At 42.6% G+C, this 72089-nt stretch overlaps 6 protein-coding genes across 6 annotated transcripts in view; 1 reads left to right on the top strand and 5 right to left on the bottom strand.

Annotated features, from left to right (window-relative positions):
* heg1 (heart development protein with EGF-like domains 1) overlaps positions 1–3601 on the top strand; it is a gene marked incomplete at its 5' end in the record, with an annotated part of 6675 nt that extends 3074 nt beyond the window's left edge. The window contains 9 exons of the mRNA XM_080536805.1: positions 70–170; positions 309–364; positions 483–643; positions 1065–1199; positions 1425–1467; positions 1705–1742; positions 1908–1995; positions 2919–3096; positions 3412–3601. Of these exons, the coding sequence (XP_080392931.1) occupies positions 70–170; positions 309–364; positions 483–643; positions 1065–1199; positions 1425–1467; positions 1705–1742; positions 1908–1995; positions 2919–3096; positions 3412–3555 (944 nt within the window). The 3' untranslated portion in view covers positions 3556–3601. The remainder of the gene's footprint in view (positions 1–69; positions 171–308; positions 365–482; positions 644–1064; positions 1200–1424; positions 1468–1704; positions 1743–1907; positions 1996–2918; positions 3097–3411) is intronic.
* Positions 3602–13413: 9812 nt separating this feature from the next.
* On the bottom strand, positions 13414–17047 carry LOC308162660 (F-box only protein 47-like; the record flags this gene model as incomplete). Its single annotated transcript, XM_080536804.1, has 10 exons — positions 13414–13520; positions 13699–13858; positions 14008–14150; positions 15091–15231; positions 15422–15595; positions 15751–15859; positions 15945–16022; positions 16188–16264; positions 16520–16672; positions 16873–17047. 10 exons carry the CDS (start codon positions 17045–17047, stop codon positions 13414–13416), a joined length of 1317 nt encoding a protein of 438 aa, XP_080392930.1.
* Positions 17048–38037: 20990 nt separating this feature from the next.
* On the bottom strand, positions 38038–41710 carry LOC308162659 (F-box only protein 47-like; the record flags this gene model as incomplete). Its single annotated transcript, XM_080536803.1, has 7 exons — positions 38038–38138; positions 38317–38476; positions 38626–38768; positions 39712–39852; positions 40043–40216; positions 41183–41335; positions 41536–41710. 7 exons carry the CDS (start codon positions 41708–41710, stop codon positions 38038–38040), a joined length of 1047 nt encoding a protein of 348 aa, XP_080392929.1.
* A 3074-nt stretch (positions 41711–44784) lies between these two features.
* Positions 44785–48412, bottom strand: LOC308162658 (F-box only protein 47-like; the record flags this gene model as incomplete). Its single annotated transcript, XM_080536802.1, has 10 exons — positions 44785–44879; positions 45058–45217; positions 45371–45513; positions 46454–46594; positions 46785–46958; positions 47107–47215; positions 47301–47378; positions 47544–47620; positions 47876–48028; positions 48232–48412. The coding sequence occupies 10 exons, from the start codon at positions 48410–48412 to the stop codon at positions 44785–44787; spliced, it is 1311 nt and encodes a 436-aa protein (XP_080392928.1).
* A 7740-nt stretch (positions 48413–56152) lies between these two features.
* LOC308162657 (F-box only protein 47-like) lies at positions 56153–59809 on the bottom strand (the record flags this gene model as incomplete). The annotated part of the gene is made up of 7 exons (XM_080536801.1): positions 56153–56253; positions 56432–56591; positions 56741–56883; positions 57827–57967; positions 58158–58331; positions 59282–59434; positions 59635–59809. The coding sequence occupies 7 exons, from the start codon at positions 59807–59809 to the stop codon at positions 56153–56155; spliced, it is 1047 nt and encodes a 348-aa protein (XP_080392927.1).
* Positions 59810–62746: 2937 nt separating this feature from the next.
* LOC308162656 (F-box only protein 47-like) lies at positions 62747–66394 on the bottom strand (the record flags this gene model as incomplete). The annotated part of the gene is made up of 10 exons (XM_080536800.1): positions 62747–62841; positions 63020–63179; positions 63333–63475; positions 64415–64555; positions 64746–64919; positions 65089–65197; positions 65283–65360; positions 65526–65602; positions 65858–66010; positions 66214–66394. 10 exons carry the CDS (start codon positions 66392–66394, stop codon positions 62747–62749), a joined length of 1311 nt encoding a protein of 436 aa, XP_080392926.1.
* Positions 66395–72089: the final 5695 nt, after the last annotated feature.

Below are 72089 nucleotides of genomic sequence, written 5' to 3'. Positions count from 1 at the left end.
TGAGACTCCTCTTTATGCCGCTGTTTGTGGGTTTAACCCTAGTATTTGTGTATTTGTTTTTCTCCACAGCAAAGGCCTTCTTGGGGACTTTCAGGGTCAACAACCTGCATCATAGCCCCCTCTCTAGGAGTGTCGCCGTGCATGAGATCCAGAGAGAGATAATCCAGTTGGTCAGTACTGTCCATCACTACCATATGAAATGTTGGAATGTGCATATTCAACCTCTTGATCTCTGTCACAGCTAAGACATCAGATCCAAGGTATTATGAATATGATACTCAGTGTTTTCTTGATTTTTTTTTCCCTAGCTCAACGCTTCACTGTCAATCCTACATGGCTACCGCCGCTCGACCCTTAGTAAAAGGTGCGTCTTTGTTCACCCTAAACATTGGATCTGGTGTTGTTCACAATGTCTCTCGAACCACAACTGAATGTGTACCACCGGCCTTCTGAACACATCTCTCCTCCTCTCACATTTTCAGGGAGGAGAATGGGGTGCGTATCTCTGCTGTGAACATGTTCTCCATCTCCACTGATGTGACCAGTTCCGAGGTGTACCACAGCATCCTGACGTCCATGAGGAACTGCAACTCCACCTCCTCTCACTGCAGAGTGGTCCTACACCACCAGCTCTCCTATCACGGTACGGTACAGCACTCTCCTCCTTATCCTCATGACCCGGTCCCCATCACACCTTCACCCTGACCCTAGCCTTAAACTAACCCTGACCCTGTCCCCACCACACCTTCACCCTGACCCTAGCCTTAAACTAACCCTGACCCTGTCCCCATCACACCTTCACCCTGACCCTAGCCTTAAACTAACCCTGACCCTGTCCCCATTACCTTCACCCTGACCCTAGCCTTAAACTAACCCTGTCCCCATCACACCTTCACCCTGACCCTAGCCTTAAACTAACCCTGTCCCCATCACACCTTCACCCTGACCCTAGCCTTAAACCAACCCCGACTCTCCCCTGACCCTGTCCCCATGACCTTCACTCTGACCCTAGCCTTAAACTAACCCTGACTGTGATCCTAATGGCCTGTGGTCTCCTCTCACAGTGGAGAGTCTGTGTATGGCCCAGAAGACCCAGTGTGATACAGAGAGCTCTCATTGCACTGACTCCAGTGGGACAACCTTCTGCCAGTGCCGCCCTGGCTACTTCAAACACAGCACTGAGGAACTGTACTGTAGAGGTAAGGCTGGGGAGGAGGTGGCTGGGTGGTCACCATGTTCTGAAGCTTTCACATTTATGTGTCATTCAAACTAGCTAGTCAATAGAAAACCCATATGCTGATGGTATTGCTATGTGTCATCAGAGATGTTCAGTTATTGTCATTCTATTATCTATTCATTTAGTTTAACAGCAGAACAACTTAAAGAAATACAGATGAAACATTACTCTCTTCCTCATTTTGCAGCATGTGGAGATGGCCTGAAACTGGAAAATGGCACTTGTGTTAAGTAAGCATTGAGAATTGAAAAACAGTGATCTTTCACTGACCACGGTGTTATGTGTTTTGATTAGGGGTGGGCATCGACGATCGATAATTGATCGATAAGGATCTTTTTTTTTTTTTTTTGTGATCGACCAAATGTTTTATTTTGTGATCGACCAAGATCCTTATCGATCAATTATCGATCGTCGATGCCCACCCCTAGTTTTGATATTGAATCTGATTGTATGTTTCTGTTGTTTAGCTGCACATTTGGATTTGGAGGGTTCAATTGCGGAAACTGTAAGTTGAAGATGTAATAATTGTGCATATGAAAATCACAGTTTAATCAGTTACCTGACTGACACCGCAAGCCATTTAAAAATGTTCTTATCTTGTCCTAAATGAATCGTTGTTGTGCTTTGGTTAGGATATTGACATAATGGTGATTCTTTGTTTTGGCTGTAGTTTACAAGCTGATTGCCGTAGTGGTATCCCCTGCAGGGGGCGCTCTGCTCCTCATCCTCATTATTGCTCTAATCGTCACCTGCTGCAAGTAAGTGTAGCCAATTACACTATAAAATGTCTTGGTAACCCTTTGTTTTATGGCCCTGTATTAAGCAGGTACTCACTTAGAAAATGCATTATTATCCCACATATATTTATTATTTATTTATTATTACAGCCACATTTTGCTACGGCTACTCCTCCCACAGTTTTTGCACTAAGTCAAAACATGCGTTTCACTGCATTGCACTATTTTGTTATTATGGATTGTTTTGTGGAAGGTTCTGGTGAACGGTTTATGAAATATTCCAGTTTTTGTGGTGAAATCTGGCCCATAGGAATGAATGGTAGAATCTTCAGAACCTAGAGTGTGGCTGTAGGGTTTTTGAAAATGTCCACACATTCTGTGAACTGCCGCCACGCCTACAGTTTTAAGTCCACATACATATATCTTACATGGAAATATTCAGCTCTTCACACTGTTACTCCACATTTGAATATCTAAGCCATAACATTAATAGTTTTTACGTTCTGGCTGTTTGTTTGTTGGCTAGCTAACAAAATGTTACGCTTTTACCATACACATTCAATATCAAGGGATGGCGTTTATACTTCTTGGCTTAAATACCCTGATATGGGTTTCGGGGAAAGCACACTGTTTCGTTAACATTCACTGACTCAAGCACCATTTTGTGCCATTTAGTACCAGATAGTTGCTAATGGTGTTGGATTTATTTATGTGAGTACCCTTGTCACAACATAGTTATCAAATTGTTTATTTTAGAATATTGGGTAAATGCCAGCTGAAACAGGGCTTTAAAATAAATGGTTACCAATGTATTTACTATGTAATAACACAGCAATAACGTGACATAACACCTAATTCCTAACTTTCTGCCTATATATTTCTGCTGCCATATTGGGTGAGCTAATATTCTTCTGTCTTCCGTTTGTCTTTGTATCTTTTCACAGGAAAGACAAGAATGACATCAATAAGATCATTTTCAAAAGCGGAGATTTTCAAATGTCTCCGTATGCAGAGTTCCCAAAGAGTAACAGGGTGTCTATGGAGTGGGGCAGGGAGACCATTGAGATGCAGGAGAACGGCAGCACCAAGAACCTACTCCAGATGACTGATATCTACTACTCAGTAAGCACACAGATGTTAGCCCATCTTCTCCAAATACAGGCCCATGATGACACTGCAAACACAGAAACTCTGCTCAGAAGATGAGTGCGATATCGACTAAACTAATGAAAGCATTTTCAGTTTTTGAACTTCCTGTTGAATTACATGTCATATGACACTTGGTCGTCAAAGGACAGTAATAGAACCACAGAGCCTATTTAATGAAATGGCTGCTGTTTGTGCTATTGCTGGACATGTCCAGCACCACAGTGGGTTTAGGGATGGTTGTGTATTTCTCTCGGCATCCTGTGACCGTGTCATTCTCCTCTTTTGCAGCCTGCGTTGCGTAACTCTGACCTAGAGAGGAACGGCCTCTACCCATTCTCTGGTCTCCCTGGTTCACGCCACTCCTGTATCTACCCAGCACAGTGGAACCCGTCCTTCATCAGCGACGACTCACGGCGGAGGGATTACTTCTGACCACAAGCGGCCCCACCCTCCCTCACCTCTGGCTAACCGCTCTCATAGGCCCAGGGGGATGGGGGGGGGGGGGTGGGAGGGTTGCTGAAACGGCTCTACATGATGGTGCTGTGGCTGCCGTCCATTTGCATTGCTGCACTGCTGGAGTGACTGGACTGTGGACTGATTAGGACTGCTAATTTCTGCCACAGGTTTTCACCATAAACATTTCACACTCTGATTTTTATCAGAGTGTTTTGATCATTTGATTTGATCATATTTCAAAAGCAATTATCCATAAATTATGAAGTAGTGTGTGTGCGCGCGCCTGTGTGTGCGTGTGTGCCTGTGTGTGTGGGCCTGTGTGTGCGTGTGTGTGTGTGTGTGTGTGTGTGTGTGTGTGCTTGTGAAAGAGACAGAGAGAGATAGTGTAAGTTTCTGCCTGTATGATCTGTGGACAATCATTTGTCACTCCTGTGATTTGTAAATAGATAAAACATATCTTATCGCATATGTACTGAAAATACCTATATTACAGATAAAGATATGTAACTGTAAAAATGATGTCAAATCAAATTAGATGAACTAAAGTGGTTTCATATGATACAGTGAATCAATTATGTCTTATGCAGTCAGGCAGAACAGTTCAGTTAATTTATTGGATATGTCAACGGTGGGTGGGTTGGGTGGGTGGATGGATGGGTGGATGAGTGGGAGGGTGGGTGCATGCATGCGTGTGTGTGTGTGTGTGTGTGTGTGTGTGTGAATTCAAAACAATATCCGTGCCACATTGAGTGTGTATGTGTAAAGATGTACTATATTTGTAATTACTATGCTACTGTATTTTTAGATGGAATATCATGTTTTTATCATGTCATTATTTTCTTCCTTCTAATATGAATGGTCTCTTAATTCTGGCGTTTTAGTCAGACATGTATATTTAAATAAAAGAAAGTCTTGCACTGCTGTATGTCTCTCAACTCTTATGGCTCTCTTGGAAATCCATCTAGTTAAAAGACACAAGACACTCAGGGCCCTATTATGCACTTCTTAACTTGCCGTCTTAAGTCTTAATTAAGACGCACCGCCAGGTTAAGACCTACCGCCACCCTTATTATGCGCTTCATACGCGCTACTGCTATTATGCTGGTGTCGATAGGCGCCCACACATAAGACGTAATACTCCCGTGCATATTGCTCATTGTGGGAGTGTTCATATGTTAATGAAGTGCACTAGGCGCCCCTGCTATTATGCGATCTGACTTTGCTCCTAGCGCTAAGAAGTGGTTTGAAAAGTTCTTAAGTTTAGACTTCATGCACGTTTTGAAACACGAGCGCGCCTCCGCGGTTTGCGCATGCATGTGGGCACACATGAACACGCACGTGGCTCCACGGCAAGACGTCAATTACGGTCACAGTATAAATGCTTTATTTCAGAAGGGAGAGGCAGAGAAGCGCGCTGACCTCCTTCTCAGGACTTCCATAATAGCATAGCGCTTATGACTTAACGCAGCCGGTTCTTAAAGGGAATGGCACCTGGCACGCTGATTGGGTTGCTTGAGAAGACGCCCAAAACACACCAATGACTAATTTCTTTGCTTAGCGCCGGGTTTTAGGCGCCCACTACCGCAAGCATAATAGCAAAGTGGCCTTGACCACGCCTCCACGTCTTACGTTTAGATCTACCGCCTCGTCTTATTGCTTAAGACTTATGAAGTGCATAATAGGGCCCTCAGTCTTAAGACACTTACGTCTTTGAAAATACCAGGATAGCACTAGTTCAAGGGTCTTTCAGAAGTGTTATTATAGTCCAGTAGTAGTAGTATCTTTTTGTTTATTTTTTTGTTTGCACATACCATATTTTTGCACATATCTGCACATACCTCATTTTTCATAGTAGTCTCTAACTATACTTCTACATATGGACTGAACCTATCGCCCTTCGTTGGACATATTGTTGCGTATACACCATACTGTACTTAACCTACTGCACTGTCATTTCATAACTACATATCCTATTTCATAACTGTACATGTCCTATACTTATCATTTCATAACTGTACATATCCTATACATATCATTTCATAACTATACATATCCTTTTTTCTCTACACTATCATGTCCCTGCACTATATGTTTACACTATCATACAGTATCTTTACACTCTATCCCTATTTGCACTTCTGGTTGGATGGCTTAACTGCATTTTGTTGTCTGGTACTTGTACTCTGCAATGACAATAAAGTTGAATCTTATCTAATCTAATCAACAGAAACTGAATCCCACACAGGAAGCTTGTTCAGCATATGAATATCATATATGGTGATATTCATTCCTTTTCGGTTGTTGTTACTGTTAAAATGATCATGCGGATACGGTTATAATCAGAGTCTTTAATCTTAGTTCTAGGACAATACAGAACGTACACCACATGTCTGTGCTTGCATAGTAATGAATGACTCAACAAGCTCACAGGTAAGTAACACAGACTGCAGGTGGTGCCACCTGCAGGTCAACTCTCGTAACATCTCCTTTCACATAATCAATGAAGCGATTCTCTCAGATGTACTGAACTTAAACATTTAGTCCTTACAGTGGCCACTCAATAAACAATGAACAGTAAATAAGATAATAAACATTCCATTATCATTCCTCTTCTTTTTTTCTTCTTTTGGGGGGGGGGGATTATTATTGTTAAGTCACATAGTCTTTGGTATATTTCTCCGGTGGCTTGATGTTGGACCTGGTTCTGGTCTGCCGGAGACCTTGAGGCACAGGGTCTGCCGGCTGTACTGTGTCTTCAGCCAGTGCTGGAGCGTACTCGTCGGGATTAGTTTCAGCTCGACCCCATGTACCCCAGTCGTCCTCTCCTTCAGGGTTCTGAGGTGGTGATAGTCGGAGTGTTTCGTCCACTGGACGGATGTGTTTTCTGTTCCTTCGGTATGTTTTACCATGTACCATCACTTCATATGACCTGTCACTCTTCTGGTCAGTGCAAATGCCAAGCGCCCATGCACTGTTGGGTACATTGGGTTGTAGCAAGACTCGGACTGTCTCCCCTTGAATGATCACTGGCATGTCATGGGCATGTGCATCATAGTGGTGTTTTGAAATAAGCCCCTTTGTTTGCTTTTTTTCTATCACATTGTGCACTACCAGAGGTTGAAGCAGAAGGTCCTTGGAGGGCAGGTGTGTTCGCGTGCGTCTGGACATGAGTCGCTGAGCTGGGGAGCTGTCAAGTCCCTCCGTTGGAGTGTTTCTCCATGCCAGCACTGCCTTCCATGGGTCCTCTCCTGCCAACGCCGTCTTCTTTAGCAGTGTTTTGGCTATTTTAACAGCTGACTCCGCCTTGCCATTGCTTTGACTGTGGTATGGTGATGACGTTACATGTCGGAAGTCCCAGTCATTCGCGAAGGTCTGAAAGTCAAGTCCCGAGAAGGGTGGGCCATTGTCTGAGATTGCTGTGTGAGGTATGCCATGACGGCTAAACTGGTGTTTGCATCGATCGATGACAGTAGAAGCTGTGGTGTCCTCCAATTCATCCAGCTCCCAGTAGTCCGAGTAGTAGTCAACCATTATAAGGTAGTGTGAGTGGTTCACAGTGAATAGGTCCATGCCTACCTTAGACCATGGGAGTTTAGGGAGATGATGGGGATTGAGTGATTCTTTTGGTTGTCTCCTCTGAAGGGAGTTGCATGTGCTACATCTGTTGACATAGTCCTTGACATGTTCTGTTATTCCTGGCCAGAATACTGTGTCCCGTGCCTTCCTGAGGCTAGCTTCACTGCCGGAGTGCCCTGAATGTATCTTTGATAGGAAGTCATTTCGTAGTAACTCTGGGATGAAAACCCTGTCACCCTTGAATATCAGGCCATTATCGGTTGCCAGCTCCTCTTTGAATGTCCAGAACGGTCTCAGTGTTTGATCTACTGCCTGCTTGGAGATGGGCCAGCCTCCAGCGATTCGGGCATGCAGAACCTGACATAAGGGATCTTTGAGTGTGGCGGCTCTGATGGACTCTTGGGTCTTGGTAGAGATGTTGGTACAGCTGCTGTGATCCACGTGTTCGAGGGCTTCAGTGGTCAGGCCCATGGCGTAGACTGTGGCTGGTGTTTGCATTTGTGTGTGTGTTGTATTGGGTTGAGCAGTTCTAGATAGGAAATCTGCCACATGTAGCAGTTTGCCCTGTTTGTATTGTACCTGTAGCTGATAGCGTTGGAGCCGCAGTAGCATCCTCTGTAGCCTCTTGGGGGCTGTGAGAAGGGACTTCTTGAAGATCACCTCGAGCGGTTTGTGGTCGCTGTGCACTGTGATGCTCTCCCTGCCATGAATGTATTGATCAAATTTGTCACATGCAAAGACAATAGCGAGGCATTCTTTTTCTATTTGAGCATATCTCTGTTCTGTAGGAGTTAGAGTCCTGGAGGCGTATGCAACAGGTTGCCCATTTTGCATGAGAGTTGCACCGAGGCCCGTTTCACTAGCATCACATTGAATTGTCACCTCCTCCCTCATGTCATAATACTTTAGTACTGGGTGATGAGTGACTAAAGTCTTCACAGTGTCAATGGCTGTGTCATGTTGTGGAAGCCACGCCCATTGGATGTCCTTGTCGGTCAGTCTCCTGAGTGGTTCACACACATCAGATAGGTGGGGAAGGAATTTAGCTAGGTAATTTACAAACCCCAGAAACCTCTGCAGTGCTTTGATGTCAGTTGGTGTCTGCATGTTTTGCACCGCCGTTACCTTCTCTGGGTCCGGGAGTAGGCCCTCTGTGGTGAGAAGATGACCCATGTATGGCACACTGGGCTGCTTCAGCTTGAGTTTTTTCTTGTTCAACTTTAAGTTGACCTCTCTCGCCCTTTGCAATAGGGCTGCAAGGTTTTTGTCGTGGTCAGCTAATGCTGTCTCTTGTGTGTCTCCACAGCCATAGAGAAGGATGTCATCAGCTATGACACTCACACCAGCCAGTCCCTGTAGTACATCATGTTGTCTGCGCTGGTATTCTTCAGCTGCTGGCTTGATGCCAAATGGCATTCTTAACCACCTGTATCTTCCCAGAGGTGTCCAGAATGTAGTGAGATAGCTGCTTTCCTCATCCAGCTTCACCTGCCAGTATCCATCCTTTGCATCTAAAACTGAAAATACCTTGGCATTCGCGATGTCTGGCAATATCTCCTCTATGGTAGGCATCTGATAGTGGGACCTCAGCAGAGCCTTGTTGAGCGCACTCGGGTCAATGCAGGTGCGCAGTTTCCCTGGCTTCTCGATGACGACCATGTTGCTGATCCATTGCGTGGGCTCAGTGACTTTAACAATGATTCCTTGCTCTTCCATTGACTGTATCGCTTCTGTGACCTTTTTCTTTAGTGGTATTGGAACCCGCCGTGGCAGGTGTTGTACTGGCCGTATATCAGTGTCGACTTTCAGGTGTAGCTCACCAGGTAGGCAGCCAAGCCCTTCAAATACATCTTCATACTTGGATATTATCTCCTCTGTCGTGTGTGCTGTATGCGTTTTGGTGGGCGTTTGTGGAGTGTCCAGATGATGAACTGTATGACTGTGATTCACCCTGATCAAATCCAGTTTCTGGCACGTGTCAGCTGACAGCAGAGGGACCTGTGATGACTCCATGACCTGGAAATTTAGCATGTGAGTCTGTCCATCATGTTCCGTTTTCAGTCTGACTTCTCCAGTTGGCTTTATCAATGACCCATCATATAGCTTGAGAGTGGCTTTGCTGGGACGAAGAGCAGGGTTGCCATCCTGTGTAATGCATTGTAGGTCTCGGTAGCTTAATACATTGACAGTGGAGCCTGTGTCTAATTGACATTTCACTATGTGGCTGGGGTCATATGTCACTTTTCCATACATTTGTGGGGTAAGCTTTAGATTGACAAACAGTTTGTGTGCTGTGTCCTGTATAGAGTTTATATGTGAAATGTACCACATTTCATCTGGTGATTCACTATCTGGCTCATTGTATGCATCCTGCATTACGTTAACATGACGTTTGTGTTGTGCTTGTTTGCATACCTTAGCAAAATGGTTTTTCTTGCCACAGGTTTTGCAAATGGTTCCATATGCTGGGCATTTCAGACGTTCATGTGTAGACCCACAGTAGTGGCATGTGACTCCTGGTTTCCTTTCTCTACTTGTGGTGCTTGGAGGTTCTGTCGGCTTGTGTCGAGTGAAGCCACGCCCCTCTGAACGTCTTTCTCTTGAAGCATAACTCACAGTCTCCTGCTCATCTCCGCTCATTCTTTTGTTTTGTATCTGTGCTTGTTCGCTTGCCCTGCACGTGTCTACGGCTGCCGCTAGGGTGAGTTTAGCTTCTCTCAGCATGCGCGTGCGTGCGCTAATGTCTTTTGTCCCAATGACAAGCCTGTCACGTATCATTTCTTCATTCAGCTCACCAAAGTTACATGTATGTGCTAGCTTCCTTAAGTTTGCAACATATTGGTCTACTGACTCACTCTGGCTCTGTTGGGTGCTATTGAATATATACCGTTCATAAATCACATTCCTGGATGGTTCGAAATGCTGTTCAAGTGCATCTAGAATCTTGTCAGGTTTGAGTCTGTCTGCTTCTGTCATGTGAAGGTGCCGTTGCAGCATGTGGCATTCCTTACCTATTATGGTTAGTAGGGTAGCTATGCGGATCTTGTTGTCCTTTTCGTCCAGCCCAGTTGCAATCTCGTAGTTTTCCCACTGTGCTCTAAAGAATGTCCAGTTGCTATATGCATCCCCTTTCATGTCCATCCGTTCCGGCACTGGAATCGCCGGGTAAATAGCTTTAGCTTCAGCCATTGCGTTCGTGATAGCTAGCGCGGTCCGTCTCAGCAGTAACGATAGTTATCAGAATGTTTTTTCGTCTTTGGGTATGTTATTCCCTTCTTCTGTCGTTTGCCGCTGAGTCCAGTTCTGACACCATGTTAAAATGATCATGCGGATACGGTTATAATCAGAGTCTTTAATCTTAGTTCTAGGACAATACAGAACGTACACCACATGTCTGTGCTTGCATAGTAATGAATGACTCAACAAGCTCACAGGTAAGTAACACAGACTGCAGGTGGTGCCACCTGCAGGTCAACTCTCGTAACAGTTACAGCCCAGTCATTTGCATATGTACAATGTAAATAGGTTATGCTACGTTAAAGTTGGTTTTCAACATTTGAGCAACCAGAAGCTGCAGAGAAGATATTACTGAATACATACACCTGTTGGCCTCAGAGATGGAGTCTATTGACAATTAGTTTGACACCTGAAAACGTGAAATGTGAAATTTGACACCAGGTATTCAAAAACATTTTAAATTTCTGATCTTCTGCACGGGGACAGTCACGCTGTTCCTCAGTGTGCTATACCTGCGCACAGATAACAGCAAATAATCAGCAGGTTGTCTTTTAATTGCTGTAAGCATTCTACAAGGGGCACACAATTCTATTTTCTCCTTATTTTGCCTCTGGTTGCTCTATAATGAATGAATGAATGAATGAATGAATGATGAATGAATGAATGAATGGTCTTTATTGTCATTGATATAGTACAGGTACCAAACAACGAAATTTGGGAGGGGGGGCTCCCCTGGTGCTAGGAAAAAAAAAAACTAAAAACAATAAGGGAAAAGAGCTGGTTTACATAAATAAAGGCTATGTACACTATCCACTATACTATACTATACAAATAAAACACTGTGCTGTACTCTATGCTATGCTATACCTATTCTAACATTTCCTATTCTCTGAACCTTATGTACCCTAGGGTTGTCATATTGCACATAGTGTTATTGCACATTCATTTAAAGTGTCGCAGTTTGCAGGTTTGAAATGTACACAGTTGTGTTTCAGTATTACACTTGATTTCAATCTAGTAGCTGCCATCAATTTGTCTAGATTGTCCAGGGCCTAGAACCTAGGTCTTTGCTGTGTTCAGGGCCTGAATGGCCCTGGGGTAGAAGCTGAGCTTCAGTCTCTTTGTCCTTGCGAACATGGTCCTGAACCGCCTGTTCGAGGGCAGCCGAGCAAAGTGTTCGTACCCAGGGTGGGATGGGTCTCTGGAGATCTTGGAGGCCTTCCTGAGGCAGCGTGTGTTGTACAGCTCTTCCAGAGAGGGGAGGGGGGCGCCGGTGATCTTCTGGGCCGATCTCACGACTCTCTGTAGCGCATTCCTCTCCGCGGCTGTGCAGCTGGAGAACCAGATGCAGATGCAGTAGGTGAGGATGCTCTCCACTGCGCAGCGGTAGAATGTCACCAGCATCTCCTGTCCGATGTGGTCTTTCCTGAGGACTCTCAGGAAGAAGAGCCGCTGTTGTGCCTTCTTGATGATGGCTGCTGTGTTGTTCTTCCAGGACAGGTCATCCTGTATGTGCACCCCCAGGAATCGGAGGGTTGAGACTCTCTCCACGCTCCCTCCGTCGACGAGCAGGGGCTGGACCTCAGATTTTTTCCTCCTGAAGTCCACGATGATTTCCTGGGTCTTTGACTGGTTCAGCAGCAGGTTGTTAACCTTGCACAGCTTGCTCAGCTGCTCTACCTCATCCCTGTACGCCGCCTCGTCCCCCCCCCGAGATGCAGCCCACCACGGTGGTGTCGTCTGCAAACTTTACGATGGAGTTGCTGGGGTGGACGGGGGTGAAGTCGTAGGTGTAGAGGTTGTAGAGGATGGGGCTTAGCACGCAGCCCTGGGGGGACCCAGTGCTGAGTCTGAGGGCTGTGGAGGTGTGGGGGCCCAAAAGTAAACATCACTAATAATAATAATAATAATATTCGACTCTTTATTTGCTGTTGAATCTCATTCACAACTGAAGTCATTTCGTCAACTTCTGACAATAGTTTAATGTAAATTAATGCTGTAGCCTTAAGGTGAGAGAGTGTGACTTGTATGAAATAATATAGATGTCGATCTATTGTATATCTAGGCAATTAGACTACTATAGATCGATATGTAGGTTTACAGCCTAATTTACCCAGGCTATCCATCTGTCTTCAGGAGATATTCATTGTTAACATTTGTGATCGGCTAATTGATGATAATGCAAATGATGCCTCGTGGACATCCAATAACTACATACAGTATCTAGCAAGTATATACAATAAGGTAGTACATAGGGTACCACTCGTGTTCATTCTGTGTTTTTTGAGAGGGGAAGTGTTCATTGGTGTTGTATTTACAGTACATATCTGGTGCATGGTAGTTAAGTTGTTCCCTTCTACGCCAATTCCCCAGGTGTGATGTCAAGTTCTGCTGAGCAACTTACTGTGAACATGGACCATTGTGAACATGGTCACAGCATTGAATTCATTGGTAAAATCACTTAAGTGTGCTTTCAAATGTGGGCATGGCCTGTATATACTGTATGTATTCTGTTGAAAACAGTTCTACCTTCTCAAACATTTTCTCAATTGTATTTGTCACTGCTTGTTTTTTATGCCATGAAATATGCTGTGATATTTATTCATATTAAATCAGTCAGCTTCTGTATTGGCAAATGTGTTAAAATGGCATTTACTCAAGTCAATTTGCATTGTTTCTATTGCATTGTTTCTATTGTATCACCAAAAGGACTGACCACTTACGTAGCCTCAGAGACTTGCTTTAAACTTCTAATAAATGGTATATTGGTCTGTCTATTAACATAATTGACAATTCAGAATAAACTCTTTATACTGCAAATGTGTTTTTATATTTAATACAGAAACAACAGTATAATAAATACATAACCATAATACAATAGAAGAGTAGTTTACACAGACGTATACTGTAAATATATATATATATATATATAGATAGATATAGATGAATATATAAAAGACATAACAAAAAAAACTATAATTCTCAAAGATTACAATCAAAGACAGAACATCGATCTCGATCTCACTCTTTTGTGAGTAACATGTTGAGCATCACAGTGTGGAAGTGAGCACTGGCGTTGAGGAGGCTGCAGAAGCTCTGGAAGATCTCAAAGTCTTCTTGATGGTTATCTGTGACAAGATCGTTGACAGTTAGAAATCCGCATATGTCTACTTATTTTAACTGTTTTTCTATTAATGTGTTCCCAAATAATATGCCCTTAACTTTAAGATTATTTTAGTGCTACAAAGCTTGAAGGAATCTGGACCCTGATCTGATACGATAGTCTAAGTGCCTATAACAACTCACCAGCCGCCATAATCTCGTACATCTCCATGGCAACGTCTGAGAACATGTTTTCCACGGCCTGGATGTAGGACCACTTGTCAGCAGAGGAGGAGAACACCTCACACACCTGCTGCACCATCTTGACGGACCAGTTCATGGAGTACCCGTCCTTCTCACACACCTGAGAGGGGGAACCAGAAATGTCAGTAGCTCAGGCCGGTTCAGGCAGTACCTTCCGTTAAGTGGGCACAAAATGGGGGAAATGTGTCTCTTAGGTTAAAAGATACCGGAACCCTAGAGCAGATAATAAAGTTATTTAGCAGCAGTGACTGACCAGTACGAGGTACACAGTCGTGAGATCTCAAACAGGCGTCCATTGAGGGCCTTGCTGGCCAGCACGAGGGAGCACACGCTGTTCCCACACAGGAACAACAGACGAGCCACATTCTCCATGTGCCATGCCTGGGGGAGGACTGGAGGCCAACAGAACCAGCACAAAACAAAACAACTGTCATTCATACACACAGCATTCACACTTTACATTAACATTTTTGACATTTAGCAGACGCCTTTATCCAAAGAGACTTACAAGCGAAGTACATTTATCGCATGCCCGGTACACACATAAAGATAATCTGGCCGATTTTGGCCCGATTTCCCCCCTTCCGACCAAGGACAGCAAACGCCCGATTATCGGATGGCTCTAAAGATTATCCTACAAGATTATCCTGTGGTGTGAGGTGTGTTAAGAGTCAATTTCTCCCGACAATCTGCTCGGAAAATGGTCGGGCCGACGATCGTAAATATTAAACGTGTTCAATATTTACGATCAAAAGTCTTATTGTCTGTGGTCAAAACTGACAACTCCCAAGTCCTATTGTGACGTGGAATGGAATGTAGCCACTCAAGAAGCCAGCTGACTGACGCGTCTTCTTCTTTTCGTTCTTCTGCACTTTATTTTCCCTGTAGCACATGGCTGCCTCTACAGGTCAGTCAGGGTACTACTACCCTGTTCACGCGAGACTCCAGACTGTCGGAGGACAGATCTTTATGCATGTGGTTGTATATTGGAGCACACCACACACAATACGATCAAGACTGTTCAATCCATGATTTTTTATCTTAATGTGTGGGGTCCTTCTCAGATAATCAGAAAATCCTTATATGTGTACCAGGCTTAAGGTAAGTGAATCATCTATACATCAGTCATCATCACACATGATGGTGCACTCACCATTTGCTTAGTGAAATCTATAATCCTATGGTAATGGTACATACTGTACGTGTGGACTGACCAGACATACAGTATATACAGTATACAGACAAAAGAGTGTAAAAGGTTTGTCTACCATTCCTGGGTGTGTAAAATATAATCATTAAAAGCTGCCAAGTCCTCTGAGCTACTGCAGTTACCTATGAGCTCCTCCAGGATGGCCATTATGGTGTCGCTGGTCCAATCTTTGGCTTCCAGGTCGCTGTGTAGCAGGATGAGAGCCTTGGCCAGGTCCCACTGGGCCACCCCAGCACGCCGCTGCTCCTGCCAGTCTAGCGAACCTGGAAAGAACATTCCCTTACACTACACATACACTTTGCCTTGCAACTCTTGCCAACCAAAAAACAAGCATTTCATTTGTTATTATTAACATTAGAATTTCACCATGTAATTACTAACAAGTGATTTATATAAAAGTGCAACCAGTTTTTTAAAGGTAGAAACCGAGAAGGCCCATGTTGTCCCTCTCACCGTCTGGTAGCAGTGGTCCGTAGAGGATGAACAGCAGCCGGGCTTGGCTGACAATGGGCCAGGGTTTCAGGATGCGGGTCAGCCAGAACAGAGTGTCCTTGCTGTTCTTCCAGGGGTCCAACAGAACCTGTCTGCAGAACAGACGGATCTGTTGCTCCAACCACTGACATGAACCTGAGGGAGAAAAAAAGACATACGGATCACTCACGTCTCTCACACTCTTTCAATTAGCCTTTTTGTTTGTTTCTCTCTCTCTCTCTCTCTCTCTCTCTCTCTCTCTCTCTCTCTCTCTCTCTCTCTCTCTCTCTCTTATAGGGACAGACACTCACCTGGCTTTCCTGTGACCACTGACATGATTTTCCGGGGTAGATTTGTGAAGTCGCACAGGAAGTTGAAAACTCTGTGACACTCCATCTCATGCCAGCCGGCTATCAATGTCTGTCAGTCAAACATTAACCATCTCAATACAGGATTCAGCCTTTGATATTAAATTGTCTGATGTTCTTTGTAACTAGGCTCTCACCTGTAGAAACGCTCCATAGCTGGAGAGGCCTCGGCATTGCACTGATATAATGCACTCTTCCATCATGAAGCAAGGAACCTGAGTGGGAGGTAACAACTGTGTTAGTCTAAGTAAGGTTAACTAGAAAATAACAATCTATTCAATGTTGTCAACTGTTTGGTTTGTTTAGAAATGTGAGAATGTTTGTAGAGCACACACAGCTAAACATTGCCTCATCTGTCCTCCCTCACCTCTCTGTCTTACCTGTGAAAACTTGCTATATATGAACGTTAGCCTATCCTTTGTTGGCAGCGAGAGGGTACATCTCTTGAACAATAAACCTGAAACAATGAGCAAAAAAAACAAGAATGTAACATAGTGACTATATTTGCCAACCAGGACCACTTGCTTTCCTCATCGGAACCCCTATGAAAGGAGATAGAAATAATACTTTGGTCTATCTACCTGATAAAGAATTACAGCAGAAATAATGTGGCTCTGAATATTAGTTTATTATAAACATGTGTGTTCTTGGCCAACCAACTAAGTAAAATAAAGGTAAATTAATCAAATAAAGCTGTTGAGGAGCCTCTCACCCAGCGATGTGTAGTGTTCTAGTGAGGACACCTCGGTGGAGTGATGACACCCCTGTACGATGTTCCTCTTCCTCCAGGTCTGAGTGGAGACATAGCCCATGATGTGGCGACTGATGGCCTTGGACACCATGCTCAACACACTGATCTGCAACACTTTACCACAACAAACAATGAGGCAGGGAGAAACATCTCATTAATTCAGATGCACGTCATTGGAGCTATATATTTATGCAATTTAGTACCCTGCCCCTGGTAACGGCTTCAATCAGAATAGTTCAGCCTCATAGATATGTCTCATCTAAATAATCATAATTCACCCATCCTGAAAAATGTCCAAAGCAAACAGAACCCACCAGAGAGTCTGTCCAGGATCATCTCAAAGACCTCGGGGGCCAGCCATTCAAAGAAACAGTCGCTGGCCCGAACCTGACGACTCTGACTGCGGGTGGTCATGGTCCTGACGGGATACGGCCGGCGTCTGCGGTGATACTTGTGGGTCACCGTGAGTTTCCTTGTCACTTTCGCCATAATAACTGGAATACTGTCAAGCCTTTATTGTCCCACAGATAATCTAGAAGCGAAAGGAAATAGCTACTTAGTTAAACTTGGTGGTTAGCCACAAACTGAAAAGTTGCTAGCTAGAGTAAGTACACCGTAAGCCTTACCCAGCTGAGGAAATGGCACTTGTCAATAAACCTTTGAAATTGTTGCCTTACTGAGCTTTAAATGCTCCTTCACATGCTGTTATGTGTTCAGGTAAATATTGACACCACTGACATGAGACAATATAATAATAAACTATAATATATCTAAACTAAAGTCACAAACAGTTTTACCTCAGCCGGCGAGCCGCTATTGAGCTTGTGTGGTGCACAGTTCCTGCTCCCTCGCGAGGACACTCGCTGAACAACAAGGGGTGCGTTCGTAAATACGCTCTGGAAATCTGATCAGCACTCATGGAATGCCTGTTGTCCAATCAAATTACTTGGTCCCTTTATGACGTTGAACTGTTTAAATACTGGAGAGGTATGGATTAAACACTGATCTGGAGAGGTATGGAGCTCTGTGGGACACTGTTTAAACACTGATCTGGAGAGGTATGGAGCTCTGTGAGACACTGTTTAAACACTGATCTGGAGAGGTATGGAGCTCTGTGGGACACTGTTTAAATACTGGAGAGGTATGGAGCTCTGTGGAACACTGGTTAAACACTGGAGAGGTATGGAGCTCTGTGGAACACTGTTTAAACATTGGAGAGGTATGGAGCTCTGTGGAACACTGTTTAAACACTGGAGAGGTATGGAGAGTGGGCGGAGCTTAAGTCAAAGTGGGCGGAGCTTAAGTAAACGTGGGCGGAGCTTAAGTCAAAGTGGGCGGAGCTTGTGTCAAAGTGTCGTTGTCTGGGGGGGGGGGGGGGGGGGGGGGGGCTGACCAGGAACATTGTCTGGGGGGGGGGGGGGTAATGCAGGGTAGAGCTGCATTACCACTATATTTATTTATCTGGCAACAAGCTTTCATTCTAAGAAGTGGGGAAACTGATAGATTTCTGCTTGACAATGTCCAATGCACAATTTCGGGAACAGAAGAACAATACTGAACATGTACAGTATGTAAAATGTGGCAGTTTTAAATATCGAATGGATGTTAAATTGATTGATATTGATGTCCAGTGTTGGTTGGTGCAGATGTATAGGACATGGTAGGCGGCAATCTGGGATTCAAACAACAAAGCGGTCACCTGACCAGTCATTGGATTAAACAGCTACGGGTTTGGGTTGGAGAAAGGTAAACACTCATAGAATCCGCTTGTTAAGTCTGACGTCAAAAGTGACGTTTAGCCATTTCCGGGTTCAAACCAGAAATTCCCCGCACCAGAGTACCTGTTAACTACAGCGGTAGAATGACAGTTTAATCGTTTTTTAGACTCGGATCTATTCATACAACAAGGGACACAGCACTTTCCCGTTTTCTCCATATTGTCAGCGTCTTTGAGCCTCGGAAAAGCGCTATATAAATATAATTTATTATTATTATTATTTCTCCATTTCGAAGACAACGCCTCAGCCAACGTTGGCCCCGGAAACACGTCACGACTTAACAAGCGGATAGAGTTCCGGCGCTCTCAGAGCAAATGTACGAACGCACCCAAGGAGCGCTACCGCGAAATACGATCAGCTCGCGCTGCATCATCTCGCTCCAAAAGTAAACATCACTAATAATAATAATAATAATATTCGACTCTTTATTTGCTGTTGAATCTCATTCACAACTGAAGTCATTTCGTCAACTTCTGACAATAGTTTAATGTAAATTAATGCTGTAGCTTTAAGGTGAGAGAGTGTGACTTGTATGAAATAATATAGATGTCATCTATTGTATATCTAGGCAATTAGACTACTATAGATCGATATGTAGGTTTACAGCCTAATTTACCCAGGCTATCCATCTGTCTTCAGGAGATATTCATTGTTAACATTTGTGATCGGCTAATTGATGATAATGCAAATGATGCCTCGTGGACATCCAATAACTACTACAGTATCTAGCAAGTATATACAATAAGGTAGTACATAGGGTACCACTCGTGTTCATTCTGTGTTTTTTGAGAGGGGAAGTGTTCATTGGTGTTGTATTTACAGTACATATCTGGTGCATGGTAGTTAAGTTGTTCCCTTCTACGCCAATTCCCCAGGTAATTTTAATTTAATTAATTTTGCCATTTAGCAGACGCTTTTATCCAAAGCGACTTACAATTACGAATTACAGGGACATTCCCCCTGGAGTAACTGAGGGCTAAGTGCCTTACCCAAGGGCACACTAGTAGTGGTGTGGCTTCAGGCGGGATTTGAACTCACAACCTTCCGATCACAAGTCCAACTCACTATCCACTAGACCACCACTACCCAGGTGTGATGTCAAGTTCTGCTGAGCAACTTACTGTGAACATGGACCATTGTGAACATGGTCACAGCATTGAATTCATTGGTAAAATCACTTAAGTGTGCTTTCAAATGTGGGCATGGCCTGTATATATTCTGTTGAAAACAGTTCTACCTTCTCAAACATTTTCTCAATTGTATTTGTCACTGCTTGTTTTTTATGCCATGAAATATGCTGTGATATTTATTCATATTAAATCAGTCAGCTTCTGTATTGGCAAATGTGTTAAAATGGCATTTACTCAAGTCAATTTGCATTGTTTCTATTGCATTGTTTCTATTGTATCACCAAAAGGACTGACCACTTACGTAGCCTCAGAGACTTGCTTTAAACTTCTAATAAATGGTATATTGGTCTGTCTATTAACATAATTGACAATTCAGAATAAACTCTTTATACTGCAAATGTGTTTTTATATTTCATACAGAAACAACAGTATAATCAATACATAACCATAATACAATACAAGTTGAACACCTCTATCCAGAAGAGTAGTTTACACAGACGTATACTGTAAATATATAGATATAGATATAGATATATAGATAGATATAGATAAATATATAAAAGACATAACAAAAAAAAAATTGCTTAGTGAAATCTATAATCCTATGGTAATGGTACATACTGTACGTGTGGACTGACCAGACATACAGTATATACAGTATACAGACAAAAGAGTGTAAAAGGTTTGTCTACCATTCCTGGGTGTGTAAAATATAATCATTAAAAGTTGCCAAGTCCTCTGGGCTACTGCAGTTACCTATGAGCTCCTCCAGGATGGCCATTATGGTGTCGCTGGTCCAATCTTTGGCTTCCAGGTCGCTGTGTAGCAGGATGAGAGCCTTGGCCAGGTCGGACTGGGCCACCCCAGCACGCCGCTGCTCCTGCCAGTCTAGCGAACCTGGAAAGAACATTCCCTTACACTACACATACACTTTGCCTTGCAACTCTGGCCAACCAAAAAACAAGCATTTCATTTGTTATTATTAACATTAGAATTTCACCATGTAATTACTAACAAGTGATTTATATAAAAGTGCAACCAGTTTTTTTAAGGTAGAAACCGAGAAGGCCCATGTTGTCCCTCTCACCGTCTGGTAGCAGTGGTCCGTAGAGGATGAACAGCAGCCGGGCTTGGCTGACAATGGGCCAGGGTTTCAGGATGCGGGTCAGCCAGAACAGAGTGTCCTTGCTGTTCTTCCAGGGGTCCAACAGAACCTGTCTGCAGAACAGACGGATCTGTTGCTCCAACCACTGACATGAACCTGAGGGAGAAAAAAAGACATACGGATCACTCACGTCTCTCACACTCTTTCAATTAGCCTTTTTGTTTGTTTCTCTCTCTCTCTCTCTCTCTCTCTCTCTCTCTCTCTCTCTCTCTCTCTCTCTCTCTCTCTCTCTCTCTCTCTCTCTCTTATAGGGACAGACACTCACCTGGCTTTCCTGTGACCACTGACATGATTTTCCGGGGTACATTTGTGAAGTCGCACAGGAAGTTGAAAACTCTGTGACACTCCATCTCATGCCAGCCGGCTATCAATGTCAGTCAGTCAAACATTAACCATCTCAATACAGGATTCAGCCTTTGATATTAAATTGTCTGATGTTCTTTGTAACTAGGCTCTCACCTGTAGAAATGCTCCATAGCTGGAGAGGCCTCGGCATTGCACTGATATAATGCACTCTTCCATCATGAAGCAAGGAACCTGAGTGGGAGGTAACAACTGTGTTAGTCTAAGTAAGGTTAACTAGAAAATAACAATCTATTCAATGTTGTCAACTGTTTGGTTTGTTTAGAAATGTGAGAATGTTTGTAGAGCACACACAGCTAAACATTGCCTCATCTGTCCTCCCTCACCTCTCTGTCTTACCTGTGAAAACTTGCTATATATGAACGTTAGCCTATCCTTTGTTGGCAACAAGAGGGTATATCTCTTGAACAATAAACCTGAAACAATGAGCAAAAACAACAAGAATGTAACATAGTGACTATATTTGCCAACCAGGACCACTTGCTTTCCTCATCGGACCCCCTATGAAAGGAGATAGAAATAATACTTTGGTCTATCTACCTGATAAAGAATTACAGCAGAAATAATGTGGCTCTGAATATTAGTTTATTATAAACATGTGTGTTCTTGGCCAACCAACTAAGTAAAATAAGGGTAAATTAATCAAATAAAGCTGTTGAGGAGCCTCTCACCCAGCGATGTGTAGTGTTCTAGTGAGGACACCATGGTGGAGTGATGACACCCCTGTACGATGTTCCTCTTCCTCCAGGTCTGAGTGGAGACATAGCCCAGGATGGAGCGACTGATGGCCTTGGACACCATGCTCAACACACTGATCTGCAACACTTTACCACAACAAACAATGAGGCAGGGAGAAACATCTCATTAATTCAGATGCACTTCATTGGAGCTATACATATTTAAGACCATTTAGTACCCTGCCCATGGTAATGGCTTCAATCAGAATAGTTCAGCCTCATAGATATGTCTCATCTAAATAATCATAATTCACCCATCCTGAAAAATGTCCAAAGCAAACAGAACCCACCAGAGAGTCTGTCCAGGATCATCTCAAAGACCTCGGGGGCCAGCCGCTCAAAGAAACAGTCGCTGGCCCGAACCTGACGACTCTGGCTGCGGGTCGTGATGGTCCTGACAGGATACGGCCGGCGTCTGCGGTGATACTTGTGGGTCAGGGTCACCGTGAATTTCCTTGTCACTTTCGCCATAATAACTGGAATACTGTCAAGCCTTTATTGTCCCACAAATGATCTAGAAGCGAAAGGAAATAGCTAGTTAGTTAAACTTGGTGGTTAGCCACAAACTGAAAAGTTGCTGGCTAGGATAGCTGCATGAATTTACCCAGCTGAGGATAATGTCACTTGTCAATAAACCTTTGAAATTGTTGCCTTACTGAGCTTTAAATGCTCCTTCACAAGATGTTATGTGTTCAGGTAAATATTGACACAACTGACATGAGACAATATAATATACTATAATATATCTAAACTAAAGTCACCGACAGTTTTACCTCAGCTGGCGAGCCGCTATTGAGCTTGTGTGCTGCACAGTTCCTGCTCCCTCGCGAGGACACTCGCTGAACAACAAGGGGTGCGTTCGTAAACACGCTCTGGAAATCTGATCAGCACTCATGGAATGCCTGTTGTCCAATCAAATTACTTGGTCCCTTTATGACGTTGAACCCAGTGTGCGTTCCGGAGCAAATTTACGAACGCACCCAAGGAGCGCTACCGCGAAATACGATCAGCTCGCGCCGTCATCTCGAATGAATGAATGGTCTTTATTGTCATTGATATAGTACAGGTACCATACAACGAAATTTGGGAGGGGGGGCTCCCCCGGTGCTAGGAACAAAAACTAAAAACAAGAAGGGAAAAGAGCTGGTTTACATAAATAAAGGCTATGTACACTAGTATCCACTATACTATACTATACAAATAAAACACTGTGCTGTACTCTATGCTATGCTATACCTATTCTAACATTTCCTATCTCTGAACCTTATGTACCCGAGGGTTGTCATATTGCACATAGTGTTATTGCACATTCATTTAAAGTGTCGCAGTTTGCAGGTTTGAAATGTTCATAGTTGTGTTTCAGCACTTGATTTCAATCTAGTAGCTGCCATCAAATTATCTAGATTGTCCAGGGCCTAGAACCTAGGTATTTGCTGTGTTCAGGGCCTGAATGGCCCTGGGGTAGAAGCTGAGCTTCAGTCTGTTTGTCCTTGCGAACATGGTCCTGAACCGCCTGTCCGAGGGCAGCCGAGCAAAGTGTTCGTACCCAGGGTGGGATGGGTCTCTGGAGATCTTGGAGGCCTTCCTGAGGCAGCGTGTGTTGTACAGCTCTTCCAGAGAGGGGAGGGGGGCGCCGGTGATCTACTGGGCCGATCTCACGACTCTCTGTAGCGCATTCCTCTCTGCGGCTGTGCAGCTGGAGAACCACACGCAGATGCAGTAGGTGAGGATGCTCTCCACTGCGCAGTGGTAGAAGGTCACAAGCATCTCCTGTCCGATGTGGTTTTTCCTGAGGACTCTCAGGAAGTAGAGCCGCTGTTGTGCCTTCTTGATGATGGCTGCTGTGTTGGTCTTCCAGGACAGGTCATCCTGTATGTGCACCCCCAGGAATCGGAGGGTTGAGACTCTCTCCACGCTCCCTCCATCGACGAGCAGGGGCTATAACAGATGGAGTCTGCTTGTGAACATGTTTGTGAAACTGTGTGACTATGTTTTCTGTGCACAATAAAAAACTTAATTACAACAAAACAACTGAACACTGAGATCTTGGTAAGCAAAGATGTGAGCCCATAGGAAACAGTCTGCAGTGCAATAGGGCACATTTATTAGTTGGATAACACTGAAATGTAGACTTGGCAGAGAGTATCCAGGAAGTCATACTCCTCAGTGTGTTATGTGTGTGTGTGTGTGTGTGTGTGTGTATGTGTGTGATATGTCTCATATTTACTGAAAATACAGATTGAAAAAAGAGAGCTGTGAGTAAGTTGTTGTATCATGGGAAGATGTAGATATTAGAGACCAAAGTGGTTTCGTATGATACAGTGAATCAATGATGTCTTATGCAGACAGAACAGTTTTGTTAATGTATTGGATGTTAATGTTAAGGAATGCAGGAAGACATTTTTTTACATGATAGTGTATATTGTCAGAGACTCATAACTTTTAAGCTTTGACACATGAAGTGTGTGTGTGTGTGTGTGTGTGTGTGTGTGTGTGTGTGTGTGTGTGATTTGTACATTTATAAAGAATATCTGTGCCAAGTATCTTGTGTATGTGTAAAGATGTGAGTACATGTATGTAGTACTTTATTTGTAACTACTCTGCTACTGTATTTTTAGATAGAGTATCATGTCATTATTTACTTCCTTCTAATATGAATGTATTGCACTGCTGTATGTCTCTCAAGTATTATGGCTCTCTTGGAAATTCATCCAGTTAAAAAAACATAGATAGAAAGATACTCAGTCATAAGACACTCACATCTTACACCAGGATAGCACTAGTTCAAGGGTCTTTCAGAGGTATTATTATAATCCAGAACTAGCCCTAGTAGTATCAAGATATACCTGAATCCCACACTGCTATTAGTGATGACACAGGAAGCTTATGCAGTGCTCTACCTGATATTCCGTCCTTTTTTCCCGTCCTTTTTAGTTGTTGTTACAGCCCAGTCATTTGCATGTCTACAATGTAAATAAGTTATGGTACATTCAAGTTGGTTTCCACTGAATCTCCTGGCTTTTATGCACCAACATTTGAGCACTTGGAAGCTGCAGAGAAGATATCAATGAATACATACACCTTTTGTCATCAGAAATGGAGTATATTGGAATGAGTGCCTTTGCATTTGTCATAGTCAACGGGCCTCTTGCTATTCTCAACATATTTGCAAATTTATTTTTTGCCTTCTGCCTGATCTGTCCATGGCGTGGTAGAGAGAGACTCAAGCAGCCTGTGAAGACACTACTGGGATCATTGGTTTTCTGTACCATATTTTACCTGCTTTCTCTTATTTCACTATACTGTCTATACTGGTATTTGCAAGATGTCCAGTTAATGACGGTATTTCATTGGTTAGTGACTTACACTGTATCAATAAGCATGTCTTCTTATGTTTGGCTGAATTTTTATTACTACATTCAGATTGTACCTGCCCAGAGAGCTCTCCTCATCTGGGTGAAGAGGAATATCAAAGTCTTCATATACTATGGCCTGTTTGTTGACAGGATGTTCTATTCGCTTGAATTTGGTACACAACTTTCAATTGGACTCATAATTCAGTACAATAACCGTGAATCTGACAATGGGACAACTACAGCTAATGGGACAACTTCTTGGAATAAAAACGATCATCTGTACGTCACATCTCAAACATGTTTCTGTCTGAAAATAGTCTATAGTTTTTTGTGTGTCTGTGTGACGGTGTGGTCGAGCGGTGCCACAGTGTGCTACCTACACAGACACATAAGGAGCATGAGAGAGAGCGGCAGCCCCTTCTCCTCCCCCTGTCTCAAGAGTCAGATGAGGGTCACTATCACCGGCCTCCTGCAGGGAGTCCTCTTCTTCCTTTGTGCACTGTGGTTCTACACGACTTTCTTCATCATCCTCTACTGCAATGTACCCGTTGAGATAACCATCCTCTACACAGTTGTGTCTCTCTACCTGTCTGGCACCACTGTAAACCTGGCGATTGGTCAGTCTCTCTTCCGACAGAGGGCAGCTGATGTTTGGAAGTCATTGAGGCAGTGTGGTAGTCTCTGTCAATCAGAGATTCTAGGTCCTGAGATGAACTGTGTGGACAACACTGTCGTCAGCCTACAAAATAGGTTTGTTAATAAACAAAATGAGACACGTCATGCTATGATGTGGAATGTTGTGACATATAGGACTGCTTTTACAGAAGCAGATTAAGTCTGTTACAACATTTGAATCAATAATAATCATAATGTGGATTCATAGACATGACCTGAATCATGTTTAGTGTGTGATAGTATGGAATTAACTGCATATAGCTACTGTGTTTATTAACTTATGTTTTTAGTTTTTTATGTGACTGCTTGTGATTTCCATATGAGATGCAAACTGGTACATGGTACCTTTGTTTACGGTACCTTTGACGCCAGGTGTTAAAAAATGTTTTCAATTTCTGTTACTCAGTGTGCCGTACCTGCACATCGATATGACCAAATAAGCAGCAGGTTGTCTGTCATTTGCAGTAAGCATGCTGCAGGGGGCGCTCAAACCCCCTTCAGATGGGAGTCAGCTTGTGAACATGTTTGTGAAACTGTGTGACTATGTTTTATGTGCACAATAAAAACAACATTACAACAAAACAACTGAACTCTGTATGTTGGCTTAGAGTTGATGGACACCTTGATAAGCAAAGTTATGAGCTCATAGGGAACAGTCTGCAATGCAATAGGGCATCATGTCATTATTTACTTCCTTCTAATATGAATGTATTGCACTGCTGTATGTCTCTCAAGTATTATGGCTCTCTTGCAAATTCATCCAGTTAAAAAAACACAAGACACTCAGTCATAAGACACTCACATCTTACACCAGGATAGCACTAGTTCAAGGGTCTTTCAGAGGTATTATTATAGTCCAGAACTAGCCCTAGTAGTATCAAGATATACAGTACCTGCTCTACGTGATATTCCGTCCTTTTCAGTTGTTGTTACAGCCCAGTCATTTGCATGTCTACAATGTAAATAAGTTATGCTACATTCAAGTTGGTTTCCACTGAATCTCCTGGCTTTTATGCACCAACATTTGAGCACTTGGAAGCTGCAGAGAAGATATCAATGAATACATACACCTTTTGTCGTCAGAAATGGAGTATATTGGAATGAGTGACTTTGCATTTGTCATAGTCAACGGGCCTCTTGCTATTCTCAACATATTTGCAAATGTATTTTTTGCCTTCTGCCTGATCTGTCCATGGCGTGGTAGAGAGAGACTCAAGCAGCCTGTGAAGACACTACTGGGATCATTGGTTTGCTGTACCATCTTTTACCTGCTTTCTCTTATTTCACTATACTGTCTATGCTGGAATTTGCAAGATGTCCAGTTAATCACGGTATTTAATTGGTTAGTGACTTACACTGTATCAATGAGCATGTCTTCTTATGTTTGGCTGAATTTTTATTACTATATTCAGATTGTACCTGCCCAGAGAGCTCTCCTCATCTGGGTGAAGAGGAATATCAAAGTCTTCATATACTATGGCCTGTTTGTTGACAGGATGTTCTATTCGCTTGAATTTGCTACACAACTTTCAATTGGACTCATAATTCAGGACAATAACCGTGAATCTGACAATGGGACAACTACAGCTAATGGGACAACTTCTTGGAATAAAAACGATCATCTATATGTCACATCTCAAACAATTTTCTTTCTGAAAATAGTCTATAGTTTTTTGTGTGTCTGTGTGACGGTGTGGTCGAGCGGTGCCACAGTGTGCTACCTACACAGACACATAAGGAGCATGAGAGAGAGTGGCAGCCCCTTCTCCTCCCCCTGTCTCAAGAGTCAGATGAGGGTCACTATCACCGGCCTCCTGCAGGGAGTCCTCTTCTTCCTTTGTGCACTATGGTTCTACATTAATTTCTTCATCTTCGCCCAGATCAAAGTACAGGTTGAGATAACCGTCCTCTACACAGGTGTGTCTCTCTACCTGTCTGGCACCACTGTAAACCTGGCGATTGGTCAGTCACTCTTCCGACAGAGGGCAGCTGATGTTTGGAAGTCATTGAGGCAGTGTGGTAGTCTCTGTCAATCAGAGATTCTAGGTCCTGAGATTAACTGTGTGGACAACACTGTCGTCAGCCTACAAAATAGGTTTGTTAATAAACAAAATTAGACACGTCATGCTATGATGTGGAATGTTGTGAGTGTGACGTATAGGACTGCTTTTACAGAGGCAGATTAAGTCTGTTACAACATTTGAATCAATAATAATCATAATGTGGATTCATAGACATGACCTGAATCATGTTTAGTGTGTGATAGTATGGAATTAACTGCATATAGCTACTGTGTTTATTAACTTGTGTTTTTAGTTTTTTTTGTGACTGCTTGTGATTTCCATATGAGATGCAAACTGGTACATGGTACCTTTGTTTACGGTACCTTTGACGCCAGGTGTTAAAAAATGATTTCAATTTCTGTTACTCAGTGTGCTGTACCTGCCCAGAGAGCTCTCCTCATCTGGGTGAAGAGGAATATCAAAGTCTTCATATACTATGGCCTGTTTGTTGACAGGATGTTCTATTCGCTTGAATTTGCTACACAACTTTCAATTGGACTCATAATTCAGTACAATAACCGTGAATCTGACAATGGGACAACTACAGCTAATGGGACAACTTCTTGGAATAAAAACGATCATCTGTATGTCACATCTCTAACATGTTTCTGTCTGAAAATAGTCTATAGTTTTTTTTGTGTCTGTGTGACGGTGTGGTCGAGCGGTGCCACAGTGTGCTACCTACACAGACACATAAGGAGCATGAGAGAGAGTGGCAGCCCCTTCTCCTCCCCCTGTCTCAAGAGTCAGATGAGGGTCACTATCACCGGCCTCCTGCAGGGAGTCCTCTTCTTCCTTTGTGCACTATGGTTCTACATTAATTTCTTCATCTTCGCCCAGATCAAAGTACAGGTTGAGATAACCATCCTCTACACAGGTGTGTCTCTCTACCTGTCTGGCACCACTGTAAACCTGGCGATTGGTCAGTCACTCTTCCGACAGAGGGCAGCTGATGTTTGGAAGTCATTGAGGCAGTGTGGTAGTCTCTGTCAATCAGAGATTCTAGGTCCTGAGATGAACTGTGTGGACAACACTGTCGTCAGCCTACAAAATAGGTTTGTTAATAAACCAAATGAGACACGTCATGCTATGATGTGGAATGTTGTGACATATAGGACTGCTTTTACAGAGGCAGATTAAGTCTGTTACAACATTTGAATCAATACTAATCATAATGTGGATTCATAGACATGACCTGAATCATGTTTAGTGTGTGATAGTATGGAATTAACTGCATATAGCTACTGTGTTTATTAACTTATGTTTTTTGTTTTTTATGTGACTGCTTGTGATTTCCATATGAGATGCAAACTGGTACATGGTACCTTTGTTTACGGTACCTTTGACGCCAGGTGTTAAAAAATGTTTTCAATTTCTGTTACTCAGTGTGCTATACCTGCAGATATGACCAAATAAGCAGCAGGTTGTCTGTCATTTGCAGTAAGCATGCTGCAGGGGGCGCTCAAACCCCCTTCAGATGGGAGTCAGCTTGTGAACATGTTTGTGAAACTGTGTGACTATGTTTTATGTGCACAATAAAAACAACATTACAACAAAACAACTGAACTCTGTATTTTGGCTTAGAGTTGATGGACACCTTGATAAGCAAAGTTATGAGCTCATAGGGAACAGTCTGCAATGCAATAGGGCATCATGTCATTATTGACTTCCTTCTAATATGAATGTATTGCACTGCTGTATGTCTCTCAAGTATTATGGCTCTCTTGGAAATTCATCCAGTTAAAAAAACACAAGACACTCAGTCATAAGACACTCACATCTTACACCAGGATAGCACTAGTTCAAGGGTCTTTCAGAGGTATTATTATAGTCCAGAACTAGCCCTAGTAGTATCAAGATATACCTGAATCCCACACTGCTATTAGTGATGACACAGGAAGCTTATGCAGTGCTCTCCTGATATTCCGTCCTTTTTTCTCGTTCTTTTTAGTTGTTACAGCCCAGTCATTTGCATGTGTACAATGTAAATAAGTTATGGTACATTCAAGTTGGTTTCCACTGAATCTCCTGGCTTTTATGCACCAACATTTGAGCACTTGGAAGCTGCAGAGAAGATATCAATTAATACATACACCTTTTGGCGTCAGAAATGGAGTATATTGGAATGAGTGACCTTGCATTTGTCATAGTCAACGGGCCTCTTGCTATTCTCAACATATTTGCAAATGTATTTTTTGCCTTCTGCCTGATCTGTCCATGGCGTGGTAGAGAGAGACTCAAGCAGCCTGTGAAGACACTACTGGGATCATTGGTTTGCTGTACCATCTTTTACCTGCTTTCTCTTATTTCACTATACTGTCTATACTGGAATTTGCAAGATGTCCAATTAATCCTAGTATTTAATTGGTTAGTGACTTACACTGTATCAATAAGCATGTCTTCTTATGTTTGGCTGAATTTTTATTACTATATTCAGATTGTACCTGCCCAGAGAGCTCTCCTCATCTGGGTGAAGAGGAATATCAAAGTCTTCATATACTATGGCCTGTTTGTTGACAGGATGTTCTATTCGCTTGAATTTGCTACACAACTTTCAATTGGACTCATAATTCAGGACAATAACCGTGAATCTGACAATGGGACAACTACAGCTAATGGGACAACTTCTTGGAATAAAAACAATCATCTGTATGTCACATCTCAAACATGTTTCTGTCTGAAAATAGTCTATAGTTTTTTTTGTGTCTGTGTGACGGTGTGGTCGAGCGGTGCCACAGTGTGCTACCTACACAGACACATAAGGAGCATGAGAGAGAGTGGCAGCCCCTTCTCCTCCCCCTGTCTCAAGAGTCAGATGAGGGTCACTATCACCGGCCTCCTGCAGGGAGTCCTCTTCTTCCTTTGTGCACTATGGTTCTACATTAATTTCTTCATCTTCGCCCAGATCAAAGTACAGGTTGAGATAACCATCCTCTACACAGGTGTGTCTCTCTACCTGTCTGGCAACATTGTAAACTTGGCGATTGGTCAGTCACTCTTCCGACAGAGGGCAGCTGATGTTTGGAAGTCATTGAGGCAGTGTGGTAGTCTCTGTCAATCAGAGATTCTAGGTCCTGAGATGAACTGTGTGGACAACACTGTCGTCAGCCTACAAAATAGGTTTGTTAATAAACAAAATGAGACACGTCATGCTATGATGTGGAATGTTGTGACATATAGGACTGCTTTTACAGAGGCAGATTAAGTCTGTTACAACATTTGAATCAATAATAATCATAATGTGGATTCATAGACATGACCTGAATCATGTTTAGTGTGTGATAGTATGGAATGAACTGCATATAGCTACTGTGTTTATTAACTTATGTTTTTAGTTTTTTATGTGACTGCTTGTGATTTCCATATGAGATGCAAACTGGTACATGGTACCTTTGTTTACGGTACCTTTGACGCCAGGTGTTAAAAAATGTTTTCAATTTCTGTTACTCAGTGTGCTGTACCTGCAGATATGACCAAATAAGCAGCAGGTTGTCTGTCATTTGCAGTAAGCATGCTGCAGGGGGCGCTCAAACCCCCTTCAGATGGGAGTCAGCTTGTGAACATGTTTGTGAAACTGTGTGACTATGTTTTATGTGCACAATAAAAACAACATTACAACAAAACAACTGAACTCTGTATGTTGGCTTAGAGTTGATGGACACCTTGATAAGCAAAGTTATGAGCTCATAGGGAACAGTCTGCAATGCAATAGGGCATCATGTCATTATTTACTTCCTTCTAATATGAATGTATTGCACTGCTGTATGTCTCTCAAGTATTATGGCTCTCTTGCAAATTCATCCAGTTAAAAAAACACAAGACACTCAGTCATAAGACACTCACATCTTACACCAGGATAGCACTAGTTCAAGGGTCTTTCAGAGGTATTATTATAGTCCAGAACTAGCCCTAGTAGTATCAAGATATACAGTACCTGCTCTACGTGATATTCCGTCCTTTTCAGTTGTTGTTACAGCCCAGTCATTTGCATGTCTACAATGTAAATAAGTTATGCTACATTCAAGTTGGTTTCCACTGAATCTCCTGGCTTTTATGCACCAACATTTGAGCACTTGGAAGCTGCAGAGAAGATATCAATGAATACATACACCTTTTGGCGTCAGAAATGGAGTATATTGGAATGAGTGACTTTGCATTTGTCATAGTCAACGGGCCTCTTGCTATTCTCAACATATTTGCAAATGTATTTTTTGCCTTCTGCCTGATCTGTCCATGGCGTGGTAGAGAGAGACTCAAGCAGCCTGTGAAGACACTACTGGGATCATTGGTTTGCTGTACCATCTTTTACCTGCTTTCTCTTATTTCACTATACTGTCTATGCTGGAATTTGCAAGATGTCCAGTTAATCACGGTATTTAATTGGTTAGTGACTTACACTGTATCAATGAGCATGTCTTCTTATGTTTGGCTGAATTTTTATTACTATATTCAGATTGTACCTGCCCAGAGAGCTCTCCTCATCTGGGTGAAGAGGAATATCAAAGTCTTCATATACTATGGCCTGTTTGTTGACAGGATGTTCTATTCGCTTGAATTTGCTACACAACTTTCAATTGGACTCATAATTCAGGACAATAACCGTGAATCTGACAATGGGACAACTACAGCTAATGGGACAACTTCTTGGAATAAAAACGATCATCTATATGTCACATCTCAAACAATTTTCTTTCTGAAAATAGTCTATAGTTTTTTGTGTGTCTGTGTGACGGTGTGGTCGAGCGGTGCCACAGTGTGCTACCTACACAGACACATAAGGAGCATGAGAGAGAGTGGCAGCCCCTTCTCCTCCCCCTGTCTCAAGAGTCAGATGAGGGTCACTATCACCGGCCTCCTGCAGGGAGTCCTCTTCTTCCTTTGTGCACTATGGTTCTACATTAATTTCTTCATCTTCGCCCAGATCAAAGTACAGGTTGAGATAACCGTCCTCTACACAGGTGTGTCTCTCTACCTGTCTGGCACCACTGTAAACCTGGCGATTGGTCAGTCACTCTTCCGACAGAGGGCAGCTGATGTTTGGAAGTCATTGAGGCAGTGTGGTAGTCTCTGTCAATCAGAGATTCTAGGTCCTGAGATTAACTGTGTGGACAACACTGTCGTCAGCCTACAAAATAGGTTTGTTAATAAACAAAATTAGACACGTCATGCTATGATGTGGAATGTTGTGAGTGTGACGTATAGGACTGCTTTTACAGAGGCAGATTAAGTCTGTTACAACATTTGAATCAATAATAATCATAATGTGGATTCATAGACATGACCTGAATCATGTTTAGTGTGTGATAGTATGGAATTAACTGCATATAGCTACTGTGTTTATTAACTTGTGTTTTTAGTTTTTTTTGTGACTGCTTGTGATTTCCATATGAGATGCAAACTGGTACATGGTACCTTTGTTTACGGTACCTTTGACGCCAGGTGTTAAAAAATGATTTCAATTTCTGTTACTCAGTGTGCTGTACCTGCCCAGAGAGCTCTCCTCATCTGGGTGAAGAGGAATATCAAAGTCTTCATATACTATGGCCTGTTTGTTGACAGGATGTTCTATTCGCTTGAATTTGCTACACAACTTTCAATTGGACTCATAATTCAGTACAATAACCGTGAATCTGACAATGGGACAACTACAGCTAATGGGACAACTTCTTGGAATAAAAACGATCATCTGTATGTCACATCTCTAACATGTTTCTGTCTGAAAATAGTCTATAGTTTTTTTTGTGTCTGTGTGACGGTGTGGTCGAGCGGTGCCACAGTGTGCTACCTACACAGACACATAAGGAGCATGAGAGAGAGTGGCAGCCCCTTCTCCTCCCCCTGTCTCAAGAGTCAGATGAGGGTCACTATCACCGGCCTCCTGCAGGGAGTCCTCTTCTTCCTTTGTGCACTATGGTTCTACATTAATTTCTTCATCTTCGCCCAGATCAAAGTACAGGTTGAGATAACCATCCTCTACACAGGTGTGTCTCTCTACCTGTCTGGCAACACTGTAAACTTGGCGATTGGTCAGTCACTCTTCCGACAGAGGGCAGCTGATGTTTGGAAGTCATTGAGGCAGTGTGGTAGTCTCTGTCAATCAGAGATTCTAGGTCCTGAGATGAACTGTGTGGACAACACTGTCGTCAGCCTACAAAATAGGTTTGTTAATAAACCAAATGAGACACGTCATGCTATGATGTGGAATGTTGTGACATATAGGACTGCTTTTACAGAGGCAGATTAAGTCTGTTACAACATTTGAATCAATACTAATCATAATGTGGATTCATAGACATGACCTGAATCATGTTTAGTGTGTGATAGTATGGAATTAACTGCATATAGCTACTGTGTTTATTAACTTATGTTTTTTGTTTTTTATGTGACTGCTTGTGATTTCCATATGAGATGCAAACTGGTACATGGTACCTTTGTTTACGGTACCTTTGACGCCAGGTGTTAAAAAATGTTTTCAATTTCTGTTACTCAGTGTGCTATACCTGCACATCGATATGACCAAATAAGCAGCAGGTTGTCTGTCATTTGCAGTAAGCATGCTGCAGGGGGCGCTCAAACCCCCTTCAGATGGGAGTCAGCTTGTGAACATGTTTGTGAAACTGTGTGACTATGTTTTATGTGCACAATAAAAACAACATTACAACAAAACAACTGAACTCTGTATTTTGGCTTAGAGTTGATGGACACCTTGATAAGCAAAGTTATGAGCTCATAGGGAACAGTCTGCAATGCAATAGGGCATCATGTCATTATTGACTTCCTTCTAATATGAATGTATTGCACTGCTGTATGTCTCTCAAGTATTATGGCTCTCTTGGAAATTCATCCAGTTAAAAAAACACAAGACACTCAGTCATAAGACACTCACATCTTACACCAGGATAGCACTAGTTCAAGGGTCTTTCAGAGGTATTATTATAGTCCAGAACTAGCCCTAGTAGTATCAAGATATACCTGAATCCCACACTGCTATTAGTGATGACACAGGAAGCTTATGCAGTGCTCTACGTGATATTCCGTCCTTTTTCCCCGTCCTTTTTAGTTGTTGTTAAAGCCCAGTCATTTGCATGTGTACAATGTAAATAAGTTATGCTACATTCAAGTTGGTTTCCACTGAATCTCCTGGCTTTTATGCACCAACATTTGAGCACTTGGAAGCTGCAGAGAAGATATCAATGAATACATACACCTTTTGTCGTCAGAAATGGAGTATATTCGAATGAGTGACCTTGCATTTGTCATAGTCAACGGGCCTCTTGCTATTCTCAACATATTTGCAAATGTATTTTTTGCCTTCTGCCTGATCTGTCCATGGCGTGGTAGAGAGAGACTCAAGCAGCCTGTGAAGACACTACTGGGATCATTGGTTTGCTGTACCATCTTTTACCTGCTTTCTCTTATTTCACTATACTGTCTATACTGGAATTTGCAAGATGTCCAATTAATCCTAGTATTTAATTGGTTAGTGACTTACACTGTATCAATAAGCATGTCTTCTTATGTTTGGCTGAATTTTTATTACTATATTCAGATTGTACCTGCCCAGAGAGCTCTCCTCATCTGGGTGAAGAGGAATATCAAAGTCTTCATATACTATGGCCTGTTTGTTGACAGGATGTTCTATTCGCTTGAATTTGTTACACAACTTTCAATTGGACTCATAATTCAGTACAATAACCGTGAATCTGACAATGGGACAACTACAGCTAATGGGACAACTTCTTGGAATAAAAACGATCATCTGTATGTCACATCTCAAACATGTTTCTGTCTGAAAATAGTCTATAGTTTTTTTTGTGTCTGTGTGACGGTGTGGTCGAGCGGTGCCACAGTGTGCTACCTACACAGACACATAAGGAGCATGAGAGAGAGCGGCAGCCCCTTCTCCTCCCCCTGTCTCAAGAGTCAGATGAGGGTCACTATCACCGGCCTCCTGCAGGGAGTCCTCTTCTTCCTTTGTGCAGTGTGGTTCTACACTCATTTCTTCATCATCCTCTACAGCAATGTACCCGTTGATATAAACGTCCTCTACACAGTTGTGTCTCTCTACCTGTCTGGCACCACTGTAAACCTGGCGATTGGTCAGTCACTCTTCCGACAGAGGGCAGCTGATGTTTGGAAGTCATTGAGGCAGTGTGGTAGTCTCTGTCAATCAGAGATTCTAGGTCCTGAGATGAACTGTGTGGACAACACTGTCGTCAGCCTACAAAATAGGTTTGTTAATAAACAAAATTAGACACGTCATGCTATGATGTGGAATGTTGTGACGTATAGGACTGCTTTTACAGAAGCAGATTAAGTCTGTTACAACATTTGAATAAATAATAATCATAATGTGGATTCATAGACATGACCTGAATCATGTTTAGTGTGTGATAGTATGGAATTAACTGCATATAGCTACTGTGTTTATTAACTTATGCTTTTAGTTTTTTATGTGACTGCTTGTGATTTCCATATGAGATGCAAACTGGTACATGGTACCTTTGTTTACGGTACCTTTGACGTCAGGTGTTAAAAAATGTTTTCAATTTCTGTTACTCAGTGTGCTATACCTGCACATCGATATGACCAAATAAGCAGCAGGTTGTCTGTCATTTGCAGTAAGCATGCTGCAGGGCGCGCTCAAACCCTCTTCAGATTGGAGTCAGCTTGTGAACATGTTTGTGAAACTGTGTGACTATGTTTTATGTGCACAATAAAAACAACATTACAACAAAACAACTGAACTCTGTATTTTGGCTTAGAGTTGATGGACACCTTGATAAGCAAAGTTATGAGCTCATAGGGAACAGTCTGCAATGCAATAGGGCATCATGTCATTATTTACTTCCTTGATTTCCTGGGTCTTTGACTGGTTCAGCAGCAGGTTGTTAACCTTGCATAGCTTGCTCAGCTGCTCTACCTCATCCCTGTACGCCGCCTCGTCCCCCCCCCCGAGATGCAGCCCACCACGGTGGTGTCGTCTGCAAACTTTACGATGGAGTTGCTGGGGTGGACGGGGGTGAAGTCGTAGGTGTAGAGGTTGTAGAGGATGGGGCTAAGCACGCAGCCCTGGGGGGACCCAGTGCTGAGTCTGAGGGCTGTGGAGGTGTGGGGGCCCAAAAGTAAACATCACTAATAATAATAATAATATTCGACTCTTTATTTGCTGTTGAATCTCATTCACAACTGAAGTCATTTCGTCAACTTCTGACAATAGTTTAATGTAAATTAATGCTGTAGCCTTAAGGTGAGAGAGTGTGACTTGTATGAAATAATATAGATGTCGATCTATTGTATATCTAGGCAATTAGACTACTATAGATCGATATGTAGGTTTACAGCCTAATTTACCCAGGCTATCCATCTGTCTTCAGGAGATATTCATTGTTAACATTTGTGATCGGCTAATTGATGATAATGCAAATGATGCCTTGTGGACATCCAATAACTACATACAGTATCTAGCAAGTATATACAATAAGGTAGTACATAGGGTACCACTCGTGTTCATTCTGTGTTTTTTGAGAGGGGAAGTGTTCATTGGTGTTGTATTTACAGTACATATCTGGTGCATGGTAGTTAAGTTGTTCCCTTCTACGCCAATTCCCCAGGTGTGATGTCAAGTTCTGCTGAGCAACTTACTGTGAACATGGACCATTGTGAACATGGTCACAGCATTGAATTCATTGGTAAAATCACTTAAGTGTGCTTTCAAATGTGGGCATGGCCTGTATATACTGTATGTATTCTGTTGAAAACAGTTCTACCTTCTCAAACATTTTCTCAATTGTATTTGTCACTGCTTGTTTTTTATGCCATGAAATATGCTGTGATATTTATTCATATTAAATCAGTCAGCTTCTGTATTGGCAAATGTGTTAAAATGGCATTTACTCAAGTCAATTTGCATTGTTTCTATTGCATTGTTTCTATTGTATCACCAAAAGGACTGACCACTTACGTAGCCTGAGAGACTTGCTTTAAACTTCTAATAAATGTTATATTGGTCTGTCTATTAACATAATTGACAATTCAGAATAAACTCTTTATACTGCAAATGTGTTTTTATATTTCATACAGAAACAACAGTATAATCAATACATAACCATAATACAATACAAGTTGAACACCTCTATCCAGAAGAGTAGTTTACACAGACGTATACTGTAAATATATAGATATACACTACTCCTCTCCTCGATCTCACTCTTATGTGAGGAACATGTAGAGAATCACAGTGTGGAGGTGAGCACTGGCGTTGAGGAGGCTGCAGAAGCTCTGTGAGATCTCCAAGTCTTCTTGATCGTTATCTGTGACAAGATCGTTGACAGTTAGAAATACGCATATGTCTACTTATTTTAACTGTTTTTCTATTAATGTGTTCCCAAATAATATGCCCTTAACTTTAAGATTATTTTAGTGCTACAAAGCTTGAAGGAATCTGGACCCTGATCTGATACGATAGTCTAAGTGCCTATAACAACTCACCAGCCACCATAATCTCGTACATCTCCATGGCAACCTCTGAGAACATGTTTTCCACGGCCTGGATGAAGGACCACTTGTCAGCAGAGGAGGAGAACACCTCACACACCTGCTGCACCATCTCGACGGACCAGTTCATGGAGTACCCGTCCTTCTCACACACCTGAGAGGGGTAACCAGAAATGTCAGTAGCTCAGGCCGGTTCAGGCAGTACCTTCCGTTAAGTGGGCACAAAATGGGGGAAATGTGTCTCTTAGGTTAAAAGATACCGGAACCCTAGAGCAGATAATAAAGTTATTTAGCAGCAGTGACTGACCAGTACGAGGTACACAGTCGTGAGATCTCAAACAGGCGTCCATTGAGGGCCTTGCTGGCCAGCACGAGGGAGCACACGCTGTTCCCACACAGGAACAACAGACGAGCCACATTCTCCATGTGCCATGCCTGGGGGAGGACTGGAGGCCAACAGAACCAGCACAAAACAAAACAACTGTCATTCATATACACACAGCATTCACACTTTACATTAACATTTTTGACATTTAGCAGACGCCTTTATCCAAAGAGACTTACAAGCGAAGTACATTTATCGCATGCCCGGTACACACATAAAGATAATCTGGCCGATTTTGGCCCGATTTCCCCCCTTCCGACCAAGGACAGCAAACGCCCGATTATCGGATGGCTCTAAAGATTATCCTACAAGATTATCCTGTGGTGTGAGGTGTGTTAAGAGTCAATTTCTCCCGACAATCTGCTCGGAAAATGGTCGGGGCCGACGGTCGTAAATATTAAACGTGTTCAATATTTACGATCAAAAGTCTTATTGTCTGTGGTCAAAACTGACAACTCCCAAGTCCGATTGTGACGTGGAATGGAATGTAGCCACTCAAGAAGCGAGCTGACTGAAGCGTCTTCTTCTTTTCGTTCTTCTGCACTTTATTTTCCCTTTAGCACATGGCTGCCTCTACAGGTCAGTCAGGGTACTACTACCCTGTTCACGCGAGACTCCAGACTGTCGGAGGACAGATCTTTATGCATGTGGTTGTATATTGGAGCACACCACACACAATACAATCAAGACTGTTCAATCCATGATTTTTTATCTTAATGTGTGGGGTCCTTCTCAGATAATCAGAAAATCCTTATATGTGTACCAGGCTTAAGGTAAGTGAATCATCTATACATCAGTCATCATCGCACATGATGGTGCACTCACCATTTGCTTAGTGAAATTTATAATCCTATGGTAATGGTACATACTGTACGTGTGGACTGACCAGACATACAGTATATACAGTATACAGACAAAAGAGTGTAAAAGGTTTGTCTACCATTCCTGGGTGTGTAAAATATAATCATTAAAAGTTGCCAAGTCCTCTGGGCTACTGCAGTTACCTATGAGCTCCTCCAGGATGGCCATTATGGTGTCGCTGGTCCAATCTTTGGCTTCCAGGTCGCTGTGTAGCAGGATGAGAGCCTTGGCCAGGTCCCACTGGGCCACCCCAGCACGCCGCTGCTCCTGCCAGTCTAGCGAACCTGGAAAGAACATTCCCTTACACTACACATACACTTTGCCTTGCAACTCTGGCCAACCAAAAAACAAGCATTTCATTTGTTATTATTAACATTAGAATTTCACCATGTAATTACTAACAAGTGATTTATATAAAAGTGCAACCAGTTTTTTTAAGGTAGAAACCGAGAAGGCCCATGTTGTCCCTCTCACCGTCTGGTAGCAGTGGTCCGTAGAGGATGAACAGCAGCCGGGCTTGGCTGACAATGGGCCAGGGTTTCAGGATGCGGGTCAGCCAGAACAGAGTGTCCTTGCTGTTCTTCCAGGGGTCCAACAGAACCTGTCTGCAGAACAGACGGATCTGTTGCTCCAACCACTGACATGAACCTGAGGGAGAAAAAAAGACATACGGATCACTCACGTCTCTCACACTCTTTCAATTAGCCTTTTTGTTTGTTTCTCTCTCTCTCTCTCTCTCTCTCTCTCTCGCTCTCTCTCTCTCTCTCTCTCTCTCTCTCTCTCTCTCTCTCTCTCTCTCTCTCTCTCTCTCTCTCTCTCTCTCTCTTATAGGGACAGACACTCACCTGGCTTTCCTGTGACCACTGACATGATTTTCCGGGGTAGATTTGTGAAGTCGCACAGGAAGTTGAAAACTCTGTGACACTCCATCTCATGCCAGCCGGCTATCAATGTCTGTCAGTCAAACATTAACCATCTCAATACAGGATTCAGCCTTTGATATTAAATTGTCTGATGTTCTTTGTAACTAGGCTCTCACCCGTAGAAATGCTCCATAGCTGGAGAGGCCTCGGCATTGCACTGATATAATGCACTCTTCCATCATGAAGCAAGGAACCTGAGTGGGAGGTAACAACTGTGTTAGTCTAAGTAAGGTTAACTAGAAAATAACAATCTATTCAATGTTGTCAACTGTTTGGTTTGTTTAGAAATGTGAGAATGTTTGTAGAGCACACACAGCTAAACATTGCCTCATCTGTCCTCCCTCACCTCTCTGTCTTACCTGTGAAAACTTGCTATATATGAACGTTAGCCTATCCTTTGTTGGCAGCGAGAGGGTACATCTCTTGAACAATAAACCTGAAACAATGAGCAAAAAAACCAAGAATGTAACATAGTGACTATATTTGCCAACCAGGACCACTTGCTTTCCTCATCGGAACCCCTATGAAAGGAGATAGAAATAATACTTTGGTCTATCTACCTGATAAAGAATTACAGCAGAAATAATGTGGCTCTGAATATTAGTTTATTATAAACATGTGTGTTCTTGGCCAACCAACTAAGTAAAATAAAGGTAAATTAATCAAATAAAGCTGTTGAGGAGCCTCTCACCCAGCGATGTGTAGTGTTCTAGTGAGGACACCTCGGTGGAGTGATGACACCCCTGTACGATGTTCCTCTTCCTCCAGGTCTGAGTGGAGACATAGCCCATGATGCGGCGACTGATGGCCTTGGACACCATGCTCAACACACTGATCTGCAACACTTTACCACAACAAACAATGAGGCAGGGAGAAACATCTCATTAATTCAGATGCACGTCATTGGAGCTATATATTTATGCAATTTAGTACCCTGCCCCTGGTAACGGCTTCAATCAGAATAGTTCAGCCTCATAGATATGTCTCATCTAAATAATCATAATTCACCCATCCTGAAAAATGTCCAAAGCAAACAGAACCCACCAGAGAGTCTGTCCAGGATCATCTCAAAGACCTCGGGGGCCAGCCACTCAAAGAAACAGTCGCTGGCCCGAACCTGACGACTCTGACTGCGGGTGGTCATGGTCCTGACAGGATACGGCCGGCGTCTGCGGTGATACTTGTGGGTCACCGTGAGTTTCCTTGTCACTTTCGCCATAATAACTGGAATACTGTCAAGCCTTTATTGTCCCACAGATAATCTAGAAGCGAAAGGAAATAGCTAGTTAGTTAAACTTGGTGGTTAGCCACAAACTGAAAAGTTGCTAGCTAGGATAGCGGCATGAACTTACCTAGCTGAGGAAAGGCACTTGTCAATAAACCTTTGAAATTGTTGCCTTACTGAGCTTTAAATGCTCCTTCACATGCTGTTATGTGTTCAGGTAAATATTGACACCACTGACATGAGACAATATAATAATAAACTATAATATATCTAAACTAAAGTCACAAACAGTTTTACCTCAGCCGGCGAGCCGCTATTGAGCTTGTGTGCTGCACGCTTCCTGCTCCCTCGCGAGGACACTCGCTGAACAACAAGGGGTGCGTTCGTAAATACGCTCTGGAAATCTGATCAGCACTCATGGAATGCCTGTTGTCCAATCAAATGACTTGGTCCCTTTATGACGTTGAACTGTTTAAATACTGGAGAGGTATGGAGCTCCGTGGGACACTGTTTAAATACTGGAGAGGTATGGAGCTCTGTGGGACACTGTTTAAATACTGGAGAGGTATGGAGCTCTGTGGAACACTGTTTAAACACTGATCTGGAGAGGTATGGAGCTCTGTGGGACACTGTTTAAACACTGATCTGGAGAGGTATGGAGCTCTGTGGGACACTGTTTAAACACTGATCTGGAGAGGTATGGAGCTCTGTGAGACACTGTTTAAACACTGATCTGGAGAGGTATGGAGCTCTGTGAGACACTGTTTAAACACTGATCTGGAGAGGTATGGAGCTCTGTGGGACACTGTTTAAACACTGATCTGGAGAGGTATGGAGCTCTGTGAGACACTGTTTAAACACTGATCTGGAGAGGTATGGAGCTCTGTGGGACACTGTTTAAATACTGGAGAGGTATGGAGCTCTGTGGGACACTGTTTAAATACTGGAGAGGTATGGAGCTCTGTGGAACACTGGTTAAACACTGGAGAGGTATGGAGCTCTGTGGAACACTGTTTAAACATTGGAGAGGTATGGAGCTCTGTGGAACACTGTTTAAACACTGGAGAGGTATGGAGAGTGGGCGGAGCTTAAGTCAAAGTGGGCGGAGCTTAAGTCAACGTGGGCGGAGCTTAAGTCAAAGTGGGCGGAGCTTGTGTCAAAGTGTCGTTGTCTGGGGGGGGGGGGGGGCTGACCAGGAACATTGTCTGGGGGGGGGGGGGGTAATGCAGGGTAGAGCTGCATTACCACTATATTTATTTATCTGGCAACAAGCTTTCATTCTAAGAAGTGGGGAAACTGATAGATTTCTGCTTGACAATGTCCAATGCACAATTTCGGGAACAGAAGAACAATACTGAACATGTACAGTATGTAAAATGTGTCAGTTTTAAATATCGAATGGATGTTAAATTGATTGATATTGATGTCCAGTGTTGGTTGGTGCAGATGTATAGGACATGGTAGGCGGCAATCTGGGATTCAAACAACAAAGCGGTCACCTGACCAGTCATTGGATTAAACAGCTACGGGTTTGGGTTGGAGAAAGGTAAACACTCATAGAATAGAGTTCCGGCGCTCTCAGAGCAAATGTACGAACGCACCCAAGGAGCGCTACCGCGAAATACGATCAGCTCGCGCTGCATCATCTCGCTCCAAAAGTAAACATCACTAATAATAATAATAATATTCGACTCTTTATTTGCTGTTGAATCTCATTCACAACTGAAGTCATTTCGTCAACTTCTGACAATAGTTTAATGTAAATTAATGCTGTAGCTTTAAGGTGAGAGAGTGTGACTTGTATGAAATAATATAGATGTCATCTATTGTATATCTAGGCAATTAGACTACTATAGATCGATATGTAGGTTTACAGCCTAATTTACCCAGGCTATCCATCTGTCTTCAGGAGATATTCATTGTTAACATTTGTGATCGGCTAATTGATGATAATGCAAATGATGCCTCGTGGACATCCAATAACTACTACAGTATCTAGCAAGTATATACAATAAGGTAGTACATAGGGTACCACTCGTGTTCATTCTGTGTTTTTTGAGAGGGGAAGTGTTCATTGGTGTTGTATTTACAGTACATATCTGGTGCATGGTAGTTAAGTTGTTCCCTTCTACGCCAATTCCCCAGGTAATTTTAATTTAATTAATTTTGCCATTTAGCAGACGCTTTTATCCAAAGCGACTTACAATTACGAATTACAGGGACATTCCCCCTGGAGTAACTGAGGGCTAAGTGCCTTACCCAAGGGCACACTAGTAGTGGTGTGGCTTCAGGCGGGATTTGAACTCACAACCTTCCGATCACAAGTCCAACTCACTATCCACTAGACCACCACTACCCAGGTGTGATGTCAAGTTCTGCTGAGCAACTTACTGTGAACATGGACCATTGTGAACATGGTCACAGCATTGAATTCATTGGTAAAATCACTTAAGTGTGCTTTCAAATGTGGGCATGGCCTGTATATATTCTGTTGAAAACAGTTCTACCTTCTCAAACATTTTCTCAATTGTATTTGTCACTGCTTGTTTTTTATGCCATGAAATATGCTGTGATATTTATTCATATTAAATCAGTCAGCTTCTGTATTGGCAAATGTGTTAAAATGGCATTTACTCAAGTCAATTTGCATTGTTTCTATTGCATTGTTTCTATTGTATCACCAAAAGGACTGACCACTTACGTAGCCTCAGAGACTTGCTTTAAACTTCTAATAAATGGTATATTGGTCTGTCTATTAACATAATTGACAATTCAGAATAAACTCTTTATACTGCAAATGTGTTTTTATATTTCATACAGAAACAACAGTATAATCAATACATAACCATAATACAATACAAGTTGAACACCTCTATCCAGAAGAGTAGTTTACACAGACGTATACTGTAAATATATAGATATAGATATAGATATATAGATAGATATAGATAAATATATAAAAGACATAACAAAAAAAAAACGATGATTCTCAAAGATATAATAAATAATAATATATAATATACACTACTCCTCTCCTCGATCTCACTCTTTTGTGAGGAACATGTAGACTAGAAAATCACACTGTGGAGCTGACCACTGGCGAAGAGGAGGCTGGAGATCTGTCTCTGGATCTGTCTATGGAAGAAGTCTTCTTGATCGTTATCTGTGACAAGATTGTTGACAGTTAGAAATCCGCATATGTCTACTTATTTTAACAGTTTTTCTATTAATGTGTTCCCAAATAATATGCCCTTAACTTTAAGATTATTTTAGTGCTACAAAGCTTGAAGGAATCTGGACCCTGATCTGATACGATAGTCTAAGTGCCTATAACAACTCACCAGCCGCCATAATCTCGTACATCTCCATGGCAACCTCTGAGAACATGTTTTCCACGGCCTGGATGTATGACCACTTGTCAGCAGAGGTGGAGAACACCTCACACACCTGCTGCACCATCTTGACGGACCAGTTCATGGAGTACCCGTCCTTCTCACACACCTGAGAGGGGGAACCAGAAATGTCAGTAGCTCAGGCCGGTTCAGGCAGTACCTTCCGTTAAGTGGGCACAAAATGGGGGAAATGTGTCTCTTAGGTTAAAAGATACCGGAACCCTAGAGCAGATAATAAAGTTATTTAGCAGCAGTGACTGACCAGTACGAGGTACACAATGAGTCGTGAGATCTCAAACAGGCGTCCATTGAGGGCCTTGCTGGCCAGCACGAGGGAGCACACGCTGTTCCCACACAGGACCAACAGACGAGCCACATTCTCCATGTGCCATGCCTGGGGGAGGACTGGAGGCCAACAGAACCAGCACAAAACAAAACAACTGTCATTCATACACACAGCATTCACACTTTACATTAACATTTTTGACATTTAGCAGACGCCTTTATCCAAAGAGACTTACAAGCGAAGTACATTTATCGCATGCCCGGTACACACATAAAGATAATCTGGCCGATTTTGGCCCGATTTCCCCCCTTCCGACCAAGGACAGCAAACGCCCGATTATCGGATGGCTCTAAAGATTATCCTACAAGATTATCCTGTGGTGTGAGGTGTGTTAAGAGTCAATTTCTCCCGACAATCTGCTCGGAAAATGGTCGGGCCGACGATCGTAAATATTAAACGTGTTCAATATTTACGATCAAAAGTCTTATTGTCTGTGGTCAAAACTGACAACTCCCAAGTCCTATTGTGACGTGGAATGGAATGTAGCCACTCAAGAAGCCAGCTGACTGACGCGTCTTCTTCTTTTCGTTCTTCTGCACTTTATTTTCCCTGTAGCACATGGCTGCCTCTACAGGTCAGTCAGGGTACTACTACCCTGTTCACGCGAGACTCCAGACTGTCGGAGGACAGATCTTTATGCATGTGGTTGTATATTGGAGCACACCACACACAATACGATCAAGACTGTTCAATCCATGATTTTTTATCTTAATGTGTGGGGTCTCTCTCAGATAATCAGAAAATCCTTATATGTGTACCAGGCTTAAGGTAAGTGAATCATCTATACATCAGTCATCATCACACATGATGGTGCACTCACCATTTGCTTAGTGAAATCTATAATCCTATGGTAATGGTACATACTGTACGTGTGGACTGACCAGACATACAGTATATACAGTATACAGACAAAAGAGTGTAAAAGGTTTGTCTACCATTCCTGGGTGTGTAAAATATAATCATTAAAAGTTGCCAAGTCCTCTGGGCTACTGCAGTTACCTATGAGCTCCTCCAGGATGGCCATTATGGTGTCGCTGGTCCAATCTTTGGCTTCCAGGTCGCTGTGTAGCAGGATGAGAGCCATGGCCAGGTCGGACTGGGCCACCCCAGCACGCCGCTGCTCCTGCCAGTCTAGCGAACCTGGAAAGAACATTCCCTTACACTACACATACACTTTGCCTTGCAACTCTGGCCAACCAAAAAACAAGCATTTCATTTGTTATTATTAACATTAGAATTTCACCATGTAATTACTAACAAGTGATTTATATAAAAGTGCAACCAGTTTTTTTAAGGTAGAAACCGAGAAGGCCCATGTTGTCCCTCTCACCATCTGGTAGCAGTGGTCCGTAGAGGATGAACAGCAGCCGGGCTTGGCTGACAATGGGCCAGGGTTTCAGGATGCGGGTCAGCCAGAACAGAGTGTCCTTACTGTTCTTCCAGGGGTCCAACAGAACCTGTCTGCAGAACAGACGGATCTGTTGCTCCAACCACTGACATGAACCTGAGGGAGAAAAAAAGACATACGGATCACTCACGTCTCTCACACTCTTTCAATTAGCCTTTTTGTTTGTTCTCTCTCTCTCTCTCTCTCTCTCTCTCTCTCTCTCTCTCTCTCTCTCTCTCTCTCTCTTATAGGGACAGACACTCACCTGGCTTTCCTGTGACCACTGACATGATTTTCCGGGGTAGATTTGTGAAGTCGCACAGGAAGTTGAAAACTCTGTGACACTCCATCTCATGCCAGCCGGCTATCAATGTCTGTCAGTCAAACATTAACCATCTCAATACAGGATTCAGCCTTTGATATTAAATTGTCTGATGTTCTTTGTAACTAGGCTCTCACCTGTAGAAATGCTCCATAGCTGGAGAGGCCTCGGCATTGCACTGATATAATGCACTCTTCCATCATGAAGCAAGGAACCTGAGTGGGAGGTAACAACTGTGTTAGTCTAAGTAAGGTTAACTAGAAAATAACAATCTATTCAATGTTGTCAACTGTTTGGTTTGTTTAGAAATGTGAGAATGTTTGTAGAGCACACACAGCTAAACATTGCCTCATCTGTCCTCCCTCACCTCTCTGTCTTACCTGTGAAAACTTGCTATATATGAACGTTAGCCTATCCTTTGTTGGCAACAAGAGGGTACATCTCTTGAACAATAAACCTGAAACAATGAGCAAAAACAACAAGAATGTAACATAGTGACTATATTTGCCAACCAGGACCACTTGCTTTCCTCATCGGACCCCCTATGAAAGGAGATAGAAATAATACTTTGGTCTATCTACCTGATAAAGAATTACAGCAGAAATAATGTGGCTCTGAATATTAGTTTATTATAAACATGTGTGTTCTTGGCCAACCAACTAAGTAAAATAAGGGTAAATTAATCAAATAAAGCTGTTGAGGAGCCTCTCACCCAGCGATGTGTAGTGTTCTAGTGAGGACACCATGGTGGAGTGATGACACCCCTGTACGATGGTCCTCTTCCTCCAGGTCTGAGTGGAGACATAGCCCAGGATGGAGCGACTGATGGCCTTGGACACCATGCTCAACACACTGATCTGCAACACTTTACCACAACAAACAATGAGGCAGGGAGAAACATCTCATTAATTCAGATGCACTTCATTGGAGCTATACATATTTAAGACCATTTAGTACCCTGCCCATGGTAATGGCTTCAATCAGAATAGTTCAGCCTCATAGATATGTCTCATCTAAATAATCATAATTCACCCATCCTGAAAAATGTCCAAAGCAAACAGAACCCACCAGAGAGTCTGTCCAGGATCATCTCAAAGACCTCGGGGGCCAGCCGCTCAAAGAAACAGTCGCTGGCCCGAACCTGACGACTCTGGCTGCGGGTCGTGATGGTCCTGACAGGATACGGCCGGCGTCTGCGGTGATACTTGTGGGTCAGGGTCACCGTGAATTTCCTTGTCACTTTCGCCATAATAACTGGAATACTGTCAAGCCTTTATTGTCCCACAAATGATCTAGAAGCGAAAGGAAATAGCTAGTTAGTTAAACTTGGTGGTTAGCCACAAACTGAAAAGTTGCTGGCTAGGATAGCTGCATGAACTTACCCAGCTGAGGATAATGTCACTTGTCAATAAACCTTTGAAATTGTTGCCTTACTGAGCTTTAAATGCTCCTTCACAAGATGTTATGTGTTCAGGTAAATATTGACACAACTGACATGAGACAATATAATATACTATAATATATCTAAACTAAAGTCACCGACAGTTTTACCTCAGCTGGCGAGCCGCTATTGAGCTTGTGTGCTGCACAGTTCCTGCTCCCTCGCGAGGACACTCGCTGAACAACAAGGGGTGCGTTCGTAAACACGCTCTGGAAATCTGATCAGCACTCATGGAATGCCTGTTGTCCAATCAAATTACTTGGTCCCTTTATGACGTTGAACCCAGTGTGCGTTCCGGAGCAAATTTACGAACGCACCCAAGGAGCGCTACCGCGAAATACGATCAGCTCGCGCCGTCATCTCGAATGAATGAATGGTCTTTATTGTCATTGATATAGTACAGGTACCATACAACGAAATTTGGGAGGGGGGGCTCCCCCGGTGCTAGGAACAAAAACTAAAAACAAGAAGGGAAAAGAGCTGGTTTACATAAATAAAGGCTATGTACACTAGTATCCACTATACTATACTATACAAATAAAACACTGTGCTGTACTCTATGCTATACCTATTCTAACATTTCCTATCTCTGAACCTTATGTACCCGAGGGTTGTCATATTGCACATAGTGTTATTGCACATTCATTTAAAGTGTCGCAGTTTGCAGGTTTGAAATGTTCATAGTTGTGTTTCAGCACTTGATTTCAATCTAGTAGCTGCCATCAAATTATCTAGATTGTCCAGGGCCTAGAACCTAGGTATTTGCTGTGTTCAGGGCCTGAATGGCCCTGGGGTAGAAGCTGAGCTTCAGTCTGTTTGTCCTTGCGAACATGGTCCTGAACCGCCTGTCCGAGGGCAGCCGAGCAAAGTGTTCGTACCCAGGGTGGGATGGGTCTCTGGAGATCTTGGAGGCCTTCCTGAGGCAGCGTGTGTTGTACAGCTCTTCCAGAGAGGGGAGGGGGGCGCCGGTGATCTACTGGGCCGATCTCACGACTCTCTGTAGCGCATTCCTCTCTGCGGCTGTGCAGCTGGAGAACCACACGCAGATGCAGTAGGTGAGGATGCTCTCCACTGCGCAGTGGTAGAAGGTCACAAGCATCTCCTGTCCGATGTGGTTTTTCCTGAGGACTCTCAGGAAGTAGAGCCGCTGTTGTGCCTTCTTGATGATGGCTGCTGTGTTGGTCTTCCAGGACAGGTCATCCTGTATGTGCACCCCCAGGAATCGGAGGGTTGAGACTCTCTCCACGCTCCCTCCATCGACGAGCAGGGGCTATAACAGATGGAGTCTGCTTGTGAACATGTTTGTGAAACTGTGTGACTATGTTTTCTGTGCACAATAAAAAACTTAATTACAACAAAACAACTGAACACTGAGATCTTGGTAAGCAAAGATGTGAGCCCATAGGAAACAGTCTGCAGTGCAATAGGGCACATTTATTAGTTGGATAACACTGAAATGTAGACTTGGCAGAGAGTATCCAGGAAGTCATACTCCTCAGTGTGTTATGTGTGTGTGTGTGTGTGTGTGTGTGTGTGTGTGTATGTGTGTGATATGTCTCATATTTACTGAAAATACAGATTGAAAAAAGAGAGCTGTGAGTAAGTTGTTGTATCATGGGAAGATGTAGATATTAGAGACCAAAGTGGTTTCGTATGATACAGTGAATCAATGATGTCTTATGCAGACAGAACAGTTTTGTTAATGTATTGGATGTTAATGTTAAGGAATGCAGGAAGACATTTTTTTACATGATAGTGTATATTGTCAGAGACTCATAACTTTTAAGCTTTGACACATGAAGTGTGTGTGTGTGTGTGTGTGTGTGTGTGTGTGTGTGTGTGTGTGTGTGTGTGTGTGTGTGTGTGTGTGTGTGTGTGTGTGTGTGTGTGTGTGTGTGTGTGTGCGTGCGTGATTTGTACATTTATAAAGAATATCTGTGCCAAGTATCTTGTGTATGTGTAAAGATGTGAGTACATGTATGTAGTACTTTATTTGTAACTACTCTGCTACTGTATTTTTAGATAGAGCATCATGTCATTATTTACTTCCTTCTAATATGAATGTATTGCACTGCTGTATGTCTCTCAAGTATTATGGCTCTCTTGGAAATTCATCCAGTTAAAAAAACATAGATAGAAAGATACTCAGTCATAAGACACTCACATCTTACACCAGGATAGCACTAGTTCAAGGGTCTTTCAGAGGTATTATTATAGTCCAGAACTAGCCCTAGTAGTATCAAGATATACCTGAATCCCACACTGCTATTAGTGATGACACAGGAAGCTTATGCAGTGCTCTACGTGATATTCCGTCCTTTTTTTCCGTCCTTTTTAGTTGTTACAGCCCAGTCATTTGCATGTCTACAATGTAAATAAGTTATGCTACATTCAAGTTGGTTTCCACTGAATCTCCTGGTTTTTATGCACCAACATTTGAGCACTTGGAAGCTGCAGAGAAGATATCAATGAATACATACACCTTTTGTCGTCAGAAATGGAGTATATTGGAATGAGTGACTTTGCATTTGTCATAGTCAACGGGCCTCTTGCTATTCTCAACATATTTGCAAATGTATTTTTTGCCTTCTGCCTGATCTGTCCATGGCGTGGTAGAGAGAGACTCAAGCAGCCTGTGAAGACACTACTGGGATCATTGGTTTGCTGTACCATCTTTTACCTGCTTTCTCTTATTTCACTATACTGTCTAAGGTATTTGCAAGATGTCCAGTTAATGACGGTATTTCATTGGTTAGTGACTTACACTGTATCAATAAGCATGTCTTCTTATGTTTGGCTGAATTTTTATTACTATATTCAGATTGTACCTGCCCAGAGAGCTCTCCTCATCTGGGTGAAGAGGAATATCAAAGTCTTCATATACTATGGCCTGTTTGTTGACAGGATGTTCTATTCGCTTGAATTTGCTACACAACTTTCAATTGGACTCATAATTCAGGACAATAACCGTGAATCTGACAATGGGACAACTACAGCTAATGGGACAACTTCTTGGAATAAAAACGATCATCTGCATGTCACATCTCTAACATGTTTCTGTCTGAAAATAGTCTATAGTTTTTTGTGTGTCTGTGTGACGGTGTGGTCGAGCGGTGCCACAGTGTGCTACCTACACAGACACATAAGGAGCATGAGAGAGAGTGGCAGCCCCTTCTCCTCCCCCTGTCTCAGGAGTCAGATGAGGGTCACTATCACCGGCCTCCTGCAGGGAGTCCTCTTCTTCCTTTGTGCAGTGTGGTTCTACACTCATTTCTTCATCATCCTCTACAGCAATGTACCCGTTGATATAAAGGTCCTCTACACAGTTGTGTCTCTCTACCTGTCTGGCACCACTGTAAACCTGGCGATTGGTCAGTCTCTCTTCCGACAGAGGGCAGCTGATGTTTGGAAGTCATTGAGGCAGTGTGGTAGTCTCTGTCAATCACAGATTCTAGGTCCTGAGATGAACTGTGTGGACAACACTGTCGTCAGCCTACAAAATAGGTTTGTTAATAAACAAAATTAGACACGTCATGCTATGATGTGGAATGTTGTGACCTATAGGACTGCTTTTACAGAAGCAGATTAAGTCTGTTACAACATTTGAATCAATAATAATCATAATGTGGATTCATAGACATGACCTGAATCATGTTTAGTGTGTGATAGTATGGAATGAACTGCATATAGCTACTGTGTTTATTAACTTATGTTTTTAGTTTTTTATGTGACTGCTTGTGATTTCCATATGAGATGCAAACTGGTACATGGTACCTTTGTTTATGGTACCTTTGACGCCAGGTGTTAAAAAATGTTTTCAATTTCTGTTACTCAGTGTGCTGTACCTGCAGATATGACCAAATAAGCAGCAGGTTGTCTGTCATTTGCAGTAGGCATGCTGCAGGGAGCGCTCAAACCTCTCTTCAGATGGGAGTCAGCTTGTGAACATGTTTGTGAAACTGTGTGACTATGTTTTATGTGCACAATAAAAACAACATTACAACAAAACAACTGAACTCTGTATTTTGGCTTAGAGTTGATGGACACCTTGATAAGCAAAGTTATGAGCTCATAGGGAACAGTCTGCAATGCAATAGGGCATCATGTCATTATTTACTTCCTTCTAATATGAATGTATTGCACTGCTGTATGTCTCTCAAGTATTATGGCTCTCTTGGAAATTCATCCAGTTAAAAAAACACAAGACACTCAGTCATAAGACACTCACATCTTACACCAGGATAGCACTAGTTCAAGGGTCTTTCAGAGGTATTATTATAGTCCAGAACTAGCCCTAGTAGTATCAAGATATACCTGAATCCCACACTGCTATCAGTGATGACACAGGAAGCTTATGCAGTGCTCTACCTGATATTCCGTCCTTTTTTCCCGTCCTTTTTAGTTGTTACAGCCCAGTCATTTGCATGTGTACAATGTAAATAAGTTATGGTACATTCAAGTTGGTTTCCACTGAATCTCCTGGCTTTTATGCACCAACATTTGAGCACTTGGAAGCTGCAGAGAAGATATCAATTAATACATACACCTTTTGGCGTCAGAAATGGAGTATATTGGAATGAGTGACCTTGCATTTGTCATAGTCAACGGGCCTCTTGCTATTCTCAACATATTTGCAAATGTATTTTTTGCCTTCTGCCTGATCTGTCCATGGCGTGGTAGAGAGAGACTCAAGCAGCCTGTGAAGACACTACTGGGATCATTGGTTTGCTGTACCATCTTTTACCTGCTTTCTCTTATTTCACTATACTGTCTATACTGGAATTTGCAAGATGTCCAATTAATCCTAGTATTTAATTGGTTAGTGACTTACACTGTATCAATAAGCATGTCTTCTTATGTTTGGCTGAATTTTTATTACTATATTCAGATTGTACCTGCCCAGAGAGCTCTCCTCATCTGGGTGAAGAGGAATATCAAAGTCTTCATATACTATGGCCTGTTTGTTGACAGGATGTTCTATTCGCTTGAATTTGGTACACAACTTTCAATTGGACTCATAATTCAGTACAATAACCGTGAATCTGACAATGGGACAACTACAGCTAATGGGACAACTTCTTGGAATAAAAACGATCATCTGTATGTCACATCTCAAACATGTTTCTGTCTGAAAATAGTCTATAGTTTTTTTTGTGTCTGTATGACGGTGTGGTCGAGCGGTGCCACAGTGTGCTACCTACACAGACACATAAGGAGCATGAGAGAGAGTGGCAGCCCCTTCTCCTCCCCCTGTCTCAAGAGTCAGATGAGGGTCACTATCACCGGCCTCCTGCAGGGAGTCCTCTTCTTCCTTTGTGCACTGTGGTTCTACACTCATTTCTTCATCATCCTCTACAGCAAAGTACACATTGAGATAACCATCCTCTACACAGGTGTGTCTCTCTACCTGTCTGGCACCACTGTAAACCTGGCGATTGGTCAGTCACTCTTCCGACAGAGGGCAGCTGATGTTTGGAAGTCATTGAGGCAGTGTGGTAGTCTCTGTCAATCAGAGATTCTAGGTCCTGAGATGAACTGTGTGGACAACACTGTCGTCAGCCTACAAAATAGGTTTGTTAATAAACCAAATGAGACACGTCATGCTATGATGTGGAATGTTGTGACGTATAGGACTGCTTTTACAGAAGCAGATTAAGTCTGTTACAACATTTGAATCAATAATAATCATAATGTGGATTCATAGACATGACCTGAATCATGTTTAGTGTGTGATAGTATGGAATTAACTGCATATAGCTACTGTGTTTATTAACTTGTGTTTTTAGTTTTTTATGTGACTGCTTGTGATTTCCATATGAGATGCAAACTGGTACATGGTACCTTTGTTTATGGTACCTTTGACGCCAGGTGTTAAAAAATGTTTTCAATTTCTGTTACTCAGTGTGCTGTACCTGCAGATATGACCAAATAAGCAGCAGGTTGTCTGTCATTTGCAGTAAGCATGCTGCAGGGAGCGCTCAAACCTCTCTTCAGATGGGAGTCAGCTTGTGAACATGTTTGTGAAACTGTGTGACTATGTTTTATGTGCACAATAAAAACAACATTACAACAAAACAACTGAACTCTGTATTTTGGCTTAGAGTTGATGGACACCTTGATAAGCAAAGTTATGAGCTCATAGGGAACAGTCTGCAATGCAATAGGGCATCATGTCATTATTTACTTCCTTGATTTCCTGGGTCTTTGACTGGTTCAGCAGCAGGTTGTTAACCTTGCACAGCTTGCTCAGCTGCTCTACCTCATCCCTGTACGCCGCCTCGTCCCCCCCCCCGAGATGCAGCCCACCACGGTGGTGTCGTCTGCAAACTTTACGATGGAGTTGCTGGGGTGGACGGGGGTGAAGTCGTAGGTGTAGAGGTTGTAGAGGATGGGGCTAAGCACGCAGCCCTGGGGGGACCCAGTGCTGAGTCTGAGGGCTGTGGAGGTGTGGGGGCCCAAAAGTAAACATCACTAATAATAATAATAATATTCGACTCTTTATTTGCTGTTGAATCTCATTCACAACTGAAGTCATTTCGTCAACTTCTGACAATAGTTTAATGTAAATTAATGCTGTAGCCTTAAGGTGAGAGAGTGTGACTTGTATGAAATAATATAGATGTCGATCTATTGTATATCTAGGCAATTAGACTACTATAGATCGATATGTAGGTTTACAGCCTAATTTACCCAGGCTATCCATCTGTCTTCAGGAGATATTCATTGTTAACATTTGTGATCGGCTAATTGATGATAATGCAAATGATGCCTTGTGGACATCCAATAACTACATACAGTATCTAGCAAGTATATACAATAAGGTAGTACATAGGGTACCACTCGTGTTCATTCTGTGTTTTTTGAGAGGGGAAGTGTTCATTGGTGTTGTATTTACAGTACATATCTGGTGCATGGTAGTTAAGTTGTTCCCTTCTACGCCAATTCCCCAGGTGTGATGTCAAGTTCTGCTGAGCAACTTACTGTGAACATGGACCATTGTGAACATGGTCACAGCATTGAATTCATTGGTAAAATCACTTAAGTGTGCTTTCAAATGTGGGCATGGCCTGTATATACTGTATGTATTCTGTTGAAAACAGTTCTACCTTCTCAAACATTTTCTCAATTGTATTTGTCACTGCTTGTTTTTTATGCCATGAAATATGCTGTGATATTTATTCATATTAAATCAGTCAGCTTCTGTATTGGCAAATGTGTTAAAATGGCATTTACTCAAGTCAATTTGCATTGTTTCTATTGCATTGTTTCTATTGTATCACCAAAAGGACTGACCACTTACGTAGCCTGAGAGACTTGCTTTAAACTTCTAATAAATGTTATATTGGTCTGTCTATTAACATAATTGACAATTCAGAATAAACTCTTTATACTGCAAATGTGTTTTTATATTTCATACAGAAACAACAGTATAATCAATACATAACCATAATACAATACAAGTTGAACACCTCTATCCAGAAGAGTAGTTTACACAGACGTATACTGTAAATATATAGATATACACTACTCCTCTCCTCGATCTCACTCTTATGTGAGGAACATGTAGAGAATCACAGTGTGGAGGTGAGCACTGGCGTTGAGGAGGCTGCAGAAGCTCTGTGAGATCTCCAAGTCTTCTTGATCGTTATCTGTGACAAGATCGTTGACAGTTAGAAATACGCATATGTCTACTTATTTTAACTGTTTTTCTATTAATGTGTTCCCAAATAATATGCCCTTAACTTTAAGATTATTTTAGTGCTACAAAGCTTGAAGGAATCTGGACCCTGATCTGATACGATAGTCTAAGTGCCTATAACAACTCACCAGCCACCATAATCTCGTACATCTCCATGGCAACCTCTGAGAACATGTTTTCCACGGCCTGGATGAAGGACCACTTGTCAGCAGAGGAGGAGAACACCTCACACACCTGCTGCACCATCTCGACGGACCAGTTCATGGAGTACCCGTCCTTCTCACACACCTGAGAGGGGTAACCAGAAATGTCAGTAGCTCAGGCCGGTTCAGGCAGTACCTTCCGTTAAGTGGGCACAAAATGGGGGAAATGTGTCTCTTAGGTTAAAAGATACCGGAACCCTAGAGCAGATAATAAAGTTATTTAGCAGCAGTGACTGACCAGTACGAGGTACACAGTCGTGAGATCTCAAACAGGCGTCCATTGAGGGCCTTGCTGGCCAGCACGAGGGAGCACACGCTGTTCCCACACAGGAACAACAGACGAGCCACATTCTCCATGTGCCATGCCTGGGGGAGGACTGGAGGCCAACAGAACCAGCACAAAACAAAACAACTGTCATTCATATACACACAGCATTCACACTTTACATTAACATTTTTGACATTTAGCAGACGCCTTTATCCAAAGAGACTTACAAGCGAAGTACATTTATCGCATGCCCGGTACACACATAAAGATAATCTGGCCGATTTTGGCCCGATTTCCCACCTTCCGACCAAGGACAGCAAACGCCCGATTATCGGATGGCTCTAAAGATTATCCTACAAGATTATCCTGTGGTGTGAGGTGTGTTAAGAGTCAATTTCTCCCGACAATCTGCTCGGAAAATGGTCGGGGCCGACGGTCGTAAATATTAAACGTGTTCAATATTTACGATCAAAAGTCTTCTTGTCTGTGGTCAAAACTGACAACTCCCAAGTCCGATTGTGACGTGGAATGGAATGTAGCCACTCAAGAAGCGAGCTGACTGAAGCGTCTTCTTCTTTTCGTTCTTCTGCACTTTATTTTCCCTTTAGCACTTGGCTGCCTCTACAGGTCAGTCAGGGTACTACTACCCTGTTCACGCGAGACTCCAGACTGTCGGAGGACAGATCTTTATGCATGTGGTTGTATATTGGAGCACACCACACACAATACAATCAAGACTGTTCAATCCATGATTTTTTATCTTAATGTGTGGGGTCCTTCTCAGATAATCAGAAAATCCTTATATGTGTACCAGGCTTAAGGTAAGTGAATCATCTATACATCAGTCATCATCGCACATGATGGTGCACTCACCATTTGCTTAGTGAAATTTATAATCCTATGGTAATGGTACATACTGTACGTGTGGACTGACCAGACATACAGTATATACAGTATACAGACAAAAGAGTGTAAAAGGTTTGTCTACCATTCCTGGGTGTGTAAAATATAATCATTAAAAGTTGCCAAGTCCTCTGGGCTACTGCAGTTACCTATGAGCTCCTCCAGGATGGCCATTATGGTGTCGCTGGTCCAATCTTTGGCTTCCAGGTCGCTGTGTAGCAGGATGAGAGCCTTGGCCAGGTCCCACTGGGCCACCCCAGCACGCCGCTGCTCCTGCCAGTCTAGCGAACCTGGAAAGAACATTCCCTTACACTACACATACACTTTGCCTTGCAACTCTGGCCAACCAAAAAACAAGCATTTCATTTGTTATTATTAACATTAGAATTTCACCATGTAATTACTAACAAGTGATTTATATAAAAGTGCAACCAGTTTTTTTAAGGTAGAAACCGAGAAGGCCCATGTTGTCCCTCTCACCGTCTGGTAGCAGTGGTCCGTAGAGGATGAACAGCAGCCGGGCTTGGCTGACAATGGGCCAGGGTTTCAGGATGCGGGTCAGCCAGAACAGAGTGTCCTTGCTGTTCTTCCAGGGGTCCAACAGAACCTGTCTGCAGAACAGACGGATCTGTTGCTCCAACCACTGACATGAACCTGAGGGAGAAAAAAAGACATACGGATCACTCACGTCTCTCACACTCTTTCAATTAGCCTTTTTGTTTGTTTCTCTCTCTCTCTCTCTCTCTCTCTCTCTCTCTCTCTCCCTCTCTCTCTCTCTCTCTCTCTCTCTCTCTCTCTCTCTCTCTCTCTCTCTCTTATAGGGACACACACTCACCTGGCTTTCCTGTGACCACTGACATGATTTTCCGGGGTAGATTTGTGAAGTCGCACAGGAAGTTGAAAACTCTGTGACACTCCATCTCATGCCAGCCGGCTATCAATGTCTGTCAGTCAAACATTAACCATCTCAATACAGGATTCAGCCTTTGATATTAAATTGTCTGATGTTCTTTGTAACTAGGCTCTCACCCGTAGAAATGCTCCATAGCTGGAGAGGCCTCGGCATTGCACTGATATAATGCACTCTTCCATCATGAAGCAAGGAACCTGAGTGGGAGGTAACAACTGTGTTAGTCTAAGTAAGGTTAACTAGAAAAAAACAATCTATTCAATGTTGTCAACTGTTTGGTTTGTTTAGAAATGTGAGAATGTTTGTAGAGCACACACAGCTAAACATTGCCTCATCTGTCCTCCCTCACCTCTCTGTCTTACCTGTGAAAACTTGCTATATATGAACGTTAGCCTATCCTTTGTTGGCAGCGAGAGGGTACATCTCTTGAACAATAAACCTGAAACAATGAGCAAAAAAACCAAGAATGTAACATAGTGACTATATTTGCCAACCAGGACCACTTGCTTTCCTCATCGGAACCCCTATGAAAGGAGATAGAAATAATACTTTGGTCTATCTACCTGATAAAGAATTACAGCAGAAATAATGTGGCTCTGAATATTAGTTTATTATAAACATGTGTGTTCTTGGCCAACCAACTAAGTAAAATAAAGGTAAATTAATCAAATAAAGCTGTTGAGGAGCCTCTCACCCAGCGATGTGTAGTGTTCTAGTGAGGACACCTCGGTGGAGTGATGACACCCCTGTACGATGTTCCTCTTCCTCCAGGTCTGAGTGGAGACATAGCCCATGATGCGGCGACTGATGGCCTTGGACACCATGCTCAACACACTGATCTGCAACACTTTACCACAACAAACAATGAGGCAGGGAGAAACATCTCATTAATTCAGATGCACGTCATTGGAGCTATATATTTATGCAATTTAGTACCCTGCCCCTGGTAACGGCTTCAATCAGAATAGTTCAGCCTCATAGATATGTCTCATCTAAATAATCATAATTCACCCATCCTGAAAAATGTCCAAAGCAAACAGAACCCACCAGAGAGTCTGTCCAGGATCATCTCAAAGACCTCGGGGGCCAGCCATTCAAAGAAACAGTCGCTGGCCCGAACCTGACGACTCTGACTGCGGGTGGTCATGGTCCTGACAGGATACGGCCGGCGTCTGCGGTGATACTTGTGGGTCACCGTGAGTTTCCTTGTCACTTTCGCCATAATAACTGGAATACTGTCAAGCCTTTATTGTCCCACAGATAATCTAGAAGTGAAAGGAAATAGCTAGTTAGTTAAACTTGGTGGTTAGCCACAAACTGAAAAGTTGCTAGCTAGGATAGCGGCATGAACTTACCTAGCTGAGGAAAGGCACTTGTCAATAAACCTTTGAAATTGTTGCCTTACTGAGCTTTAAATGCTCCTTCACATGCTGTTATGTGTTCAGGTAAATATTGACACCACTGACATGAGACAATATAATAATAAACTATAATATATCTAAACTAAAGTCACAAACAGTTTTACCTCAGCCGGCGAGCCGCTATTGAGCTTGTGTGCTGCACGCTTCCTGCTCCCTCGCGAGGACACTCGCTGAACAACAAGGGGTGCGTTCGTAAATACGCTCTGGAAATCTGATCAGCACTCATGGAATGCCTGTTGTCCAATCAAATTACTTGGTCCCTTTATGACGTTGAACTGTTTAAATACTGGAGAGGTATGGAGCTCCGTGGGACACTGTTTAAATACTGGAGAGGTATGGAGCTCTGTGGGACACTGTTTAAATACTGGAGAGGTATGGAGCTCTGTGGAACACTGTTTAAACACTGATCTGGAGAGGTATGGAGCTCTGTGGGACACTGTTTAAACACTGATCTGGAGAGGTATGGAGCTCTGTGGGACACTGTTTAAACACTGATCTGGAGAGGTATGGAGCTCTGTGAGACACTGTTTAAACACTGATCTGGAGAGGTATGGAGCTCTGTGGGACACTGTTTAAATACTGGAGAGGTATGGAGCTCTGTGGGACACTGTTTAAATACTGGAGAGGTATGGAGCTCTGTGGAACACTGGTTAAACACTGGAGAGGTATGGAGCTCTGTGGAACACTGTTTAAACATTGGAGAGGTATGGAGCTCTGTGGAACACTGTTTAAACACTGGAGAGGTATGGAGAGTGGGCGGAGCTTAAGTCAAAGTGGGCGGAGCTTAAGTCAACGTGGGCGGAGCTTAAGTCAAAGTGGGCGGAGCTTGTGTCAAAGTGTCGTTGTCTGGGGGGGGGGGGCTGACCAGGAACATTGTCTGGGGGGGGGGGTAATGCAGGGTAGAGCTGCATTACCACTATATTTATTTATCTGGCAACAAGCTTTCATTCTAAGAAGTGGGGAAACTGATAGATTTCTGCTTGACAATGTCCAATGCACAATTTCGGGAACAGAAGAACAATACTGAACATGTACAGTATGTAAAATGTGTCAGTTTTAAATATCGAATGGATGTTAAATTGATTGATATTGATGTCCAGTGTTGGTTGGTGCAGATGTATAGGACATGGTAGGCGGCAATCTGGGATTCAAACAACAAAGCGGTCACCTGACCAGTCATTGGATTAAACAGCTACGGGTTTGGGTTGGAGAAAGGTAAACACTCATAGAATAGAGTTCCGGCGCTCTCAGAGCAAATGTACGAACGCACCCAAGGAGCGCTACCGCGAAATACGATCAGCTCGCGCTGCATCATCTCGCTCCAAAAGTAAACATCACTAATAATAATAATAATATTCGACTCTTTATTTGCTGTTGAATCTCATTCACAACTGAAGTCATTTCGTCAACTTCTGACAATAGTTTAATGTAAATTAATGCTGTAGCTTTAAGGTGAGAGAGTGTGACTTGTATGAAATAATATAGATGTCATCTATTGTATATCTAGGCAATTAGACTACTATAGATCGATATGTAGGTTTACAGCCTAATTTACCCAGGCTATCCATCTGTCTTCAGGAGATATTCATTGTTAACATTTGTGATCGGCTAATTGATGATAATGCAAATGATGCCTCGTGGACATCCAATAACTACTACAGTATCTAGCAAGTATATACAATAAGGTAGTACATAGGGTACCACTCGTGTTCATTCTGTGTTTTTTGAGAGGGGAAGTGTTCATTGGTGTTGTATTTACAGTACATATCTGGTGCATGGTAGTTAAGTTGTTCCCTTCTACGCCAATTCCCCAGGTAATTTTAATTTAATTAATTTTGCCATTTAGCAGACGCTTTTATCCAAAGCGACTTACAATTACGAATTACAGGGACATTCCCCCTGGAGTAACTGAGGGCTAAGTGCCTTACCCAAGGGCACACTAGTAGTGGTGTGGCTTCAGGCGGGATTTGAACTCACAACCTTCCGATCACAAGTCCAACTCACTATCCACTAGACCACCACTACCCAGGTGTGATGTCAAGTTCTGCTGAGCAACTTACTGTGAACATGGACCATTGTGAACATGGTCACAGCATTGAATTCATTGGTAAAAATCACTTAAGTGTGCTTTCAAATGTGGGCATGGCCTGTATATATTCTGTTGAAAACAGTTCTACCTTCTCAAACATTTTCTCAATTGTATTTGTCACTGCTTGTTTTTTATGCCATGAAATATGCTGTGATATTTATTCATATTAAATCAGTCAGCTTCTGTATTGGCAAATGTGTTAAAATGGCATTTACTCAAGTCAATTTGCATTGTTTCTATTGCATTGTTTCTATTGTATCACCAAAAGGACTGACCACTTACGTAGCCTCAGAGACTTGCTTTAAACTTCTAATAAATGGTATATTGGTCTGTCTATTAACATAATTGACAATTCAGAATAAACTCTTTATACTGCAAATGTGTTTTTATATTTCATACAGAAACAACAGTATAATCAATACATAACCATAATACAATACAAGTTGAACACCTCTATCCAGAAGAGTAGTTTACACAGACGTATACTGTAAATATATAGATATAGATATAGATATATAGATAGATATAGATAAATATATAAAAGACATAACAAAAAAAAAACGATGATTCTCAAAGATATAATAAATAATAATATATAATATACACTACTCCTCTCCTCGATCTCACTCTTTTGTGAGGAACATGTAGACTAGAAAATCACACTGTGGAGCTGACCACTGGCGAAGAGGAGGCTGGAGATCTGTCTCTGGATCTGTCTCTGGAAGAAGTCTTCTTGATCGTTATCTGTGACAAGATCGTTGACAGTTAGAAATCCGCATATGTCTACTTATTTTAACAGTTTTTCTATTAATGTGTTCCCAAATAATATGCCCTTAACTTTAAGATTATTTTAGTGCTACAAAGCTTGAAGGAATCTGGACCCTGATCTGATACGATAGTCTAAGTGCCTATAACAACTCACCAGCCGCCATAATCTCGTACATCTCCATGGCAACCTCTGAGAACATGTTTTCCACGGCCTGGATGTAGGACCACTTGTCAGCAGAGGTGGAGAACACCTCACACACCTGCTGCACCATCTTGACGGACCAGTTCATGGAGTACCCGTCCTTCTCACACACCTGAGAGGGGGAACCAGAAATGTCAGTAGCTCAGGCCGGTTCAGGCAGTACCTTCCGTTAAGTGGGCACAAAATGGGGGAAATGTGTCTCTTAGGTTAAAAGATACCGGAACCCTAGAGCAGATAATAAAGTTATTTAGCAGCAGTGACTGACCAGTACGAGGTACACAATGAGTCGTGAGATCTCAAACAGGCGTCCATTGAGGGCCTTGCTGGCCAGCACGAGGGAGCACACGCTGTTCCCACACAGGACCAACAGACGAGCCACATTCTCCATGTGCCATGCCTGGGGGAGGACTGGAGGCCAACAGAACCAGCACAAAACAAAACAACTGTCATTCATACACACAGCATTCACACTTTACATTAACATTTTTGACATTTAGCAGACGCCTTTATCCAAAGAGACTTACAAGCGAAGTACATTTATCGCATGCCCGGTACACACATAAAGATAATCTGGCCGATTTTGGCCCGATTTCCCCCCTTCCGACCAAGGACAGCAAACGCCCGATTATCGGATGGCTCTAAAGATTATCCTACAAGATTATCCTGTGGTGTGAGGTGTGTTAAGAGTCAATTTCTCCCGACAATCTGCTCGGAAAATGGTCGGCCGACGATCGTAAATATTAAACGTGTTCAATATTTACGATCAAAAGTCTTATTGTCTGTGGTCAAAACTGACAACTCCCAAGTCCTATTGTGACGTGGAATGGAATGTAGCCACTCAAGAAGCCAGCTGACTGACGCGTCTTCTTCTTTTCGTTCTTCTGCACTTTATTTTCCCTGTAGCACATGGCTGCCTCTACAGGTCAGTCAGGGTACTACTACCCTGTTCACGCGAGACTCCAGACTGTCGGAGGACAGATCTTTATGCATGTGGTTGTATATTGGAGCACACCACACACAATACGATCAAGACTGTTCAATCCATGATTTTTTATCTTAATGTGTGGGGTCTCTCTCAGATAATCAGAAAATCCTTATATGTGTACCAGGCTTAAGGTAAGTGAATCATCTATACATCAGTCATCATCACACATGATGGTGCACTCACCATTTGCTTAGTGAAATCTATAATCCTATGGTAATGGTACATACTGTACGTGTGGACTGACCAGACATACAGTATATACAGTATACAGACAAAAGAGTGTAAAAGGTTTGTCTACCATTCCTGGGTGTGTAAAATATAATCATTAAAAGTTGCCAAGTCCTCTGGGCTACTGCAGTTACCTATGAGCTCCTCCAGGATGGCCATTATGGTGTCGCTGGTCCAATCTTTGGCTTCCAGGTCGCTGTGTAGCAGGATGAGAGCCATGGCCAGGTCGGACTGGGCCACCCCAGCACGCCGCTGCTCCTGCCAGTCTAGCGAACCTGGAAAGAACATTCCCTTACACTACACATACACTTTGCCTTGCAACTCTGGCCAACCAAAAAACAAGCATTTCATTTGTTATTATTAACATTAGAATTTCACCATGTAATTACTAACAAGTGATTTATATAAAAGTGCAACCAGTTTTTTTAAGGTAGAAACCGAGAAGGCCCATGTTGTCCCTCTCACCGTCTGGTAGCAGTGGTCCGTAGAGGATGAACAGCAGCCGGGCTTGGCTGACAATGGGCCAGGGTTTCAGGATGCGGGTCAGCCAGAACAGAGTGTCCTTGCTGTTCTTCCAGGGGTCCAACAGAACCTGTCTGCAGAACAGACGGATCTGTTGCTCCAACCACTGACATGAACCTGAGGGAGAAAAAAAGACATACGGATCACTCACGTCTCTCACACTCTTTCAATTAGCCTTTTTGTTTGTTTCTCTCTCTCTCTCTCTCTCTCTCTCTCTCTCTCTCTCTCTCTCTCTCTCTCTCTCTCTCTCTCTCTCTCTCTCTCTCTTATAGGGACAGACACTCACCTGGCTTTCCTGTGACCACTGACATGATTTTCCGGGGTAGATTTGTGAAGTCGCACAGGAAGTTGAAAACTCTGTGACACTCCATCTCATGCCAGCCGGCTATCAATGTCTGTCAGTCAAACATTAACCATCTCAATACAGGATTCAGCCTTTGATATTAAATTGTCTGATGTTCTTTGTAACTAGGCTCTCACCTGTAGAAATGCTCCATAGCTGGAGAGGCCTCGGCATTGCACTGATATAATGCACTCTTCCATCATGAAGCAAGGAACCTGAGTGGGAGGTAACAACTGTGTTAGTCTAAGTAAGGTTAACTAGAAAATAACAATCTATTCAATGTTGTCAACTGTTTGGTTTGTTTAGAAATGTGAGAATGTTTGTAGAGCACACACAGCTAAACATTGCCTCATCTGTCCTCCCTCACCTCTCTGTCTTACCTGTGAAAACTTGCTATATATGAACGTTAGCCTATCCTTTGTTGGCAACAAGAGGGTACATCTCTTGAACAATAAACCTGAAACAATGAGCAAAAACAACAAGAATGTAACATAGTGACTATATTTGCCAACCAGGACCACTTGCTTTCCTCATCGGACCCCCTATGAAAGGAGATAGAAATAATACTTTGGTCTATCTACCTGATAAAGAATTACAGCAGAAATAATGTGGCTCTGAATATTAGTTTATTATAAACATGTGTGTTCTTGGCCAACCAACTAAGTAAAATAAGGGTAAATTAATCAAATAAAGCTGTTGAGGAGCCTCTCACCCAGCGATGTGTAGTGTTCTAGTGAGGACACCATGGTGGAGTGATGACACCCCTGTACGATGGTCCTCTTCCTCCAGGTCTGAGTGGAGACATAGCCCAGGATGGAGCGACTGATGGCCTTGGACACCATGCTCAACACACTGATCTGCAACACTTTACCACAACAAACAATGAGGCAGGGAGAAACATCTCATTAATTCAGATGCACTTCATTGGAGCTATACATATTTAAGACCATTTAGTACCCTGCCCATGGTAATGGCTTCAATCAGAATAGTTCAGCCTCATAGATATGTCTCATCTAAATAATCATAATTCACCCATCCTGAAAAATGTCCAAAGCAAACAGAACCCACCAGAGAGTCTGTCCAGGATCATCTCAAAGACCTCGGGGGCCAGCCGCTCAAAGAAACAGTCGCTGGCCCGAACCTGACGACTCTGGCTGCGGGTCGTGATGGTCCTGACAGGATACGGCCGGCGTCTGCGGTGATACTTGTGGGTCAGGGTCACCGTGAATTTCCTTGTCACTTTCGCCATAATAACTGGAATACTGTCAAGCCTTTATTGTCCCACAAATGATCTAGAAGCGAAAGGAAATAGCTAGTTAGTTAAACTTGGTGGTTAGCCACAAACTGAAAAGTTGCTGGCTAGGATAGCTGCATGAACTTACCCAGCTGAGGATAATGGCACTTGTCAATAAACCTTTGAAATTGTTGCCTTACTGAGCTTTAAATGCTCCTTCACAAGATGTTATGTGTTCAGGTAAATATTGACACAACTGACATGAGACAATATAATATACTATAATATATCTAAACTAAAGTCACCGACAGTTTTACCTCAGCTGGCGAGCCGCTATTGAGCTTGTGTGCTGCACAGTTCCTGCTCCCTCGCGAGGACACTCGCTGAACAACAAGGGGTGCGTTCGTAAACACGCTCTGGAAATCTGATCAGCACTCATGGAATGCCTGTTGTCCAATCAAATTACTTGGTCCCTTTATGACGTTGAACCCAGTGTGCGTTCCGGAGCAAATTTACGAACGCACCCAAGGAGCGCTACCGCGAAATACGATCAGCTCGCGCCGTCATCTCGAATGAATGAATGGTCTTTATTGTCATTGATATAGTACAGGTACCATACAACGAAATTTGGGAGGGGGGGCTCCCCCGGTGCTAGGAACAAAAACTAAAAACAAGAAGGGAAAAGAGCTGGTTTACATAAATAAAGGCTATGTACACTAGTATCCACTATACTATACTATACAAATAAAACACTGTGCTGTACTCTATGCTATGCTATACCTATTCTAACATTTCCTATCTCTGAACCTTATGTACCCGAGGGTTGTCATATTGCACATAGTGTTATTGCACATTCATTTAAAGTGTCGCAGTTTGCAGGTTTGAAATGTTCATAGTTGTGTTTCAGCACTTGATTTCAATCTAGTAGCTGCCATCAAATTATCTAGATTGTCCAGGGCCTAGAACCTAGGTATTTGCTGTGTTCAGGGCATGAATGGCCCTGGGGTAGAAGCTGAGCTTCAGTCTGTTTGTCCTTGCGAACATGGTCCTGAACCGCCTGTCCGAGGGCAGCCGAGCAAAGTGTTCGTACCGAGGGTGGGATGGGTCTCTGGAGATCTTGGAGGCCTTCCTGAGGCAGCGTGTGTTGTACAGCTCTTCCAGAGAGGGGAGGGGGGCGCCGGTGATCTACTGGGCCGATCTCACGACTCTCTGTAGCGCATTCCTCTCTGCGGCTGTGCAGCTGGAGAACCACACGCAGATGCAGTAGGTGAGGATGCTCTCCACTGCGCAGTGGTAGAAGGTCACAAGCATCTCCTGTCCGATGTGGTTTTTCCTGAGGACTCTCAGGAAGTAGAGCCGCTGTTGTGCCTTCTTGATGATGGCTGCTGTGTTGGTCTTCCAGGACAGGTCATCCTGTATGTGCACCCCCAGGAATCGGAGGGTTGAGACTCTCTCCACGCTCCCTCCATCGACGAGCAGGGGCTATAACAGATGGAGTCTGCTTGTGAACATGTTTGTGAAACTGTGTGACTATGTTTTCTGTGCACAATAAAAAACTTAATTACAACAAAACAACTGAACACTGAGATCTTGGTAAGCAAAGATGTGAGCCCATAGGAAACAGTCTGCAGTGCAATAGGGCACATTTATTAGTTGGATAACACTGAAATGTAGACTTGGCAGAGAGTATCCAGGAAGTCATACTCCTCAGTGTGTATGTGTGTGTGTGTGTGTGTGTGTGTGTGTGTGTGTGTATGTGTGTGATATGTCTCATATTTACTGAAAATACAGATTGAAAAAAGAGAGCTGTGAGTAAGTTGTTGTATCATGGGAAGATGTAGATATTAGAGACCAAAGTGGTTTCGTATGATACAGTGAATCAATGATGTCTTATGCAGACAGAACAGTTTTGTTAATGTATTGGATGTTAATGTTAAGGAATGCAGGAAGACATTTTTTTACATGATAATGTATATTGTCAGAGACTCATAACTTTTAAGCTTTGACACATGGTGTGTGTGTGTGTGTGTGTGTGTGTGTGTGTGTGTGTGTGTGTGTGTGTGTGTGTGTGTGTGTGTGTGTGTGCGTGCGTGATTTGTACATTTATAAAGAATATCTGTGCCAAGTATCTTGTGTATGTGTAAAGATGTGAGTACATGTATGTAGTACTTTATTTGTAACTACTCTGCTACTGTATTTTTAGATAGAGTATCATGTCATTATTTACTTCCTTCTAATATGAATGTATTGCACTGCTGTATGTCTCTCAAGTATTATGGCTCTCTTGGAAATTCATCCAGTTAAAAAAACATAGATAGAAAGATACTCAGTCATAAGACACTCACATCTTACACCAGGATAGCACTAGTTCAAGGGTCTTTCAGAGGTATTATTATAGTCCAGAACTAGCCCTAGTAGTATCAAGATATACCTGAATCCCACACTGCTATTAGTGATGACACAGGAAGCTTATGCAGTGCTCTACGTGATATTCCGTCCTTTTTAGTTGCTGTTACAGCCCAGTCATTTGCATGTCTACAATGTAAATAAGTTATGCTACATTCAAGTTGGTTTCCACTGAATCTCCTGGCTTTTATGCACCAACATTTGAGCACTTGGAAGCTGCAGAGAAGATATCAATGAATACATACACCTTTTGGCGTCAGAAATGGAGTATATTGGAATGAGTGACTTTGCATTTGTCATAGTCAACGGGCCTCTTGCTATTCTCAACATATTTGCAAATGTATTTTTTGCCTTCTGCCTGATCTGTCCATGGCGTGGTAGAGAGAGACTCAAGCAGCCTGTCAAGACACTACTGGGATCATTGGTTTGCTGTACCATCTTTTACCTGCTTTCTCTTATTTCACTATACTGTCTATGCTGGAATTTGCAAGATGTCCAGTTAATCACGGTATTTAATTGGTTAGTGACTTACACTGTATCAATGAGCATGTCTTCTTATGTTTGGCTGAATTTTTATTACTATATTCAGATTGTACCTGCCCAGAGAGCTCTCCTCATCTGGGTGAAGAGGAATATCAAAGTCTTCATATACTATGGCCTGTTTGTTGACAGGATGTTCTATTCGCTTGAATTTGCTACACAACTTTCAATTGGACTCATAATTCAGTACAATAACCGTGAATCTGACAATGGGACAACTACAGCTAATGGGACAACTTCTTGGAATAAAAACGATCATCTGTACGTCACATCTCAAACATGTTTCTGTCTGAAAATAGTCTATAGTTTTTTTTGTGTCTGTGTGACGGTGTGGTCGAGCGGTGCCACAGTGTGCTACCTACACAGACACATAAGGAGCATGAGAGAGAGTGGCAGCCCCTTCTCCTCCCCCTGTCTCAGGAGTCAGATGAGGGTCACTATCACCGGCCTCCTGCAGGGAGTCCTCTTCTTCCTTTGTGCACTGTGGTTCTACATTAATTTCTTCATCTTCGCCCAGATCAAAGTACAGGTTGAGATAACCGTCCTCTACACAGGTGTGTCTCTCTACCTGTCTGGCACCACTGTAAACCTGGTGATTGGTCAGTCACTCTTCCGACAGAGGGCAGCTGATGTTTGGAAGTCATTGAGGCAGTGTGGTAGTCTCTGTCAATCAGAGATTCTAGGTCCTGAGATGAACTGTGTGGACAACACTGTCGTCAGCCTACAAAATAGGTTTGTTAATAAACAAAATTAGACACGTCATGCTATGATGTGGAATGTTGTGACATATAGGACTGCTTTTACAGAAGCAGATTAAGTCTGTTACAACATTTGAATCAATAATAATCATAATGTGGATTCATAGACATGACCTGAATCATGTTTAGTGTGTGATAGTATGGAATTAACTGCATATAGCTACTGTGTTTATTAACTTATGTTTTTAGTTTTTTATGTGACTGCTTGTGATTTCCATATGAGATGCAAACTGGTACATGGTACCTTTGTTTACGGTACCTTTGACGCCAGGTGTTAAAATATGTTTTCAATTTCTGTTACTCAGTGTGCTGTACCTGCAGATATGACCAAATAAGCAGCAGGTTGTCTGTCATTTGCAGTAAGCATGCTGCAGGGAGCGCTCAAACCTCTCTTCAGATTGGAGTCAGCTTGTGAACATGTTTGTGAAACTGTGTGACTATGTTTTATGTGCACAATAAAAACAACATTACAACAAAACAACTGAACTCTGTATGTTGGCTTAGAGTTGATGGACACCTTGATAAGCAAAGTTATGAGCTCATAGGGAACAGTCTGCAATGCAATAGGGCATCATGTCATTATTTACTTCCTTCTAATATGAATGTATTGCACTGCTGTATGTCTCTCAAGTATTATGGCTCTCTTGGAAATTCATCCAGTTAAAAAAACACAAGACACTCAGTCATAAGACACTCACATCTTACACCAGGATAGCACTAGTTCAAGGGTCTTTCAGAGGTATTATTATAGTCCAGAACTAGCCCTAGTAGTATCAAGATATACCTGAATCCCACACTGCTATTAGTGATGACACAGGAAGCTTATGCAGTGCTCTACGTGATATTCCGTCCTTTTTAGTTGTTGTTACAGCCCAGTCATTTGCATGTCTACAATGTAAATAAGTTATGGTACATTCAAGTTGGTTTCCACTGAATCTCCTGGCTTTTATGCACCAACATTTGAGCACTTGGAAGCTGCAGAGAAGATATCAATGAATACATACACCTTTTGGCGTCAGAAATGGAGTATATTCGAATGAGTGACCTTGCATTTGTCATAGTCAACGGGCCTCTTGCTATTCTCAACATATTTGCAAATGTATTTTTTGCCTTCTGCCTGATCTGTCCATGGCGTGGTAGAGAGAGACTCAAGCAGCCTGTGAAGACACTACTGGGATCATTGGTTTGCTGTACCATCTTTTACCTGCTTTCTCTTATTTCACTATACTGTCTAAGGTATTTGCAAGATGTCCAGTTAATGACGGTATTTAATTGGTTAGTGACTTACACTGTATCAATGAGCATGTCTTCTTATGTTTGACTGAATTTTTATTACTATATTCAGATTGTACCTGCCCAGAGAGCTCTCCTCATCTGGGTGAAGAGGAATATCAAAGTCTTCATACTATGGTCTGTTTGTTGACAGGATGTTCTATTCGCTTGAATTTGCTACACAACTTTCAATTGGACTCATAATTCAGGACAATAACCGTGAATCTGACAATGGGACAACTACAGCTAATCGGACAACTTCTAGGAATAAAAACAATCATCTGTACGTCACATCTCAAACATGTTTCTGTCTGAAAATAGTCTATAGTTTTTTTTGTGTCTGTGTGACGGTGTGGTCATCATGTCATTATTGACTTCCTTCTAATATGAATGTATTGCACTGCTGTATGTCTCTCAAGTATTATGGCTCTCTTGGAAATTCATCCAGTTAAAAAAACACAAGACACTCAGTCACAAGACACTCACATCTTACACCAGGATAGCACTAGTTCAAGGGTCTTTCAGAGGTATTATTATAGTCCAGAACTAGCCCTAGTAGTATCAAGATATACCTGAATCCCACACTGCTATTAGTGATGATGACACAGGAAGCTTATGCAGTGCTCTACGTGATATTCCGTCCTTTTTCCCCGTCCTTTTTAGTTGTTGTTACAGCCCAGTCATTTGCATGTCTACAATGTAAATAAGTTATGGTACATTCAAGTTGGTTTCCA

This window comes from Nansenia antarctica (genome assembly GCF_963989245.1).
Source record: "Nansenia antarctica genome assembly, chromosome: 7".
Lineage (NCBI taxonomy): Eukaryota > Metazoa > Chordata > Actinopteri > Argentiniformes > Microstomatidae > Nansenia > Nansenia antarctica.
The sequence above is the reverse complement of the archived record's forward strand: the minus strand, read 5'-3'. Positions and strand labels throughout refer to the sequence as shown.